Genomic DNA, 58,072 nt, shown 5'->3' with positions numbered 1-58,072 from the left:
CATCCAGGTGTTAGTGCCCTAACGTGGTCTATTTTTGTAATTGTTTAAGTGTAAACATAAAAGTAGTCTTCTCCAGGGGCGCCTGGGTGGCTCAGTCGTTAAGCGTCTGCCTTCGGCTCAGGTCATGATCCCAGGGTCCTGAGATCGAGCCCCGCATCAGGCTCCCTGCTTTGCGGGAAGCCTGCTTCTCCGTCTCCCACTCCCCTTGCTTGTGTTCCTGCTCTTGCTATCTCTCTCTCTGTCAAATAAATAAAATCTTTAAAAAAAAAAGTAGTCTTCTCCGTATGTTAAGTGTGGGTTATACAGGAATGTGTTCTTATATATATGTTAATATATAAATCATATATATTATGTATAATATATATATTATACATATATATATAAAATATCAAGCTTAAAAATGTATTGTTCGGGGCGCCTGGGTGGCTCAGTTGGTTAAGCGACTGCCTTCGGCTCAGGTCATGATCCTGGAGTCCCGGGATCGAGTCCCGCATCGGGCTCCCTGCTCGGCGGGGAGTCTGCTTCTCCCTCTGACCCTCCTCCCTCTCATGCTCTCTGTCTCTCATTCTCTCTGTCTCAAATAAATAAATAAAATCTTTAAAAAAAAAAAAAAAGATGGGATTTTCCCCAGGCTCAACTGGGCATTAAAAAAAAAAAATGTATTGTTCATGGGCGCTTGGGTGGCTCAGTCGGTTAAGTGTCTGCCTTTGGCTCAGGTCATGATCCCAGGGTCCTGGGATCGAACCTGTGTCAGGTTCAGTGCTCAGCAGGAAGTCTGCTTCCTGCTTCTCCCTCTGCCTCTGCCCGCCCCCACTTGTGCACTAATAAAAAAAATCTTAAAAAAATTTATTGTTCAGTGCTCCTTAGGTGTATATGTGTTTGTGGTAGATGTATCTTCCTGTCAATGAGTGTATGTTCTTCTTTGTCTTTTGTGATCTTAAATTTTATTGTTAACTATTGGGATGGCTATCCCAGCTTTCTTTGGGCTTTTATTAACGTGCTCTATCCTCTCTTCATCCTTTCATTTTCTTTTATTTTTTTTATTTTTTTAAATGTTTTATTTATTTATTCATGAGAGTCAGAGAGAGAGAGAGAGAGAGAGAGGCAGAGGCAGAGGGAGAAGCAGGCTCCCTGCCTAGCAGGGAGCCCGATGGGGGACTCGATCCTAGGACCCTAGGATCATGACCTGAGCCGAAGGCAGACGCTCAACCATCTGAGCCACCCAGGCGCCCCCATCCTTTGATTTTCAGCATTTACCAATCTTTGTGTGGGTGTTGTTGGACCTTTTTTTTTAATCCAATGAGGGTCTCGGTGTTCCAAATTTTTTTTTTTGATGTCGTGTTCCATGATTCACTGTTTGCATATAACACCCAGTGCTCCATTCAATATGTGCCCTCCTTAATACCCATCACCAGGCTAACCCATCCCCCCACCCCGTTCTAAATATTTTTGTGATTGCTATTTATAGTAAAACTTCTGACATCCCATTTCATATTCTCCATTTATAGTACTTTTCTGTTCCCTTTTTTCCTTTCATAGTCACACCTAATATTTTCTTTAGGTCCCTTTTATATCACTTGTTCCGGTTTTATATTCTACTTTTATCTCTTACTTATTGTATTTACTTAAAATTCTTTACGTGTGTCCCAATACTTCTGCTTTGGATATTATACGTCACCGGTATGGTAGCCAGCCTCCAATATAGCACCCAATGATCCGTGCCTGCTGGTATTCACGTCCTGTGTAGTTCCTTCCCATGTCCTAGGGTTGGTCGGTGTGACCAAGGAAATATAGCAGTAGTGATGGTATGTCATTTCTGAGGTTAAGTTATAACAGACACTACAGTTCCGTCTTGCTCATGGTCTCCTGCCTGCTTGTTGGGACCATGTGTTGTGAGGAGCTCCGTGGAGAGGCTCAGGTGGTGAAAAACTGAAGCCTTCTCCCGACAGCCTCCTGAGTGGGCCATGTTGGAGGTGGGTCCTTTAGTCAAGTGGTCATGTCTTCAGTCCTGACAACTTGCCTGAAACCTCAGATGAGACTGAGTCAAAACCACCCAGCTGAGTAGCACCCAGATTCCTGACACTCCAGAAACTGAGAAAATAAATGTTTGTTGTTTTAAGCTGCCAAATTTGGGGGTCATTTGTTATACAGCAGTAGATAACTAATACCTCCAGTTTAATTTTCTCTGGAGGCGGTTTTGCTGCCCCGGTGTCTAGTCGTTTCAGTGGTGAGCTCAAGTTCCCCGGATGGGAGCAGCTATTGTGGCACGTACAATGTATTGAGGGAAGGCTGAAGGCCAGACTGGACTCTGCTCAACCCCCAGGAGTTCAAAGTGTAAAGAGACGGGTGGGGAGATGAACCAGAGGGTGGGCAGCCCCGCGCACCACAGGACAGCTACCACTCATCTGCTGGCGCACCGCTTGGCAGGTCCTCTGATAGGAGTTTCATCTTTAAACTCCAAGAGGAGGCCATCTCCCTAAGTGTCACCACCAGCCCTGGTGTCTGGAGGGGGACAGGTGGGAGAATGATGGCCTATGGCTGCTCATTTCCTCCCCTCAACAGGGTTCTTGCTGCCCTGATAGTAGTCCCCCCCTCCGACAACTGTAAGTGGTTTGGATGATGTCTGCAGTGAGGGGCAGACAAGGACCTTCCCAACACAACATGGGGGAGAGGTTAAGAGCCGGAATGTAAACCTATCCTGTATTTGCTGCCTTCAGCCATTGCCACTCAAAACGTAGGCCACTTAGAGACAGCCTTCCATTTTCCCATAGGTCTACATAGCTGTGCTGCAGTTTCTGGAACTCACATTTCCCTCTGTAGTTTCTCCCGGGTTACTTTTGGGCAAGGGAATCGGTGCCTTGTGCTGTTTGCCACTATGGCAGGAACTAGAAGCCCCAAGTATTCTCGGGGACTAATAAGAGGTTTCTGCCCTTCAGTGTCTCTGAGCTTCCTATTCACAGAAAGGACTCCTCTGACCCTCAGAGGTCCCAAGCTGCCATACACAGAATTGACGTGTCTGGCCCCTCAAATATCTGAGCTCATCAATCACAGAATGCACCCAGAGGGTATCAGCTGGTGCCTGATAAAGGGGCCAGTTCAGGTCCTCAGAGGGCCAGATACCCTCGTATCTTGGATGGCCCTTGGATGGGATGTGTGTGTCTGAGCACCTTTCCATACTCATTAGACCTGTAGTCTTGGAGTACCCTGGACACAGGATGGTCTTGTCCTGCTCTTCCAGCGAAGCGAGCCCTCATCGGAAGAGTGGTCAGCTTCCCCTCTAAAAACTGGGGCATGATGGGAACCTTTTAAGGGTTTCTCTCCAGCTTCATATGGCATTCTTGGGGGAGACAGATGAGAGGATGGCTGCCCCAATGCCTCTCATCTCTGTGCCTAGTGCAGCAGCGACTTCTGGCCAGAACCTGCCATAGCCAGGCCATAGCCTGAAGGAACCCAGTTACCTAACCCATCATCTGCCACGTCCTTTGTGGAGAACAGCACCTGGCCCATGGAAGAATCTACCTTCTGAGAAGGTAAGTGGGGAAAAGGGTCTTCTTTTGATCATTATCTTCCCAGTAAGTAGGTGACATCTTTTAGGGCCTGAGTTTTATCAGTGCTTGATTTGTGTGCCAACATAAGTGGGATGGAGAAGGCTAAGGAATGGTTTCTGTTGCTAACATGGTTAAGACAGGCCCTCATGAGCTGCAGACCCAAGTTAGGGCTTAGAGCCCTAGACATGGCAAGGCCACTGACCCTCGAACTGGTCCCAAAGCAGTGATAAGAATAGGCGCCTCAGACCCCTGCCCAGGACCGCCAGCATTAGTGCATGAGACTCACAGGGGAGGGTCTGGATCCTAGAAATGGTGACACGTGGAATGGCAGAAGTGGCTGGCCCAACATTTCTAAGTAGCCTGTCTGTGTAATGAGACTTGTCCTTTTGGAGTCAGGAACTCCCTCTCTCATGCCTCATTTGGGGACCTGTCCTGAAAACGTACATTCACAGCCATAATCCAGACCCTTACCGGCAGACAGATGTACCACAAAACGGCCTCAGGCCTCCCCAAGCAGTCCTCGACCTGGGCTCACCTTCTAGAACCAATTCTCAGCACCCACTCTCCTGCCACTGGGGAAGCGGGGGCCACCCTCCACCATGTGAGGTGTTTCCGCTCCCTCAGGGCAGGAGCCCTGGGGACTCCGTCTATAACAAAAACCAGAGAGAGGGCAGAGAAATACACAGACCACAGTGACCTTCATGTGTGCAAAGTCCAGTTGTTAAAAACGATACAACATAAACTGAGAAAGGCGGCCATGGCCTCCATGGGGCAGTGCCAAGGCAGAGCCCCATACTCTCAGACCTGGGGAGAAAGGGGCCTGCACTCCAGCAGGTTGAAGGCTGGCAGGCAGGGAGCTGGGGTCTCATGTATAGGCCCCCATGGTAAAGAACAGAGAGCACGTGGGGCTCATGGTGGGCTGCAAGGAGCCTGATCAAGATGGGGCTGTGGCCTCGGCCCCCTCCTCTGAGTCCCACACCTCTGACTGCAGGTAATCAGCAAAGAGAGCCTTGGCCCGGCGAAGGACGCGCCCCAGGTGGTGTTTTCGCACAAGGCGGTCAAAGTGCATGGCCAGCTCGTTGTAATCTAGCCCGTTGCGCATGATGTGGTCGCGGTGCTCCAGCAGGATGGCGAGGCAGAGGAAGAGCATAAATGGGTTCCCTCGGCCAAATTCCTGGGGTGGGGGCAAGCCCAGTGGGGGTGGGGGTGGCAGGGACTTTCCAGGTTCTTGTGGGGAGCCCAACTCTGGCATCAAGGGGGATCCCGCAGCCACATCACCAGCGGGAGAGGCCTCTTGGGTGGATGGCGGAGATGAGGAGGATGGGGAATCAGGGCGGGAAGAGGAGGAGAGTGGGTCTGAGGAGTTCAACAAGGGCTCGGAGAGGGACTTGGAGCTGATGAGGGCAGCTGGGTGGGGCAGCTGGACCAGAGGGTCCCTCCTGGAGCCTGTGTTATCCCTGAGTTGCTGGAGGTCATCCAGACTGGCTTGTCTCAGGAGACGGCCCCCGCCACCAGGCCCCTGGCTGGTCGTGACCAAGTGGTCAACAGCATCTTCGAAAGCACTGCCCCCTCCCTCGGCAGGCCTCAGCATGTGCCTCTGTCTCACGGGCCGCCCCCTGTGGCCACTGAAGCCAGGGTCTGCCACTTGGCTGGGGGGTCCAACGAGCTCTACCTCATGTTCAGGAGGATCGGGGGGCAGCGAACTCCAGGTGACCTCGAGCATGCGGAGGGCATCGTCAAAGGCGAACTCGCGCTTGAGTTCAAGCAGCAGCCAGCGGTAGCAGAAGAACAGGTCGTCGGCACCGGCTTCTTGTAGGTACTGGTAGAAGTCAGGGTCGGCATGTCGTAGCAGCAGCTTGAGGTGGGCAAACTTGGTGGCCATGGCGCGGCCATCAGGATGGAAGTTCGCGGCCAGGCGCTTCATGATGCCACAAAAGCAGACGAAGGCATGGCCTTCGTGGTCCATGACGGCAAGGATGGGCGAGGCGAGGTCGCTCATGCCCTGGCAGTAGGACACCTGCGGGTGGGTGACGGCGTAGGTGGTGAGCAAGTCGTGCAGCGCCCGCAGGTGTGGGCCGTCCTCGGGCCCTGCATAGTAGGGGTGGGCCCGGTCCGTCCGCAGCACATCCTTGAGGACTGTGCTGCGGATGAATTCCAAGTCTTCAGGGCTCGCTCGTTGTGCCCACTCACTCTTGAGCTGTTCATACTCGCGACTCTTGCGTTTCATGTAGTCCATCCGCTCGCGGCCCGTCAGCCCATCTGGGTAGACGTTCAACAGGTACCGCCACACCACCTGGCCACGGACAAAAGGGAAAAGGCTGAGCTTCTACAAATGAGCCACCACATCCCAGTGGCTATCCGTTGCCACCCACCCTGCTGCCTTGGGGCCTTTGTCTTCCTTCGGAAAAGTCGGCCTTCCCACCTCTGCCTCCCAGCCCCTCCCAAAGGAGAGCTGGCTGTCCTGGAATGGCGCCACGCCATCCCGTGACAGCGTGGTCCACTGCCTGTGTCTCGTGAGCTAGTCATGGATTGCAGGAGTGACGGATCCGATGAGTGACCGAGGCGGCTCACCTTTCGCAGGGAGGGCTCCACACCACCGTGATAGATCCGCAGGCGCAACTCCTCAGGGCGGGAGAGCTGGCCCTCGTGGTTCAGGTATGTGTGAAACTCGGCATCGCTCAGGGGAGGCTTGAAGGGCTTGACATCTTCCCCATATGACCAGCTTAGCACCTGTTGGACCTTAGACAAGGTGCGGCCCACCTGTGAAAGAAGGAGGGAGAAAGGCCACCAGTCAGCTGGGCAGGCTACGGGCAGGTGCCGACAAGCATGCTCAGAATCGGGGGTGCCAGGTAGGCCTGCCCTCCCCCTGCAGTGGGCCACAGGGGTCCCTGAAGCCACCTGAGAGAGGATAGACTGCGTGAAGGGCAGGGCAGCTGTCGTCAGCGATGACCTTTTCTCAGCCAGTAGCACGTCAGAACCAATGACATCCTTGGGGCTGATTATGTCCCAGTCTTCCAGCAGAGGGCCTAGGCACACAGAATGACACGATTCAAGAACAGGGTGAGAGTCCCACACCTCAGAGCTGGGTTCCTCTCCTACCAAAGCCAGGCCACTCCCCACCCCCCCGCCGGGGCAATGAATGACTCCCGCCCTCTCTTCCCATGTCATCTAAATCAGGCAAAACATAAAACTGTGACTAATTCTTTTGTGGTAACTGTCCCACAAAATGGCTCGGCAGACTCTAAGCAGTACTTTAATGGTATAAAGTAATAGTTATTGAGCACTTACTATGTGCCAAGCACTGTGACAGGGGCTTCACTTTATACCAGGAAGTGTTCTGAGCCCTTTGCAAATACGGACTCATTTCGTATTCACATCCTTTCTATAAGTTGGGCACTATTTTTTATTTTATTTTATTTATTTATTTGACAGAGAGAGACAGCGGGAGAGGGAACACAAGCAGAGGGAGTGGGAGAGGGAGAAGCAGGTTTCCCGCGGAGCAGGGAGCCCGATGCGGGGCTCAATCCCAGGACCCTGGGATCATGATCTGAGCCGAGGGCAGACGCTTAACAACTGAGCCACCCAGGCATCCGGCACCATTACTACTACTACTACTACTATTATTATGATTATTATTTTTAGAGATTTTATTATTTATTTGACAGAGAGAGACACAGCGAGAGAGGGAACACAAGCAGGGGGAGAGGGAGAGGGAGAAGCAGGCTTCCCGCAGAGCAGGGAGCCCGATGCGGGGCTCAATCCCAGGACCCTGGGATCATGATCTGAGCCGAAGGCAGACGCTTAATGACTGAGCCACCCAGGCGCCCTATTATTATTACTACAAATATTTTTTATAAAGATTTTATTTATTTATTTGAGAGAGAATGAGATAAAGAGAGACCATGAGAGGGGGTAGGGTCAGAGGGAGAAGCAGACTTCCCACCGAGCAGGGAGCCCGATGCGGGACTCGATCCCGGGACTCCAGGATCATGACCTGAGTCAAAGGCAGTCGCTTAACCAACTGAGCCACCCAGGCGCCCTATTATAAATATTTTTATGTCTAAGTAATTGCCACACCCAACATGGGGCTTGAACTCACAACCCCAATATCAAGAGTCACATGCTCCGCTGACTGAGCCAGCCAGGCGCCCCCAGTTAGGCACTATTATTAACACCATTCTTTCTATGAGGAAATAGGCACAGTCAATATAAGATACTTGCCTGGGGCACCTGGATGGTTCGGTGGTTGAACGTCTGCCTTCGGCTCAGGTCATGGTCCCAGGGTCCTGGGATCGAGCCCCACGTCGGGTTCCCTGCTCAGTGGGAAGCCTGCTTCTCCCTCCCCCACTCCCCCTGCTTGTGTTCCCTCTCTCGCTGTGTCTCTCTCTGTCAAATAAATAAATAAAATCTTTAAAAAAAAAATGAGATAGTTGCCTGAGGCCTCACAGCTAAGTAAGTGAAAGAACTAAATTTGAAGCCCAGGCCCAAAGCTCGAGAGCCCAAACTCTTAATCTTATATTCACGCTAGTCTCCATCCCACAGTTGGTACAGATTACTGTATCATTCTCATTTTGTAGATGATGATAAAAAAGGTTGGGACAATTAACAATGAGCCAAGATTCTACAGCTGGGAAATGGGAGGGCTGGCTAGATCTGTACCTTGTTTACCTTACTCCAGAGCCCAGACATATTTTAAGGAGAGGTATTTGTGGAACAGCAATTTCGTGTATCTTTACACAGAGGAAATAGCGCTTTCCTGACTCTACGCAGTTTTGGCCCTAGGAGCATCAGCAGAAGTCTCTCCCTTCCTTCTCTCCCTCACTTGCCCTCACAGCCCTTCTTCTTGCCTCAACTGTGATGTGATGGCCGCAGTGGCAGTGGCCACATGCAGGGAAGTTCGAGAGACTTAAGAGATGTCAGCCCCGGCGCCACAGAGCTGCTAAGCTGACAACAGCAATGTCCAGTGGATTTCAAACTCTACTATATGAAACAAATCAGCTTTGATTTGTTTCAGCCATCATCATTTGCAGGCCAGTGCTGTCCCTAAGCAGCCTGTCCATAGAGTCCACTGTACGTTCTCCCACAGAGCTGAGTGGGGAGCAAACCCTAGGCCATATGTGGATGTCACTGCCTCTCCCTGGATGTCTCATAGAGCACTGAGAACCTACAGAGTCCAAAAGGAGAGCCAAAGATCCACTCTGGACATGACCTCCTCCTCTGCTCCTCTATCTGTTCATTTGCTTGAGCCAGAAACCTCAGAGACATCCTTGCCGCCTCCCACTCTCTCAACTCCCAGGGCCAAACTGTCGCTAAGCCCCATGGCTTCTGCATGCAAAACATACTTCAATTCCACCTCTTCTCTCATCTCTGCCTTGTCACCTGTCTGAGCCACCACATCTCTCACCTGAAACTGCCTCTTTGCTCCTCTCCACTCTCCCAACAGCTGCCAGAGTGGTACTTTGGAAAGAAAGTACATACTTTGGAAACAAAGTATGAAAACACTTAACAGGCAAAAGAAAGAAGGTCAAACTAATGGTCTGAAAGACCAAATAGAAGAACCCCTTCAAAAGGTGCAGAGCTAGAGCTTGATGATTTGAGTGAAAATGTAGAGAGTCCCGGAAGACAAGTCCAGGAGACTTAAGATGCAAGTAGTGCTGTTCCTCAACTCTGGAAGCAAGAAGACAGTGGCTTCCCACGCCCATGGAGCACTGTTAAGAAAGCCTTGAGACGCAAGCCCCCCCGCCCAGCCAAGACAGTACATATCTATCATGGCCAAAGAAAGACATTTTTGGTCATTGGAGTACATCCAATCCATGCACCTTGTTGGAGAACAAGAAGTTCTCTAAGCAAATGACTCCTGAATGACTACCAGGGCTCCAAGTGGGGAAAGGCAAAAGGGAGGGTAAATGGCAACAGGCCACAAGTTTTTAATATGTGTAGTTACACATGAAAGACAAAGGTACTGTGATTGGGAGTTTGTAGGATTCCTGAAACATAAGTGAACTACTATAAAGAAAATATGACAGCCTGGAATTTAAAAAGAAATTACTATCTAACCAAAACCCAGAAGTTAAAGGTTAGGGATCAGAGTAAAAATAAGAATTAAAAGTGTTCTAAAGCTTCCATTTCAAGGGCCTGGGAGGGTGGGAGAGACTGGAGGGAAAAAGATTTCACTGTCAATTGCTTAAGAAAACATAAATCCTGGTATGGGGTTTTTGTGAGAGACATATCTAAAACTAAGTGACAAAGAAAGGCTGAAAGCTGAAGAAACCTAAAGGTATTCCCCGCAAACATCAACAAACAGAAAGCAAGCACAGCCATGTGAATGTCAGAAAGACCACCGCTTGAGGCCAAAAGTATTACAGGAAAAGAAAGACATTCTATATTGATTAAAAAAAGACAGAACCCATTAATAGGACGGGCAAAGGATTTCTATAAGCACAAACTCATCCAGTGGCAAAGCCTGATCTGAACTGCCATAAGACTATATAAAGTCTTTATATAACCTACTAAGCGTGAATGCGTACACATTTCCCTGGAGAAGCATCCAAATGTCTCATTATGGGGTGCCGCCCAGGCCCTACTTGTGGTATTACATAATAGATGCTATGCGTACTACATTTTCCTAAAATTGTCAAACTTCCCAAACCCTAAATTAATACATAAATTCTGTGCAATGCCAATCAGAAATCTAATGGGGTTTTTCCTGGAACTGGATAAAAACTATCTTAACGATCATATGGAAGAATTTACATTTAAGAACAGTTAAGAAAAAAAAGAGCCAAGAAAAGAACAGTGGGAGGATGGCAATGCTTGCCTTATTAAAATTAACCACAAAACCACGGTGATAAAAATATGGTGTTAGCACAGCAATAGACAAATGGAGTCAACCGGTGGAATGTGGTAAACAGCCCAGAAATAAATCCCAAGTACACACGGGAACTCAGTCTATGATAAAAGTGTCATTTCAAATCAGTGTAAACATGGTGGTTCTTTAATAAATGATGCTGGCATAACTGTTTATCTGGCATTTTTTTAAAGAACCAGGTGTACTTAGCACAATGTTCACAGCGTAGAGATTTATATGTAAAAAAAGAAAATAATAAGCACATTAGAAGAAAACGTAGGAGAATATTTGTATAAGCTCGGGGATGGGGAAGATGTTCCAAAGTAAGGGAAGATACTCAGAAATCATAAAGGGAGAGATAGGTATTATGTATAAGACTGCATACAAATTATAGTTTTCAGTAGGACAAAAAAAAGACACTGTAAGCAAAGTCATAAAACAAATGATAAGCTGGGAAAAAATGTTTGCAGTACATATGACAGAGAGAGGATTCATATCCCAGCTGCACACAGTGGTTGAAGATCTAGGCTGGGTGATCTTCCATCTGTAGAGATGGCAGAAACGGGCTTCTTCCCAGAAAGAGGGACTGGCCGTCCACGTTGTCACAACATGCCTGTTGCTTTCACAGTCATGAACATGATCACAAGAACATCATTAATAATATTTATAATGACAGCCACATCTATTGGATACTTACAAACATAGAGTCTGAGACCATTTATGTTAAACACATACCATTTGTGTATATATACAAATACAAATATACTTAGGTTTATGTGTGGATAAATATGTGTGCGTGTACGAATAAGTAAAGGAACTGCAAAATTACACATCAAGCTAATCAAAGTGGTTCCTGTAGGGCAAAAGAGTAGGGGATCAAGATTAGGCACAGTGCAGGGTGCCTGGGTGGCTCAGTCAGTGAAGCAGCTGCCTTGGGCTCAGGTCATGATCCCAGGGTCCTGGGATTGAGCCCCGCATCAGGCTCTCTGCTCAGCAGGGAGGCTGCTTCTCCCTCTCCCTCTGCCCCTCTCCCCGGGCTCCTGCTTGCTCGCTCTCTCTCTCTCTCTCCCTCTCAAATAAACAAATAAATTTAAAAAAAAAAAAGGTTAGGCACAGTGGTTCCAGGAGACTTCAGCATTATTTGAAATGTTTTCATTTTTCATAAGGAAAATTTATTTACTAGGTAACTAAAAAATTAATTTCTTTTAAAAAATGCAACTTAAATCAAATTCCCATTAGGATTTTAATGAACTGATAAGCTAATTCTATTAGATGAAAAGAACAGTAAGTGCACAAGAATATTTAAGAAAAAAAAAATTTTTTTTAAAAGATTTTATTTATTTATTTGAGAGAGAGAATGAGAGAGAGCACATGAGAAGGGGAAGGGTCAGAGGGAGAAGCAGACCCCCTGCTGAGCAGGGAGCCCGATGCGGGACTCGATCCCGGGACTCCAGGATCATGACCTGAGCCGAAGGCAGTTGCCCAACCAACTGAGCCACCCAGGCGCCCAAGAAAAATTTTTAAAAAGGAAAACAGGGGCGCCTGGGTGGCTCAGTCGGTTAAGCGGCTACCTTCTGCTCAGGTCATGATCCTGGGGTCCTGGGATCGAGCCCCATATCGGGTTCCCTGCTCAGCGGGAAGCCTGCTTCTCCCTCTCCCACTCCCCCTGCTTGTGTTCCCTCTCTCACTGTCTCTCTGTCAAATAAATAAAATCTTTAAAAAAATAAAAATAAAAATAAAAAGGAAAACATTAGGGGCGCCTGGGTGGCTCAGTTGGTTAAGCGACTGCCTTTGGCTCAGGTCATGATCCCAGGGTCGTGGGATCGAGCCCCGCATCGGGCTCCCTGCTCAGCAGGGAGCTTGCTTCTCCCTCTCCCACTCCCCCTGCTTATGTTCCCTCTCTCGCTGTCTCTCTCTCTCTCTCTGTCAGTTAAATAAATAAAATAAAATCTTTAAAAAAAAAAAAGGAAAACATTAAAACCTATCATAAAGCTATGTGATTGAAACAACATGAACTGGTCTGGCTTTAACAAAGAGATCAACTGTAAGAAGACCAGCAATTCAGACAAATGGCAAAGACAGGTAGCCAGAGACAGGAACTTCTGCCAGAGTAGCCCTGTGTGCTTAGCTCAGTCACTTAACTAATTCCCCAAGCCTTGGTTTCCTCACCTGCAAAATAGACACAGTAGCACTGTTTCAGTAAAGAAATCAGATCTGCACAGCTAATAAACATGAAGAAAACCCCAACTGCATAGGAACTGAGGGGAACGCAGGGACGCATGGGTGGCTCAGTCGGTTAAGCGTCTGCCTTTGGCTCAGGTCACAATCCTGGGGTCCTGGGATCGAGTCCTGCATCGGGCTCTCTGCTCAGCGGGCAGCCTGCTTCTCCCTCTCCCTCTCCCGCTCCCCCTGCTTGTGCTCTCTCTTTCTCTCCATCAAATAAATAAATAAAATCTTTTTAAAAAATTAAATAAATAAAAAGAACTGAGAGGAATGCAAATAAAGCAGAGAGACGGACCCTTCTCAATTTGGCAAAAAGACATTTAAATGCTATTTTTTTTAGAGAATCAACTTTCCAGTTATTGATAAGTCCATTCTTTTCCTACTGTTGTCTCATTTACCACATTCCTGCATTTGGTAAACAAACCTGTTTCTGTCTTTTGCCCATCTCTGTCACTATCTTTTTCCCTGACTCCAGTTTTTCTCTCCCTCTCTCCCCCTCTTGCTCTTTTTCTCAAGGCTGCCAATCTTAACAAGCCCACAATTTCATAGAATCAAATGGTTAAAAGCAAGGAATCTGGAGCCACCATCTGGGTTCAAATCCTGCTCTTGCACTTACTGTCTGTGTGACATGCACAAGTCCTGTTCCCCTCTCTGAGCCTCGGTTTCCTCAACTATAACATAGGGATGACCATCATGCCTACCCTGTAAGGTTGTTTTGACAATCCAATGAATAAATATTACGTGTGTAGAATGGTCCTAAGTGTTCAACACATGTCAGCTATTTATATGTTACTAAGACGTCCATAAAAGACCTCAGTCATCCCAAATGAGCATATGAATTCCCTGAGGCTGGGAACCATGTCTTCCACTCTACAACGTTTTATTTTATTATTTATTTTTTAATATTTTATTATTTAAAAAATTTTTATTGTTATGTTAATCACCATACATTACATCATTAGTTTTTGATGTAGTGTTCCATGATTCATTATTTGTGCTTAACACCCAGTGCTCCATGCAGAATGTGCCCTCTATTTTATTATTTTTTAAAAAGATTTATTTATTTATTTTAGAGAGAGAGAGACAGAGACAGAGTGGAGGGAGGGGCAGAGGGAGAGAATCTTCCAGCAGACTCCCCACTGAGCATGGAGTCTGACGTGGGGCTTGATCCCATGACCCATGAGACTATCACCTGAGCCAAAACCAAGAGTTGGACGCTCAACTGACTGAGCCACCCAGGCGCCCCCAAATTTTATTTGTTTGTCTGAGAGAGAATGAGAGGGAGAGAGAGCATGAGCAGGGGAAGGGGCAGAGGGAGAGGGAGAGGGAGAAGCAGACTCCTTGCTAAGCACAGAGCCCAAGGCAGGGCTCGATCCCAGGATCCTGGGATCATGACCTGAGCTGAAGGCAGATGCTTAACCAACTGAGCCACCCAGGCACCCCAATAAAAATTTGGAGGAGCCTGGGTGGCTCAGTTGGTTGAGCATCTGCCTTCAGCTCAGGTTGTGATCTTGGGGTCCTGGGATTGAGCCCCACTTCGGGCTCTCTGCTTAGCGTGGAGCCTGTTTCTCCCTTTCCCTCTCCCTCTGCCCCTTCCCCTGCTCATGCTCTCTCTCTCTCTGTCAAATAAAGAAATAAATTTCAAATCTACAATAAAGTTAAAAAGATGAATTCATTGAATACCCATACATCCTTCATCTAGCTCCCCTAACTATTCACATTTTTTGCCACACTTGCTTCATCTTGCTCTGTGTGGATACATATTGTTTTTTTTTTTTTAAAGATCTATTTACTTATTTCAGAGAGAGAGCAAATGGGTGGAGGGACAGAGGGAGAGAGAATGCTTGAGCAGACTCCCCACAGATCGTGGAGCCCGACGTGAGGCTGGATCCCAGGACCCTGAGATCATGACCTGAGCTGAAATCAAGAGCTGGCTGCTTAACTGAGTTAGCCACCCAAGTGCCCCAATACATATTATTTTTTTGCTGAATTATTTGCAGACATCATGACACTTTACCCCTTAATACTTAACTGTATTTTTCCCAAGAACAAGGACATCTTCCTTCAATAACCATGATACCATTACCATACCCAGGACATTTAACACTGATACAATATCATCATCTAATGTATGGTTTGTAATCAAATTTTTGGGCCCATGTCTTAATTTATCTGTGTGCTCCCAGGGACCAACACAAATAAGTGTCAGGGAACAAATATGAGAAGAGAGGAAGTGGCTGAGAGATCAAGGGAACAGTGAGTGAGTGAGCAAGAGTCCAAACAAATATGAGTGCAGGATGCATGAATGAATGAATGAATACAACCATCGTTATTATAATCAGCATTATATAGTTAGGTGTTATTATAATGGAAACATACAATACTACATTTCCATTGTTATGCTGCATTATATAATTATAACTTATATTACTAGATTATATAATAATAAATATAATATAAGTTATTGTTAGAACTAATATTTTTTAAATATTTTTATTTTGGGGGGGTGAGGCGGGGGGGGGGAGAGAGAGAGAGAATCTCAAGCAGACTCTGCACTCAGCGCAGAGCCCAACACAGGGCTCAATCTCATGATCCTGAGATCATAACCTGAGCCGAAACCAAGAGTTGGATGCTCAACTGACTGAGCCACCCAGGCGCCCCTAGAGCTAATATTTTTTGAGCATTCACTATGCAGCCATGCATTGTTCCAGGCATTTTACATGAATTTCCCTGTTTAATCCTCATGATGGCCCTAAGATACCATTATTTCTACTTTACAGGTAAAGAAATCGAGGCCCAGTGGCCAAGGCAGGATGTGGACCTAGGATACCTTCTTCCTTTCAAGCCCACTGTGAAGGAGTGTATTGTAATGGGGGGAGTCATCCCATGGGGAAAGGGTGGGGCCCGGAGCCAGGTACTCACTGTCCTCAGTGGGCCGAATGTCTACCCGCAGCTGCAGGTAAGGTTTGGAGGCTGTGGTGAAGGCTGTGCTGAGGTCCCAGTCAGACAGGAGTGAGAGGTAAGTTTCCTGCCCCAGCCGATCCCGGCCCAGGTAGCTGATGCCAAAGTTCTTCTTCCTGGACAGAGGAGGTGTGGCAGCTCTCACGTGCCCCCAGAGCCCTGGAGGCCTCAGGGACAGTTTCCACAAAAAGCCAGGGAAGGCAGAGATGATGTTGAACAACTCTCTGCTATGTGTTGGGTACTGTGCCAAGGATTTCGGGCTGCCTGAGGTCAGATGGTTTACCTCTACTTTGTTACACAAACACAGAAACGGATACACACCTGCTTGTATCTAGAGGGCACACTGAAAACTTAAAATGTTGATCCCTTCTAGGGAGGGTGACAGGTAGTTGAGGGATAGAAGTGGGAAGAAAGCAGCCTTCCTACTGCATAAAAATAAAGCAAGCTGTGTGTTTGTTATTTTTCACAACAAAAAATATTTATGCAAAAAAGTCAAATAACAACTAAGAATTTGTTCTTCAGATACACTTGAGCAATTGTGTGATGAAGTATGTTGTGTAACTACTGTAACCAGGGAAACGTCCTAAGTAGACATCACTTGTGTACTCTTTGATTTTGTTACTATGTGCATGTATTCCTCCAAAATAACAACCACAACAAAATAACCATCACACCTGTCCCCAAGAGACACCACTTTTCATCCATCAGGTCAGCAAATTTTCCAATGTTTTCTAGTAACCAGTGTTTCTGAGGGAAACAGGCATTTTATATGCTGCTGGGAGATTGTAAATTGGCAAAAACCTGTCTGGAGAGCATTTTGGAAACATCCATTGAAATTTTAAAAAGCATACACCCTTTAACCCAGCAATACCACTGCTAGGAATTTATCCTATGACTAGATTTCCCCAAATATCCCAGGATATGCAAATGTGGCAGTTCACTGTGGGATTATTTGTAATAATGAAACAAACAAAAACAAAAAAGCCAAACAACCACTGTTGAGGTAGGTGGCCCCATGGTTGGTCCCCCAGCATCCCATAACTCACCCATTCAAATCAAACGCTCGGATGAGGATGTGCTGTAATACATCGAGTGAGGTGATCTGGGGGTCGACGGCAAAAGAGCGGAACTCAGGTGACAAAAAGCTCTCACACTTCTGGGGAGAGAAGACACAGGGTGGGCCATCAGGTGCCACATCACCACACTGAAGCGGAGTGAGGGATAGGAGGCAAGGTCAGGTAAGTTGTGGGCAGGGGCACATGGAGGTGGGTGTTCTGGGTCATGGTTTTTGCTCTGAGTGAGGGGTAAGACTTGGAGGGTTCTGTGCAGAGGAGGGATGTGATCTGACTTAGCATTTAACAGGATCTTTCTGGCTGCTCTTAGAAGAACAGACTATGGGGGCAAGGGAGAAAACAGCAGTCCAGTGAGGAGGAGGCTATTGTAATGGTCCAAGCACCCAATCCTTCTTTGTTCCCCCAACGATGGTTGTCAGGATCACCATGTCCAGTCTGGCCCCCGTTAAATCAATACTCCATGCTGCATCAATTTAGCACATCTATCTACAATACTACCCTGCTTAAATCTCTTCAAAGGCAACCCCAGCATCCCCAGAAGGTGGGCCTATAGGACGCTGGCCAGCCTCTCTTCAGTCAGCTTTTTTGAACTTTACACTCTGGTACCACCAAACTGCTGGAAGTTACTTTGAACACATCCTGGCTCCAGGACTTTGCTTGTGCTGATCCCCCTGTTTGGAAAGTCCTTCCCACTTTCTTCCAACTGGCTCACCCACAGCTCGGCCATCATCTCTTTTCTGAATTCCCAAACCTCGACCTTAGAGCTTCCTGTATTACCCTGAGGTAATCTGTTTACCTCTTTCCAGAATCTACCTTCTCACCAACACCAGTGCCACCACTCTAGTCTCAGCGACCATGACCACTTGCTGGAGCTATGGCAACAGCTTTCTTAGAATACATAACAAAGGCCCTTCACAATCTGCCCCTCTTTCGCCTCATTGTTTTACCCCCTACCCACTCCTGCCCTTGCTCTCTCGCTTCAGCAATGTGGGAACCTAAGGTAACATGCCAAACTCATCCCCACCTCCTAGCCTTTGCCCTTGGTGTTCTCTCTGCTTCCACTCTTCCTCCAAAACGCACAGGGCTGACTCCTTTTGTATTTGGGTCTCTGCTCCTTCAATACCTCTCTAGGGACTTCCCGCTACAACCTTGGCTAAAGTAACTCCCTAGTTCAGAAGCTTTTTCCTTATCTCCTTACAACATTCACCAGTGTCCAAAGCATCTCATTTATTTAGCTGTCTCCCCGACAAGCAGGTCAGCTCATCCTGGGTGAGACTGTAAATCTGCACACAAGTGCAGTCTCAATATACATGTTAATTGACTTCAGCACCTCCTTTTCAGACACCAACAGCCCCCCTCACTCCTTAACTATTTAAGGCCCCTCCTCCAGCCCTATGGCCCCTCCTCTCTACCAATAATCTCCACCTATCCATTCCTTAGGCCCCCTACCCTTCCATCTTCAGTCCCTACGTCCTCAGGCCCTGCCCAGCATTTCCAGGTCCAGCCTCCTCCCCCCCCCGCTCGTCCCCACCACTATCACTCTGCCCTCAAGCCTCGCCCCTCAGGTTAACACCCCAAATCTCGGGTCCCGCCCTCCAACCTGGGAGAGTCACCGCCTTCCCCTCCCCTGGGCACCCCAGGAGGGCAGGCCAACCAACTGTCAGCCTCACCTTGACTCGGACCCGTACCACCTCTCGCTCCTCCTCCTCAGCCGCCGCCGCCTGAGCTCCCCCACCAGGTGGGGGCGCTCCAGAGCCGGCCAAATCCGAGGATCCAGAGGCCGCCGCCATCCCGCCGCCACCCGCCTCAGGGCGACGGTTGACCGTTGCCCCCCACCTCTGTGAGCACTCCACAGTGCGGGCGCCCGCGGCCCCACCTTGCGCCCCGGCGCAGGCGCAGAGGGCGCTGTGCGACCCTGCCCCCCCACTGCCCCTCCCACCCAGCACAGGGTGGAGATGGCCTCTGCGCACGCGCTTAAGATGCTCTACCCAGGTGTCCCGCCCCCAAAAGCGGTGCATTGTGCCTCACTTCCACCAGTACGCAGGCGCCCACTGAGGTCCCACCTCCCCGAGCCTGCGGTTCGGTTGTCTGGGCAGCATAATTCCCGATTCACCTACGTATTACAATGACGACCTACTCAGGCGAGAGAAGTGGGCGGGGAAAAGAAGCTGCTGTGCGATGACGTCAGGCCCCACATCCCGCCCCGAGTTGCCTCGTGCCTCTGCTTAACAGATGATGTCATCTATTTCAAAAGCCTGTGGCCCTTGCTTCAAATGAGTCTGCTGAATGGAAAATAATCCTTTTCCAGAATCTCTTAAAAATAGTTTCCACTTTGTGAAAATTCATAGAGCTGCACATTTATGACTTTTGCAGTTTCTGTCTGCATATTTCTTTTTTTTTTAAAGATTGTATTTATTTGCGAGAGAGAGAGTGCATAAGCCAGGGGAAGGGGCAGAGGAAGAGGGAGAAGCGGACTCCCCACTGAGCAGAGAGCCCTACCGTGGGGCTTGATCCCAGGACCCCGGCATCATGACCTGAACTGAAGGCAGATGCTTAACTGACTGAACCACCCAGGCGCCCCTGCATGATATATTTCAATAAATAACTTACTAAAAAAAAGCTATTTTTAGGCTCTCTGGAGGTCCTAGCTTTTTTTTTTTAAAGATTTTATTTATTTGAGAGAGACACAGCGAGAGAGGGAACACAAGCAGGGGGAGTGGGAGAGGGAGAAGCAGGCCTCCTGCTGAGCAGGGAGCCCAATGTGGGGCTCGAACCCAGGACCCTGGAGCCGAAGGCAGACGACCAGCGACTGAGCCACCCAGGTGCCCCAGGTCCTAGCTTTTTAAGTTTGCCTTCATTTTACTTAATCCTCGCAACACGTTGAGGTCAGTTCTGTTATTAAACAGTGTATGTTGGGCGCCTGGGTGGCTCAGTCGTTAGGCGTCTGCCTTCGGCTCGGGTCGTGGTCCCGGGGTCCTAGGATCGAGTCCCACATCGGGCTCCCTGCTCCACGGGAGGCCTGCTTCTCCCTCTCCCATTAGCCCTGCTTGTGTTCCCTCTCTCGCTGTGTCTTTCTCTGTCAAATAAATAAATCTTAAAAAAAAAAAAATTTAAACAGTGTATGTCTACTGAATATCAGCTGAATGATTGAACATCTTATAGATTCCTCAAATCACAAAATACATGAAGGCATTCTCACTTCATTGCATACCCATCTGGTCTGGACAAAATACAGACTGCCCTTACAAGTGTAATTTCTAACAAAGGAGTCCTGTAAGATGACTGGACTTGAGTTATTGTTGCAGTGTTGTATGAATGCTACTCTTAACTTTTTAGAGAAGTCTGCAATTCTATTCTGGTATCTTTTTAAAAAAGATTTTATTTATTTGAAAGAGAGAGATTGATAGAGCACGAGCTGGGGTGGAGGGGCAGGAGAGGGAGAAGCAGACTCCCTGCTGAACAGGAAGCCCAACACGGGGTTTGATCCCAGGACCCCAGGATCACGATCCCAGCAGACACTTAATCAACTGAGCCACCCAGGTGCCCCTATTCTGGTATCTTTTTAAATAATTTGTTTCCTTGGTATTAATATTAGATAGATGTCAATTTTTTAGAAGGTATAAATAATGGGGAATTTTTTTTTTGAAAGCCAGAGAAGGGTTTTTGGCACATTTCTTCGGACCCATGTGCTTGAGTAAACACTTCTTATGGCTCTGCTGGATTTTCTGAAGGAAATTAGAAATTTGGGGCGCCTGGGTGGCTCAGTTGGTTAAGCGACTGCCTTCGGCTCAGGTCATGATCCTGGAGTCCCGGGATCGAGTCCCGCATCCGGCTCCCTGCTCAGCAGGGGGTCTGCTTCTCCCTCTGACCCTCTTCCCTCTCGTGCTGTCTGTCTCTCATTCTCTCTCTCTCAAATAAATAAATAAAATCTTAAAAAAAAAAAAAGAAAGAAATTTGAGAGTCTGCTTCTCATTACAATTAACATAGGGTGGGATGAACAAAAGACTAGCCTGGAGTTCAATAGTGATGGCCCTGGAGCCCAGGTTTTAAATGGGGGTATAATGTGGTCAGATGCCTGTCTTGGTTGTGGAGAGGGCCTTGGATGGAAAGACTGCTTATTGGAAGCAAGGAAACAAAAAAGGAGGTCCTTATCATAGTCCTGGGGAGAACTTTCTCTTTCATTTATTTATTCTTCCATTCAACAAATACAAAGTGTATACCAGGTGGTCTACATATATTAATTCATTTAATCTGCATAAAAATCCAATGAGGTAGGTACTCTAATTAGAATTTTACATATGAGAGCACTGAAGGTCAGGGAGAAACATGCTCAAGGTCAAGGGGATAGTAAGTGGCACAGAGAGTAGGTGCAATGGACAGAAGGTGGCTGTGCCTGGCGTTGGCTTTAACAGTGAGGCATTTCTCAAAAGCTATACTGGAGGCTTGAGCAGAACCAGGATTTGAATTGAAGTCCTGCTCTGTACAGGTCACCAGGAGCCAGTCTACAGGTATCTGCAGTTTTTTTTCATTCTTTGTCATCTCCTCAAAATTCCTCAAGTACCCATTTGTTTTATGACTCAAGGTCTGTGAGGTTAATGACAGAGAGACTAAGGGAGGAGCGACGGGGGTGGGTCTATAGGGTGAGAGGTATCTGTGGGGTGAATGATGAGAATCTGTGGATACATGATAGGTAGGTGGTCTGCAGGATAGGATGCGGGGTGAGTGATGGAAGATCTGTGGGGTAATTGGGGACCTGAGGGGTATGAGGTGACAAATTCTGCAAGGTGAGTTTAGAGGGGTTTGTAGGGTAAGTAATGACAGCCTATAGGGTAAATAATAGGGGATTTGTGGGGAGACTGAGAGGGTCTGTGTTATACACGATGAGGGGGGTCTATGGGGTGAGTCATGGGGTTGTAGGGTGTATGACTAGAGGCCTGTTGGGGTAAGTTATGGGGTATGTGAAGTGAGTGATGGGTCTTGTGTGAGTTTTCTGGGGTCTCTGGGGTGAGTGATGGGGATCTTTAGGGTACTGATGGGTGTCTGTGGGGTAAGTGATGGTGGGGTCTTTGGAGTAATGGGGGAGTCTGAGGTGAGTGAGGAAAGATCTATGGAGTTATTGATGGGGTGTCTGTGGGGCACCTGATCAGGAGACACGAGTTCTCAGCCTGTCCATATTACAAAAAATGAGAAAGTGTGTTCTGGAGAGAACACTGAGGGTGTGAGATAATGGGCATCTCGTGGATCTAATTAGTCATCACGGGACTCTGTGGGGTCCCGTGAGGTTATAGATTGGAGGTCTAAGTGATGATAATGGGGGGGGGGGTCTATGGCTGAGAGAACAGTGGTCTGTGAAATGAGTGAGTGAGGGAGGGGTTTGTGGGGTCAGTCATAGGGCATCTCTGGGGTTAGTAATTAAAGATCTCTCAGTGTTAGGGTCAAGATCTTTTATTTCCTGATTTTAAAAACTGCCGCCATTATGGCCCTTCTAGTTTCTTCTGTACCTTTGTCCCAGTGGCTCCTGGCCGTAGCTCCACACAGCTCCTTTTTTGTCCCTGCCTCTGGCCCTTCTGGTGCTTACCCATTAACCCGAGTTTGACAGATCAATTTGCTTTGTCCCCCCAACCTATGGGACTGAACTCTTCTTCCTGGTGGAGGGTTCCTCATCGTCCAGTGTTCAAGCCCAGCCTACTACTTATTAGTTCAGCTTGCTCTTGGATATTGTGGTTTTGGTGTCCAGCATGCTCTGGGCATGAGTGAGCTGCTTTACAGAATCGAGCACGAGGATTCCAGGCAGCACCAGCCACAGGCCATTCATGAAGACAAAGTAAAACCAGAAGTAGAGTGGGTGGCCCAGCTCCCCATGCTGGAATCCGTCCCGGTGCTCTGTTAGAAAATAGAGCACATCCCCATAGATTTGACCTGTGGGAGGCAGAAGGGGAAGGGGAAACCCAGTCAGGAGGAAAAGGTATTCCAAGGCATTTTCTAAGTCATCATTCAAGGTCTCAGAGCTCAGGATTCCCAAATTTAGAGAGCTAAGAATTCTGAAATCATATAGCTGAAAATCTGAGGAATTAGAAAAGTGAGAATTCCAGAAATCAGAAGCTGAGAATTTCTCAACTCAGGAGAGTTCCCATCTCCAGAATTTAAGGAAGCTCAAAATCCTTTAATTCAAGACAGCGCATGATTCCAGAACTAAAGAAAGCTAGCAATGTAAGAACACAAGAGGACTGAATGCCAGATGAAGGGAGCTCAGAATCCTAACCCTGGAGGATCCAGGGGCTTCCCGCCACCTCATATAACCTTCACAGGAGACGCTGTGATGAAGGAGGAGGAGGGGGAAATGAACCTTTCCCACTTGAGAACACAGACCGAGAGGGTCATGGCTGTTCCAGAACCTCAGGAGGATGTCATTCAGCCTGACTCAGCCCTGGATGGGCACAACTGAGCGATGCTCCCTGCAGAGATACCCTGTGTCTGTGGATCCCCCATCAACCCCTCCAGCACCCAGTGTGGGCCCTCTCCTCACCCACAGAGACCACGAGCTGTAAGACAAAGCGGAGGGGCTGCTGGCGGAGAAAGGCGATTACCACCCATAGGCTGAGTGGTCCCCAAAGGCAAGCTGTGATGGTCTCCATGCATATTGTGAAGTTGTCACTCCTGTGGGGGGAGAAAGGGTTGGGGAACACTGGCATCACTGTGCTCTACCCACAGGGCACCCCATGAGTACTCCCCGACTCACCCCCCACCCCAATCAATGGAGGTCTCCCTTGATGGAGGCAAATACTTACAGGATGTATCGGCTGTCTCCTTTGGCATACTCTTTCCCTGAAGAAGGTAAGAGACATACATGAAGAATAAAGGCAAGAAAAGGAACTTGGATGTGCAAGAGTTGAGGGCCCATGTAAGGTGGGCTTCATAACCTCTCCATGCCTCAGTTTCCTCATCTGAGAAGTGGGGTAGCTGTCTGGATTCTAGAGTGAACATATGTATACAAGATAATGTGTGCGGACCTGACATAGAACAATAAGTAATGCTGTGAATGTCTGGTATTCAGTAAATGTGGAATAAAAGAAGGCAAGTGTAGGTGATGGGGTGAGTGAAGTAGCCAATGAGTGAGTGAGTGTGCGAGTGTGCGAGCGTGAGAGAGAGAGAGAGAGAGAGAGAGAGCGCACAAGCGAGCAAGCAAGCACAAAGGTGAACAGATGAGTGAGTGAAAAATGAGCAGAGAATTAATAAGAAAAAGACCACTCAATATAAAAACAGACAGGAGACAAGAATAGGTTCTTCATAAAAGAGGATTAAAAAAATTTTTTTAAATAAAATAAAGAGGATTCCAAAATGGTCAATCAACATATGAAACATGCTCAAACTTTAATGAGTTATTAAGAAAAAGCAAATTAAAACCGTAATGAGATATCACTTGCATCCACTACGACTAAAACTGAAGAAACACCTGACCATACCAAGTGTTGGTGAGGATGTGGAAGAACTAGAACTCCCATATACTGCTGGTGGGAAAATAAAATGGTGCAGCCATTTTTAAAAACCGTTTGGCAGTTTTTCATAAAGTTAAACACACACCTACCATTCTTCTCTTCCATATTTACCCAAGAGAAATGAAAGCAGATCTCCACACAGACTTGTGTTAGATCAAAGTTTTATATAAGAATAGTAAGCATCTGCCTTCGGCTCAGGTCATGATCTCAGGGTCCTGGGATGGAGTCCCACGTCGGGCTCCCTGCTCAGTGAAGAGTCTGCTTCTCCCTCTCCCTCTGCCCTTCCCCCCTGCTCGTGTGCACGTGCTCTCTCTCAAATAAATAAAATCTTTGAAAAAAAAAAAAAGAATAGCAGAAAAATAATTTATTCATGAGGCCAAAAAGGAATATTATTTATAATAGCAAAAGATTGGGGGTGCCTGGGTGGCTCAGTCGGTTGAGCATCTGCCTTTGGCTCAGGTCATGATCCCAGGGGCCTGGGATCGAGCCCCGCGTTGGGCTCCCTGCTCAGCGGGGAGTCTGCTTCTCCCTCTCGCTCTGCTTGTTCTCTCTCAAATAAATAAATAAAATCTTGAAGAAAAAAAAAAGATTGGAGGGAAATACCCCAAAATACTGGACAAGTCAAATAATTCTGTAACATCCATGCTTTGAAAGCTTTTTTTTTTTTTTATGATTTTTTTTTTAAAGATTTTATTTATTTATTTATTTGAGAGAGAGAGAGAGAGAGAGAAACAGCATGAGAGGGGATAGGGTCAGAGGGAGAAGCAGGCTCCCTGCTGAGCCGGGAGCCCGATGTGGGACTCGATCCCAGGACTCCGGGATCATGACCTGAGCCGAAGGCAGTCGCTTAACCAACTGAGCCACCCAGGCGCCCGCTTTGAAAGCTTTTTATGAACTGATGAGGAGTGACCGCGTTGAAAAAAAGCAAAGTTCAGAGGTGTATATACCATATTACTATTTGTTTGCATAGAAGGGGAAAAAAAAAACAATGATGATGATGACGATAAACAATTAAGGCATCTACTATCTGCCAACACTGTTCTTAAAGTCTTTTTTTTTTTTTTTAAGATTTATTTGAGAGAGAGAGAGTGTGTGTGCATGAGCAGGAGGGGCAGAGGGAGAGGGAGAGGGAATCTCAAGTGGACTCCAGGCTGAGCTCAGAGCCTGACACAGGGCTCGATCTCATGACCTGAGCTGAAACCAAGAGCCAGATGCTTAATGGACTGTGCCATGCAGGCTCCCCTGCCAACACTGTTGTAAGTGACTTACAGATATTTGGGTATTACCGTTATCCCTCTTTTACAAATAGTAAATTGAGGCTTATCCGTGTAATTTTGTGTAAATAAATCCTGGAAAAAAACCATACACAATTATTAACATTGGTTAATAACTACAGAAACTTGGTAAACAGAAGGTAGATTTTCACTGCACACCTCTTTAAATGGTTTGGTTTTTTTGGACCCATATGAATATATATCCAACAAAAAAAGTTGAATACGTTTTTAAAATAAATTAACGTTAGAGTTGGTGGGTGAAATAAACATCTAAGCCAATCCCTACCCAGAAAATTCCCTCCCACAGCACATCAAAGAACCCAGGACTCACAGAGTTGGGACAAGAAAGCTTGGTCTCCAAGAAGGTCTTCGTGGTAGAGGCTGAACCAGCCCTCAATCACCATGTGAATGAACCCACATATGGCAAACCAGCACAGGGACAGTCGCCGCCAAGTCCCCAGGGGGACGACCGCAGCACGACCTGACAACAGCCACGTGGTCACAACCAAGACCCCAGAGACAGAGAAGAGGCCAGCCAGGAGATGCCAAGTGGGGCAGTCATTAGGCACAAAGTTGTCCAGCCTCAGGTGTCGAGGCCAGTATGGGTGCAAGGGGTTGGCGTTGGTGGTCATGTCTTTGTAGGCTGATGGCTGTGTGTGGATAAGTAGAAAGGAGAGAAAAAAAAAAAGAGAGAGAGAGAAACCTGAGCAAATAGAACGCACAGAACGAGATCATAAAATCAAATCCAAATAATTTATTATCACAAGACATGTAAATGGACTCAAATAATCAGTTAATAGACTGGATTAAAAGTAATCTAATTATATGCTGTTTTGAAATCATGACTATAAGGTTGTTTAAGTCCTCCAAGAGTCCTATGATGTGGAAGACACAGGAACCAGGCCAGGTTCTAGCCTTCATTGGTCACAGTCTGGTGGGCAGACACAAGAACCAGACTAGGTCCCAGCTCTCACTGATCATGCCCGGATAGGGGACACACATGGGCCTGGCGTGGTCCCCACCCTCAGGGGTCACAGTCGGCTGGGGGAGACACAGCGACCAGGCTGGGTTCCACTGCAGGGGTCAGGGTCTAGCATCTTTCAACAGAAAGCTATTCCCTCCCCCATAGTCCTGGAAACTGCAGGACAGGAGAGAGAAAACTAATCAGAACTACAACCCTCAGGTTCAGTGTGTGGAAAGCCAGACCCTTCCTGAAATCGTGCATAAGGCCACCGACCTGCGAGAGAAAGAGGAAAGCGGAAGGCAGGGGTCTTGGGCGCAGTTCTAAACAGGAAAACGAGGGTCAAATTCAGAGACCACCAATTAGAACCAGAAGCCTCTGGGCCAGCTGCCCAATGAGAAGGCAGATCCTCTGTCGTCCGGACAACCGCGCGGTAGCAGGGGGTCTCGCGCAGGCGCGTGGGGGGGGGGGGCGGTGGGAGTGTGTGTGTCTGCGTGGGACGGGGCGGCGCGGGGGCGAGGAGAGGAAAGGTCGAGCGCCGGCGTCGAGGGCCGGCTGTTTAGCAGCTGAGAGCTAGGGGACGGAGTGGCAGGCTGGGCGGAGGACACTCACCCAGCAGCGTGGTCCTGGCGGCCTCGCTCGCAGGCTCCGGGCTCTCTCTAGGCTAGCGCGCTGGCTGCGTAAACTCCTTCGTTCCGATTTATCCCCTCACAGGTTCCTCACCTTACGGAGCTGGCCAATGGAGGGGCTGGGAAGGCGGCCAGTGCAGCTCCTAACCAATAGGAGCTCTCCCTGTGCCGCCGGCCCCGCCCCCATGCGTGGTGCCATTTTCGCTGTTGGTTGAGACCCAGTCAGGAGTTGCGCGAAGGCTGGGACCCGCCAAGGTTGGTGGGCGTTTTGGGGCTGAACCCCGTCAGCAGTGAGTCCGGGCTTCAGTTTCCCTATCCCATTGTCAATCAGTCGTATCGGAAAATTGGGTGTTTATCTTCCATCTGCTGTTGAGTCAGCATTGTTCTGTGTTCGCTCACCTTTGCCCTCGTTTTTTAGGCAGAGCAGTCAATGAGTCTCTCGCACTCTCAATACTAATGCCCGAGCCGGCAAGGAAACTTAATATGACAGGCAGATCACATCTTGTACACTGTGCCTCTGCCCTCTCCCTGGGCGCTCAACTCCTCAGCGGGCATCTCCACCTCTCCCGACTTAAAGTCAGAAGAACTAGTCAAAACCCAGGCTCCTCAGCCTTGCTGGCCAATTGGCATGGAGACCCTTAGTCTCCCTGTGCCAACTCTAAAGGGCCAACCCGAACTCCGTAACTCTAAGGCAGCGGGCACCCCAGACTGCGCAGTCAAAACCCAGACCTATCCCAGACCTTCCTATCCAGTTAGAACCCACAATCTGTCTTGTTTTCCCCCTCCCTGTCCTAGTCAGAATAACCAATCAGAAAACCAATCAGTTTTCCAGCCAGCTAGTATCAGGTCCCCCCCCCCCCCCCCCCCCGCACATGCAACTATCCAGTGTGTCCTGGCTCCGCTCAAATCAGGCTGTGCAGTCCTCGGGCTCATCATCCAACCCTGAACAATAATAAACCATGAACCGATCACGACCTGCTCCCTCTTCAGGATTTCCAGCTTCCAAACCTTTATCCGTGCTGTGCCCATTCCTCACTCAATTCTATTCCCCACTGAGCAGTGAAGAAAGAGCCTTTTATATCTTTCCTACTTTTATTTGACAATAACAAACTGTATATAAAAAGGGAGAAGGAAGGCGGGGAGGCCCTGGATCTCCCCCTCTCTGCTTCCCCGAGCATCCTCCACCTCAGGCCCCAGCAGGGACCACCCCCTTCCCGCCTTGTGGTGGAGTGGGGATCGACAGGCATGGAAATATTGTGTGTGTGTGTGTGTGTGTGTGTAGGGGTGTCGGGGGTCAAGGATGGAGAGGGGTCAAGAATTAGAGATAGGGCCTTCCCTCATCCCCCATCAGAGCTGGCACCCTGAGGGGTCTTGAGGGAGCTATGAGGGTCCACAGATGTGCCTCAGCCTATGAGACGATAGAAGATCCAACATCCAAAAGTGACCCAGTGACTGGCCCAGCTGAGCTCTGACCACTTGTGGACAGTGTATGCCATGCCGTAGCCCTGTGGGAGAGAAAGAGGTGACAGTCCCACTTGGCAAGAAAAAAGGTCTCAGGAAAACCCATCCTTTGTTCCAGGACATTTCTGTGACTGCATGGTAACCCTAGGTGAGGCCCCAGAGAAGAGACTGCGTACATAGAAAAGGTAAGCAGAGGGCGCCTGGGTGGCTCAGTCGTTAAGCGTCTGCCTTCGGCTCAGGTCATGATCCCGGAGTCCTGGGATTGGGCCCCGCATGGGGCTCCTTGCTCTGCGGGAAGCCTGCTTCTCCCTTCCCACTCCCCCTGCTTGTGTCCCCTCTCTCGCTGTGTCTCTCTCTCTGTCAAATGAATAAATAAAATCTTAAAAAAAAAAAAAAAAAGAAAGAAAGAAAAGGTAAGCAGATTCCGGTGTGTGTGTGTTTTTTTTCTTTCATGTTTTCTTCTTTAAATATTATTTTAAAAACAAAACAAGGCAATTCCATCCTCTGCCCCATACTCTCCCTAATACAGGAGGAGCTCCTAGAAAGCGATTTTTCAAAAAGAAAAAAAAAACTGGCAAAGGAGGAGAGTACGCCATTCTCACTAAGGAAAAACTCCACTGGCTCTTAAATATATGAAACGATACTCAGCTTCACTCATAATCTTCCTCCTCTCAAACCAGCAAACCTATCCAGGAAGTCTGAGAGGCACTCTGTTGGTAGGGCGACAGATATGGTCACACATGGTTGGTGGGGGAGGCAAAAAAGAAACTTTTTCATTGTAACTATGGAGGCTAGGTCCTATAGTTCCTGTCTGCACCTGTGTGAATCCACATGGGTACGGGGGTATTATTACTTGCTGCAACACCATTTGCAATAGGAAAGGGCTGGAAATCGCCTGGGTGTTCACTGATAAGGGACAAACTACACTGTGTCATATTGTCATATCCTCGCAATGGAAAACGAATGAGGACATTCCATGTACTTATGTGGAAGATTTTCAAGAACAGTTTCATTCATGAGTTATTTTAGGGTAAAACCTGGGGTGAGGGAGGGAATTAAAATATATTATATACTGTTGCACTTATATTTTAGAAGGATATTTTAATAAAATGATTAAAAGTAGTTACCTGTAAGAGGGGAAGTAGACAGTAGGAGCAAGACTTTTCCCTGAACATCTTGAATACTGTTTTGTTTTTGAACCTTGTGATATATGCATTAGCTATTTTTAAATGTTTTAATAAAAATAAAACCCAGATTTTGCACACTCAACCTGAATGAAGATTAAAAATTGTTTTTAATGACAAAATAGAAAATAAAAGTTTTATTTTCAATTAAAAATTAAAAATTCAACTAAGAGAGAAGCAAAACCTGGATCCTGCAAGAGCCATATGAAGAAACAGTATTTTTAAAATCGTCTTTCATTTAAAAAGGAGTAAAATCTGGAATGTGCATACTCCACATGAATAAAAATAGTACATATATTTTAATGTGCATTTTTAAAGCAGAATCCAGAGTTTGCACATTCAACCTGAGTAAAAATACTTCCTTAATCAAATAAGAAAGAAACCTTGCGAATTCTACCTAAACAAAAATATGATGAAATAATTAATTTTTTGAAAAGTAAAACCTGGGGACACCTGGGTGGCTCAGTTGGTTAAGAGGCTGCCTTCGGCTCAGGTCATGATCCTGGGGTCCTAGGATCAAGCCCCTGCGTTGGGGTCCTTGCTCAGCAGGGACCCTGCTTCTCCCTCTCCCTCTGCCCCTCCCTCTGCTCCCGTTTTCTCTCTCTCTCTCTCTCTCTCTCAAATAGAATCTTTAAAAAAAAGTAAAACCTGGATTTTGCACACCATCTCCATAAAATAAATTTTATAAGTAAAATAAACATAGTTTGCACGCTTCACCCTAATAAAAGCCCTTACAGGACAAATCAACCAGAATGACCCTGGGAAAGAAGGAGCGAGGAGCACTAGCTTTGCAAGCTAGATGGACACATGACACCAGGTCCTCAATGCCTCAGCCTCTTCACCTTTGTTCTCATGGTTCCCATGAGCAGGTAGCACATCCCTAAGTAACCTCCAGCCCAGGGCCCCACCTCACCTGCTCCTCTGTGGTGTCATCCACATCGACATCAAACAGGGAGCCCAGGTAGGCCAGGTGGAAGATGGCCAGGGCCCCAAAGAGCAGGTTTAAGGCTCGCACCCCCAGGCCCTGTGGGGGACAGATGGATATGCTTGGCAGCTGGATCTACTCACTGTCCCCCAGCCCCACCTGGGCAGGGGAGCCCAGGGAGATGCACAAGGCCCAGTGGGTCCCAGGAATGAGGATGTCCAGGGCACAGGGCACCCCCTGGGGTAGGAAAAAGATGGTTTGGAACTGCCTATGGGAGCTCCAGAGGTATCCAAGGATGAGGGTACTGTTAGCCTGAGGGCATCCAGGGGGAGATGCGACTGCTCAGGCAGAAGAGGAAGAATGGAGGGGCTTGAGCTGGGGGCTTATGGTGATAAACGTCGGTTGCCGGGTGGGAGACAAACCTGAGGTTGTCCATATTATTGCAAACAATGAAAAAACAAACTGAAACAAATTCCCACCATGACCTACGAGACCCATCACTCTACCCCTTCGCTTGCTCTGCTCAAGCCACACTGGCCTCCTTGTTGTCCCTCAAATATTCCAGGCTCTCTCCCATGTCAGAGCTTTTACACCCATTTTTCTCGCTTTGCCTGGAATGCTTCTCTGCCTCATCTCCTTCAGTTAAAGAACTCAAAAGTCACTTCCCTATTTAAAATTGAAGACACTCACCCCCTCCATACTTCCCTTCCCCTTTCCCTCATGTCTTTTCTCCTTGGCATTCATCACAATCTAAGAAACTATTATACTTTACTGACTTTAAACATTTACTGTCTCATCTGTTAAAATGGTTGTCCCATAGGGCTGGGACTTTAGTCTTTTTTGTCCACCACTGTGTCTCCAGTGCCTAGAACAGTGCCTGATGTCAGCAAGTGCTCAATAAATGTTCAGGGGCGGGGAAGGGCAGACGGATGCCAGGTGTGTATACAGCAGGGGCTTGATAAATGTTTGTGAGAGAAATGGATGCCAGTGAGTAGAAGTGAGGTTCTGGGGATTGCTCAGGCACCAGAAGAGGAAGCTGGGCACCCTGAGACAGATACAAGATGGAGACGGAAGTAACGTTTTTGAGGGGGAGTGTTGGGCATGAGGTTGCCCGGGCTGAACCCTCACCAAGCGATGCTGGTGCGAACAGTTTGGTGGGCACCGTTTCGACAAGACGCAGGCACTGAGGATCCGAGCCAGGCGCTTCCGGAGGACTGGGGCGGATGCCGGGAGGTAATGGGGGGGGGGGTGTCAGGTTAGCCTCAGGGGACAGTGGTTCTAGCCCTGCCCCCACCTTCCGTCCCATCTGCTGGGCTGGGCTCGGCACTCACCGTGTTCCACGTAAGTGATAAACGCCAGGGACAGCAGCACCGCGGCCAGATGGAAGCTGAAGCCCTGGAGGGCCCAGGGGGCAGTGAGGTGAGTAAGGAGGAGGCCCTGCCCCCCCACCCCCGCCCAGCTCTCCTCACCCCACAGCCCGCGCTGCCCTGCTCACGTGCAGGAGGGCACTGGCCGCATAGGTGACCAGCACCGCTGAGAAGGTCCCCAGGCGGAGAGCATTCTTGAAAACATCTGGAAGGGGGAGATGCGGGTCAAGAGTCTCCTGGGATCCCCTCTGCCCTTCCCCGGGGGGCCAGAGGGCAAGGCGAGGAACCCGCAACCTGTTGGAGCCCCCAGGATAAAATCTTTATAATGGCCCCAAACGTCCCATGTCCAAAACTTAGCTCCTGATCTTCCCTCCCCACCTGCTCCTCCCATAGCGCCCCCAAGTTCAGCCAATGTCCAAGAGACTCGTCCAGGTCCTCAGGGCAAAATCCTAGAATCACCCTCGCTCTGCCCCCCCACCCCCATATTCCACAAGCAAACTCTCAGCAAATCCTGTCAGTTCCACCTTCAGAACGTCTCCAGAATCTGCCCTCTCTTCTCCACATCCCCTGCCACCACCACCGTAGCTTGTTTGGACTACTGCCATGGCCTCCTTACAGCTTCCACCCTGTCTGCTCTCACAGCAGCCAGAAGGCCCTGTTACAACCTGAGTCAGCCCTCAGCGGCCCCCTGCCCCACTCACACCCCTGCTGTGCCTCCATTTCTCAGAGAAAAAGCCCCAATCCTCACCGTGGCCAATGAAGCCTTCCAGGCCCCTGTCACCTCTCTGCCCTCCCCTCCTGCCATTGGTCCCCTCGCTCACTCTGCTCCCACTGCACCGGTCTCCTCCCTGTTCCTCAGACACATGCCCAGTGTGCTGCCTCAGGGCCTTTGCACTGGCTGTTCCCTCCATCTGCTCCCCTCCTGCCCCACACGTCGGCATTGCTTGTTCTTTCACCTTGCTCAGGTCTTTGCTCAAATGTCACCTCCTCAGTAGGACTTGCTCTGGCTAATTTATTTAAAATTGCAACACTCCCTCCCCCCACTCCTGCCAACACTCCCAGATCATCTTTACCTGCTTCATTTTTTTTTTTTTTACCATAGCACCTGTCACTACTTGAACTATTACATTTTTTTTTTTTTTTCTCTGTCTGCTCGCCCCACGAAAATGCCAACTCCACAGGGGCCAGGGACTTTGGTTTTGTTTTGTTTTTTTTTCTCGTCCCTGCAGTATCTTCAGTGCCTAGTACACAATAGGTTCTCAGTAAATGTTTGTTATATATGAATGGAAAAGGGCCTGGGTTGAGGACTCCCAGCTCTCTTGGAGTGGTGACTTGGTGACTCACAGTTATTTAGCCAATAAGACATGGGCAGGTTCCAGCTTGTGACAACTTCTACCATGGACCGGGGCAGCTCCACGTTCAGTGGCTTAGACACCGTCAGGTCCCTGTAGGCAAAAGAGGCCTGCAAATTCATTTGGGGTCTCAACCCATCCATCTAACCTCCATACTTTCGTCTTGGAGGTTCCCTCCCCCGGGACTCCCTCCCCCCTCCCTGCAGCTCCTCTAGGCAGCACCCTGTGGGAGGGGGGCCCCCCCAGCCCTCCCCACCATTCCAGGTGATCCTTCTCCTCGGTGAAGCCAGCCCCTGCCAACGTGGCCGTGGCCTCGGACAGAAAGCCCACAAAATAGTTGCTGAAGTGGAAGGAGACAGCACTCTCGTAGGCTCGCAGCCACCTGGGGAGAAAGTAGGGGGGGAGAGAGGGATCACTCCTAGGCCCCCGGCATGACACCCCGCCACGTGTCAGCATCCCCAGCCCCACTCTGCAGACTCACCTTACCATGGTGCCCCTAGGGCCCCCAGGGTTCAGGAAGGCAGCAGAGAAGAAAGGAAAGAGAGTCAGAGAGGACCTGGAGGCTGGCCGGAGTTGTTGTAGACAAGACAGAAACATGGCGGCAAAAGATAGTCACACGCATACGTATGCCCCAAACAGAAGTGTGAGCCGCCCTACCGTATGACCCGGTCCTGTAGCCTCACGTGGCCAGACATCCAGACCCAGCCACCATCAGAGGCCCGACCTCACCATGCCACACACCGACACAGCCACGGGGCCGGGCACAAACGCTCTCAGACTCCCAGCCTCGCAGCTCTGCAGTCTGACCCAGTGACCGGAAGATACCCTGGAGTCCTTTACTCCGGCACAGACACCACCAAGCACCCTGCTTTGTACACGTACACAGTGCTACGCTCAATCCAGTCATCCTGTCAGCTGAACAGTCAGACATGGTGAAAAAGAGACCGCGTCCCGGAAAAAGTGTAGGTTCTGGAATCGGGCCTGGGAATAATGTCCGGCTGCTTAGCTGGGTGACCCCAGGCAAGTCCTTCCACCCTTTGGGAGCTTCATTCAGCATCAGCCACCATCAGCGGCCAGTGAGTGGGGCACTGGGTCATACAATCAAACAGCCGGATGAAATCCTACAGTCGCACCAGAGGTGGATGGTCGGTCCCACAGACAGGCACAGACACACGGTCGGTCATGAGCCCTCAGCCAGACAGCACCAGGTGGCCAGAGAAGGCAGACTCACAGGCGGAATCCATCACAGACAGACACACAACAGACCCATTCCCAGTCAGAGTTATGGACGACCCCGCTTTATCTTATCCAGGGATAGGCACACATCCCATCATCGACAATGGCACAGCGAGACAGCCGGAACACCAGTCCCACATGGAGGGTGAGTGGCTGACAGGCAAACAACCCATATACACCTCCAGCCAGCGTCACAGGCAGGTTGGCGTCACCCACCAATACATACTTGTCACTCCCCATTGTCGTCACATAATTTATTCCTAGCCGTGGACTAGATGGACAGCCAGGCACAGTTATGTGTTGGGAGTGTCAGTCATATAGAGTCACAGAACCAACCGTGGTCAAACAACAGCCATAGACACTCAGTCTCTGTCTAGCTGTGGGACAGATGGTCGGCCAGTCTCGGACTTACAGAACAAACCGGCCACAGACTGTGACCCCCCCAACCCCCAGTCAGCCCCACTCGCCCTTAGCACCTGCCTTCATTTACCTGGCTTTGCGTTTCTTGCTGTAGTAACAGAAGACAGATAGAAGGATTAAGAGACAGGCTCAGAGCCGGGGAGACCCCAAGTCCCTACCCAACCCCCTCACTGTTGGGCAGAGGCCTCAAAGGCTGTGCTCACTTGCGAAGGAGGCGGTCACCATCAAGGGGGATGAAGTATGGGAAGAGGTAGGGGCCCACACAGGTGGACAGCACAAGGCACAGCAGGGCCAGCGCCAGGCTCCGGGCCACCTTCTGCAGCCATCGGCGGCTCTGTGGGGATCAAGGCTCCGTGAACACTGCCCCACGGTGGCTCCCACAGTCCCTGCCCACCTGTCCACCCAGGACCTCACCAGCGGGCGGCCTTGGACAGCCTGTAGGTAGCTGTGGAAGGATATCCAGGGCCCAAAGACGATGGTGCCCACGAAGTAGAGGTAGCCCATGAACTCCATGGGCGAGGGCACGGCACCCACCTCGCCCCGGTCCAGGTCGAAGCCCAGAGACACCGCCTTCATGGCCACGATCATCTGGGCCCCTATGTGTGGCGCCCATGGTCAAGTGGACAGGCAAAGAGCAGGTCCGCGTTGGGGAATGGGGAGCACCGGGTGAGAGGTGGTAGGAAAAGAGGAGGTCAAGTGTGAACAGGTGGGCACGGTGTCAGACAGGCAGGTGAGCAGGTGGGCCCAGGACCGGCAGATGCCCTGACTCAAGTGTCAGGCGCGTGCGTACATGAGATAGGACAGACGAACGGCCGGGGGGGGGGGGAGGCATGGGAGAGACACAGATTTAAGGGGAATCTGAGGCCCGCATGTCCACTGGGGCGGGTGGATGAGGGAGAAAAGCGGGGAAGGACAGACAGGGTTGGGGGAATTAGGAGCTGTGGAGTGGGGCAGGACGACCAGGGCAGGTGAGAGGGCCAGGGCTGCCTACCTCGCATCTTGTGCCATGTCACAGTGTCCACCATGTGCATCTCACTACGGAAAAAAGGTGGTCTTGGCTCCATGACTCCCACGGTCTCAGAGACCACAAAGTGGGGGAAACCACGGTGCAGAGAAGGCTATATATCCCCCCCCACTCCCGTCCCGCACAATCTCCTGGAGGAATAATTCTCCAGGACTGCCTCCTCCAGGGGGAGCCCAAGCCCAGCCTGTCCAGTACCGGAGCCTTCAGAAAGCACCAGTCTCCCAGATTGCCCCCCCATCCCCTATGCCCTCCTTGTCCTGGACAGCCTCATGGAGGAGTGGCCTGGGGGCCCTGCTGGCCCCTTGGCCGAAGGCGTGGGGAGGAGGACTCGTGCCCATACCCCATGAGTAGGTAGATGAGGATGGTGACCGAGAGGAAGACGCCGCGATGGGAGGAATGTCGGCAGAGGAACAGCACGAGGTAGCACAGGAGGCTGAGCAGCACGACCCAAACCATGTGCAGCTGGAAGAAGTGGTAGAGGCTGAAGAACCCACCTGCCACGGTGCTTGCATGCTTCAGGTAGGATGGCAACCCTTTGGGGGCGAGAGAGAGAGAGAGAGAGAGAAAGAGAACAGGAAAGGGAAGTTGGGTGGGCTGGGAGGAAGGGAGGGCAAGTGGGCAGAGGGCAGAAGAGAGGCTGGAATGTTCGGTGAGATTGCAGGGGGGCCCCCGAAGCGAGTGAGTTTGAGAGGGGAGCCAGAGAGGTGGCAGGGCTTGGGTTTAAAGGAAAGAAACATCTATAAAGGACATTTTGGGAACCCTGGGGGAAATGTGAATATCAACTTCTGTTGGATAATTATTATTGCACCCAGATTACATTTCTTGAGACGTGAGGGTGGAGGGTGTGCTTGTTGGGGGAAGATGTCCTTGTTCTTGGGGGGCGCACACACTGAAGGGTTTGGGGTGAAGTGTCAGCACGTTCTTCACAAGATTTAGGAAGATGATAGGTAGATTGATATATAGATAGAGCGAACGTGTCAAGATGTTGACAATTGGAGAATCTGCTAATGCATATATCGGTGCTCATAACATTATTCTCTCAGCTTAACTTTTCAGTAACTTCGAAATATTTCAAAATGATGAACCTGGGGAAAAAAACATCCATTTAAAATAAAAGAAAAAAGGGGGGGGGCGCCTGGCTGGCTCAGTCAGGGGAGCGTGCAACTCTTGATCTTGGGTCATGAGTTTGAGCCCCACGTTGGGTGAAGAGATTACTAAAAAAAGTAATAATAATAAACTTGAAAAAAAAAGAAAAGAAAAGAAAAAGAAAGTAATAGAAGCTTTGAATCTCAGATTTCCAAAATTCTCAGCATCCTATGGGAAATTTGGGAACTTGGAATCTTATCGTTTGGATATAGGCTTGCCACGATTGTGGAAACATTCCAGAATCCTACAATCCAGAAATCTCATCATGCCCGGAGTCTCGAAATCCAGAATGCCAGCATTTTGGAAGGCTAGGATGTGAGAATTTCAATTTGTCAAAATGCCCAAACCCTGTAACATGGTACTTTGGGATTCTATAACTGACAGCATCCCAGAATCTTGTAACCTTGGGATGGAGACATTTCAGGATCCCAAGATCCAAGAAGCTCAGCTTTCTAGAATCCCAGAACCCAGGCGTACTGAAAGACATGACTCGCCATGGCAGGACGTAGCTTGGTGTGGTGTGGCATGGGGCGGCTGGGCATAGCGGGACGTGGTGTAATGGAATGGCACTTGGGCTGGTGGGATGTGGTGGGCTAGACACGTTGGCGTCCGGCTTGGCATGGCAAGATGTAGCAGGATAAAATGTGGCTTGGGATGGATGAAATGTGGTAGGTGTGATATGGCCTCGTGTGGCGGCACCTGGTGCGGCAAGCACTTACCAAGCCTCCAGAGGAGGCGGCAGGCGAGGCAGATGGCAAGGAGCAGCCAGATCTGGTCAAGGCCCTGCTGGGCAGTAGGCAGGAGACAGCCCTGCAGCAGTTGCTGGAAAAATTCCTGGCGGCTGAAAGTGGCCATTGCGGACCCCCACGGATGGATGGACAGATGGACAGACCTGTCAAAGTGGGGACAGAGGGAGCCAGGATGTCCATGGGGCAGACCATGCTCAAGGGATGGACTTGAACACTCAGATTTCAGTTTGGGGCTGTCCATGTGGAGTTGTGGTCCTGGGGGGCTGGGGGAGGGTGTGAACGTCAGGTACATCAGACTGAGCCACCAACTGTGTGTGTGAATGGGCGTCCTGGGTGCACACACACACAGCCCATGACCTGTGGTGAATGAAGGACCCGTGTCTCTCGTATGCTGTGAACAGTCCGGGTCCGATGTAATTGAACGGTGTACATTCTAGGCCCACATATCAAATGCGGGGGCCCCCCTGGTTTCCAAGGTAGAATCACTGTGTGTGGAGGGCAAAGAGGGAGATCCTGTGACACTTGGGGGCCGTGTGCATCTCTTCTTCTACGGATGTGGGGGGTGTCCTGTATCCTCCGCGCGCCCCATCTCACCCCCACCTGGCCTCTTGCAGCCGCCAACAAAGCTCTGCCCAAGCCCGGGAGCTGCAGGGAGGTGAAGTTGGCACTAGGGGATGTAGCAATTGGAGCAGTGGGAAAGGTGATGGAGAGGGGGCCCCAGGACACGCGCTGCAGACCCGCGCGGGGAGGCCGGCTCAGGATGGGAGCCGGGCAGCCGCACGCGGACTGCTGGCGACTTACCTGGCAGGAAGGAAGCCGCGGTCCTGGGGGCCGGGGACGCACCGCCGCCGCCACCGTCGCCGCCTCCTCCGGGCAGCCTCCCCCGCAGGCCGCAAGGCCGGGACCAGCTGCGGCTCCCTGGGCGGCGCGGAGAGCGGGCCCTTTAAATCCCGGGGAGGCCCGGCCGGCCAGCTCGGCCAATGAGAGGGCAGGAGAGGGGCGGGGACGGAGGAGGAGGGGAGCCGGAGGAGCGAGGGAAGGAGGAGCGGGAGGTTGAGAGGAGCGGGGCGCGGGAGGACGTCGGCGCGCGGAACGTTCGCGCCCGCACCTATCCGGCCTCTTGGGGCCGTTCCAGCCCCTTGAGGGTTCGCGCCGGGAGGTCTTCTGGCGGCCCGGGAACAAACTTTCCAGGCGTCGGATTCCTAATCCTTGAAGAAGCTGAGATGGGGGAGGGAGAAGGAAAGCCCGCTCCCGCGAGCCGGCCAGACTGCCCACCCGCGCAAGTCCTCTGGCCACTTTTGTCCCCCCCCGGCCCCCATTTCCCAGATGGGAAAATAAATCGAGATCTCTCCTTCCCCATCCGGTGAGGGAACTAAAGGAATCTCCAACCCTACCCACCCGCGGAGACGGGCCAGAAGCGTAATTACTGTGTCACCTAGGAGCACGAATTAGGCGCCTGTGCTTCCCCTAGGGATTCCTCGTGAGCACTTGGCTTGTCGTTGAGAACTGATATGCCTGCATAGCTCCCTACTGGACTCACTCCTGCCCTGAGGGTGACCCCAGCAACTAGTCGTGAGTGTTCCCTGTGAACTAGGAGGCTAGTACAGAGCATCAATCCGGGAGCATGTTTAAAAAGCGCTTAACAGTTCCCCTCAACAATGATTTCTTTTGAGTTCCAGCTGCACCGACACTGAGGATTTATGCTGCACCTGGTGTCTACCTCCCTTACCCTGCAGTGTCTGACACTCCACTCTGTCCCTAGGCTGATGAAGCGTTTATTATTACAAAGGGGGGCATTTATTGGGCACATACTGCATGTTTAGCAGGAGTTGGAAGAGAGAAGGAAGCCCAGGTCAAGCTGGACCCCACCGTGACCTGAGGGACTAAGGAAAACAGGGTCTAATCAGATTGATAAAACACCGGGCTTCAGTGTCCCTTTCTGTTAAACAAGAGTGGGATTACCTCTTCTTTGCTTGGAAATACCAATGGCAGTTGAAGAGAATGGATACTTCAATTCCTTAAAAGATGTTAACATAGGGACGCCTGGGTGGCTCAGTTGGTTAAGCGTCTGCCTTCTGCTCAAGTCATGATCCCAGGGTCCTGGGATCGAGTCCTGGGATCAAGCCCCACGTGGGGCTCCCTGCTCAGTGGAGAGCCTGCTTCTCCCTCTGCTGCTCCCTCTGCTTGTTTTCTCTCTCTCTCTGTCAAATACATGAATAAAATCTTTAAAAAATAAAAATAAAAAATGTTAACATAAAGTTAAATAGGCATTTAACTCATACAATTAATATTCATGTATTATAAGTGAAAAATATTTAACACAGTAAGAATATATATATACACATATATATAATGAATGATTACATGATCCAGATACAAACACTAATTCCTTTCCTTAACAGAATACAGACCATACATTTTTTGAATTATCATTTTAATTTTTTCCTCAGTTTTCAAACATACTCAAGTAGAGTCAAGAGTGACTGGCACCATATGCCAGAAATATTTCCCTTAGTTGTAAGACCTAGCATTTAAACTGGAAGATCCTCACTATGGATGACCCTGAGCTTCACAGACTTAATTGTTTCCATCTAGTCTTTTGATGTGTGTGACAAAGAACTAGTATCTAGACCCTAGGACATCTAAAGGACATCTACAAATCAATAAGAGAAAGACAAACAACACACTAGAAAATGGAATGTGGACACGAGTAGGTAATTCAGAGCAGAAGACACCTGAAATGACCAACATGTATAGTATATGAAAAAATAACCCGATCTCTTTAGTTGTCAGTGAAATGCAAAATTAAAATGACAATTAGGGGTGCCTGGGTGGCTCAGTCGGTTAAGTGTCTGCCTTCGGCTCAAGTCATGATCCCAGGGTCCTGGGATCCAGCCCCACATGGCGCTCTCTGCTCAGCGGGAAGCCTGCTTCTCCCTCTCCCACTCCCCCTGCTTGTGCTCTCTCTCTCTCTCTGTCAAATAAATAAATAAAATCTTAAAAAAAATTAAAACAACAATTAGATTCCATTTCACATCTACTAGATTGGTGTTTCATATTTTTATCACTGGAGCTTAGTAAAGGATGGGGTTATCTGCCAAATCTTTTAGCCTTTGTGGTCATTCCAGATTATGGTTCCTGGGGCATTTTAAATGGTCTCCCCATAATTAAAGAGATGCAAATTAAGACAAATGAGATCCCATTTTTCACTTAATAGATTGGCAAAAAAATGCAAGTCTCATAATAATAACAACATCTCTCTCTGTTTCTTTCTGTCTCTGCCTCTATATCTCTATCATCTCTATCTATATTTTTTCTAAACTATTTATATATATATATATTTTAAAGATTTATTTATTTATTTATTTGACAGAGAGAGACACAGTGAGAGAAGGAACACAAGCAGGGGGAGTGGGAGAGGGAAAAGCAGGCTTCCCGCGGACCAGGGAGCCCGATGTGGGACTCGATCCCGGGACCCTGGGATCATGACCTGAGCCGAAGGCAGACGCTTAACGACTGAGCCACCCAGGCGCCCTTTTATATATATTTTTAAGATTTCATTTATTTATTTGTCAGTGAGAGAGAGAGAGCACGCACAAGCAGGGGGAGCGGCAGGCAGAGAGAGAAGCAGGCTTCCCGCTGAGCAACAAGCCCAATGCAGGGCTCGATCCCAGGAGCCCGGGATCATGACCTGAGCCAAAGGCAGACATTTAACTGAGCCACCCAGGCTTCCCTTTTCTAAGTATTTGATAGTAGTTGCAAGCATGATACCCTTTCAACTGAATACTTTAATATGAATTTACTAAGAACAAGGACATTTTCTTCCGTTCCTACCAGTGAAGTATGAATGTTCCAATTTATCCACATCCTTACCAACACTTTGTTATTTGACTTTTTGATTATAGCCATCCTAGTGAGTGTGTCAATAATGTCCTTTTTTTTTTTAAATGAAGTATAGTCGACATACAATGTTACGGTTAATCTCAGGTGTACACACAGTGATTTGACTATTCTGTAAGTGTAGTTATCATCCGTCACCATGCAATGTTATTACAATACTATTTACTATATCCCCTATGCTGTACCTTTCATCCCTGTGACTTATTTATTTTATAACTGGAAGTTTGTACCTCTTAATTTCCCTCACCTATTTCACTCGTGTCCTTTTATAGTTAAAGGAAATCCTAGGTCACAAGATACATTCTGTTATCTGGTCTTTTTAATCTCTTTCAATCTGGAACAATGTCTCGGTCTTCTCTTAACTTGCATGATCTTAATGTTTTTGAAGAGCACAGGGCAGTTCTTTGGAAGAATGTCCTTCAATTTGGGTTTATCTGATGTTTCCTCAGGATTTGATTTGCATTATGCATTTTTGGCAGGAATTCCACAGAAGTGACTGTGTTCTTTTCCGCATATCCGGAAGCTCAAAGTACTGGTTAATTGCAAAATTGTTGGTGTTAGCTTTGATCATTTGATTAAGGTGGTGCCTTCCAGGTTTCTCCATTGTAAAAGCACTATTTCCCCTTTGTAATTAAATGAGTATCTTGTGGGGCGCCTGGGTGGCTCAGTTGGTTAAGCGTCTGCCTTTGGCTCAGGTCCTGATCTCAGGGTCCTGGGATCGAGTCCCGCGTGGGGCTCCCTGCTCAGCAGGAAGCCTGCTTCTCCCTCTCCCTCTGCTGCTCGCCCTGCTTATACTCTCTCGCTCACACTCTCTGTCTCTCAAATAAATAAATAAAATCTTAAAAAAATATAAATGAGTATCTTGTATGAAAGACCTAAACGTGAGACAGGAATCCATCAAAATCTTAGAGGAGAACACAGGCAGCAACCTCTGTGACGGCTGCAGCAACTTCTTGCTAGACGCGTCTCCAAAGGCCAGGGAAACAAAGGCAAAAATGAACTACTGGGACTTCACCAAGATAAAAGCTTTTGCAAAGGAAACAGTCAACAAAACCAAAAGACAACCGACAGAATGGGAGAAGATATTTGCAACTGTCTTATCAGATAAAGGGCCAGTATCCAAAATCTATAAGGAACTTATCAGACTCAACACCCAAAAAACAAATAATCCAATCAAGACATGGGCAGAAGACACGAACAGACATTTCTGCAAAGAAGACATACAAATGGCCAACAGACACGTGAAAAAATGCTCGGCATCAGGGAAATCCAAATCAAAACCACAATGAGATACCACCTCACACCGGTCAGAATGGCTAAAATTACCAAGTCGGGAAACAACAGATATTGGTGAGGATGCGGAGAAAGGGGAACCCTCTTACACTTTTGGTGGGAACGCAAGCTGGTGCGGCCACTCTGGAAAACAGTATGGAGGTTCCTCAAAAACTTAAGAACAGAGCTACCCTACGACCCAGCAATTGCAATACTAGGTATTTACCCCAAAGATACAAACATAGTGATCTGAAGGGGCACCTGCACCCCAGTGTTTATAGCAGCAATGTCCACAATAGCCAAACTATGGAAAGAGCCCAGATGTCCACTGACAGATGAATGGATAAAAAAGATGTGGGAGTGCCTGGGTGGTTCAGTTGGTTAAGTGGCTGCCTTCAGCTCAGGTCATGATCTCAGGGTCCTGGGATAAGGCCCTGCATCAGGTTCCCTGCTCAGGGGGAGTCTGCTTCTCCCTCTCCCTCTCCCCCCAGCTTTGCGCTCTCTCTCTCGCTCTCTCAAATAAATAAATAAAATCTTTAAAAAAAAGGATGTGATACACACACACACACACACACACACACTGGACTATTAGCCATCAAAAAATAAAATCTTGCCATTTGCAACAACATGGATGGAACTAGAGGGTATTATGCTAAGTGAAATAAGTCAGTCAGACAAAGACAAATATCATATGATTTCACTCATATGTAGAATTTAAGAAACAAAACAGAGAGGGGAGCCTGGGTGGCTTAGTCGGTTAAGCATCTGCCTTCGGTTCAGGTCCTGATCCCAGGGTCCTGGGATCGAGCTGCACATTGGGCTCCCTGCTGAGCAGGGAGTCTGCTTCTCCCCCTCTCTCTGCCTCTCTCCCAGCTTGTACTCTCTCTCTCAAATAAATAAATAAAATCTTAAAAAAAAAAAAAAGAAACAAAACAGGATCATAGCGGAAGGGAGGGGAAAATAAAGCAAGACGAAATCAGAGAGGGAGACAAACTACAAGAGACTCTTAACTCTAGAAAACAAACTGAGGGTTGCTGGAGGGGAGGGGGTTGGGGGGATGAGGTAACTGGGTGATGGACGTTAAGGAGGGCATGGGATGTAATGAGCACTGGGTGTTATATAAGACTGATGGATCACTGAACTCTATCTCTGAAACTAATAATACACTACATGTTAATTTATTTTTTAAATGTATTTATTTTTTAAAAATATTTTATTTATTTACTTGACAGAGAGAGACACAGTGAGAGAGGGAACACAAGCAGGGGGAATGGGAGAGGGAGAAGCAGGCTTCCTGCAGAGCAGGGAGCACGATGCGTGGCTCGATCCCAGGACCCTGGGATCATGACCTGAGCAGAAGGCAGATGCTTAATGACTGAGCCACCCAGGCCCCCCTAAATTTGTTTATTTTTTAAAGATTTATTTATTTATTTATGAGAGAGAGAGAGAGAGAGAGAGAGCATAAGAGGGGGGAGGGTCAGAGGGAGAAGCAGACTCCCCACTGAGCTGGGAGCCCACTGAGCTTGATCCTGGGACTCTGGGATCGTGACCTGAGCCGAACAAAGGCAGTCGCTTAACCAACTAAGCCACCCAGGCGCCCAGTACATGTTAATTTTAAAAAATTAGAAAAAATAAAGAACATAAAAAAAATGTGTATCTTGTAGGGACATACTTTGAGATTACATAACTCTGCTACTGTTCCTTGAATTTCCACTTACTAATTCAGCATCCGTTGGTGATTCTTTTTTTTTTTTTTAAAGATTTTATTTATTTATTTGTGAGAGAGAATGAGAGACAGAGAGCACGAGAGGGAGGAGGGTCAGAGGGAGAAGCAGACTCCCTGCCGAGCAGGGAGCCCGATGTGGGGACTCGACCCCAGGACTCCAGGATCATGACCTGAGCCGAAGGCAGTCGCTTAACCGACTGAGCCACCCAGGCGCCCTCCGTTGGTGATTCTTACCTGAAACAATTACCACTATGATGGTGGCCAAATGATGATTTTCTTTTACATGTATAGCTTGGATTTTACAGTAAGGAAGAGTTTTCCCTTCCTCCCCATGTCTTTATTTATTCATTTGTTCATTTGTATTAGTATAGGGCTCATGGGTTCTTCTTTTAATTTAAAGGTTAAAGTCAGGGTCGCCTGGGTGGCTCAGTCGTTAAGCGTCTGCCTTCGGCTCAGGTCATGATCCCAGGGTCCTGGGATCAAGCCCCACATCGGGTTCCCTGCTTGGCGGGGGGGCCCGCTTCTCCCTCTCCCACTCCCCCTGCCAGTGTTCCCTCTTTCGCTGTGTCTCTCTCTGTCAAATAAATAAATAAAATCTTTGAAAAAAAATAAAGGTTAAAGTCAGTTCCTATCTTTATTTATAAAAGTAGCTTAATTGAGATATAATTTACATACTGTAAAACTCACCCATGTTAGTTGTACAATGCAATGGTAGTATATTTATAGACTTGTGTAAAGTTCACCACAATTTATTTATTTTTTATTTTTTATTTTTTTATCTTTTTTAAAGATTTTATTTATTTATTCATGAGAGACAGAGAGAGAGAGAGAGAAGCAGAGGGAGAAGCAGGCTTCCCGCCGAGCAGGGAGCCTGATGTGGGACTCGATCCCAGGACCCTGGGATCATGACCTGAGCCGAAGGCAGACGCTTAACCGTCTGAGCCACCCAGGCGCCCCACCACAATTTATTTTTAGGACATTTCAATCACCCCAAAAAGAAACCTTGTGCCCACACAGAGCCTGATGTGGGGCTCGATCCCACAACCCAAAGATCATGACCTGAGCCAAAACCAAGAGTTGGATGCTCAACTGACTGTGCCACCCAGGTGCCCCAGAAGTTTTTAATTTTGACATAGCCAACTTATTTGTTCTTTCATTGCCTGTGCTTTTGGTATCATATCCAAGAAATCATTACCAAACCCAATGTCATGAAGCTTTCCCCTATGTTTTCATCTAAGAAGTCCTTTATATTTAGATGTTTGATCTATTTTGAGTTAATTTTTGTACATGGTGTGAGGTACGATTCCAACTTCATTCTTTTGCATGTAGATATCCAATTTACCCAGCACCATCTGTTGAAAGGAACGCTTATTTATTTTAATGCTCAAACTGTTTTAGATTTGGCCAGTGGGAGTCTCCTCTGGTTGGTTCCTGTGTCCTTTTGACCTATCTCCATCATTTTTTTGAGTACATCTTTCCTTTAGATCACATCAGGATGTTTCAGGCTCAGCCATTTCCCCCAAGAAGCCTTGTTTCCTTTTAATGGAGAATGGCATTTAGGAAACCAAGATCTGGGCACTAGAAGTGCTCATTGCTTCTAATAGCGTTGCTGATTCTAGGCCCTCTCTAAGGACAGAGGTAGGATATAAATATAGATGCATATATGTAGTGAATCCATATTCACATGCATATATAAGTCCATATACACATCTATCTTTCTGCTTATATATTAAAATCTATGAGTTCCTACTGATATGTACAATACCAATCCAACACCAGAGTATTTATCCTAGCCTTTTCCTTTTCTGTATTTTTAACTCCCTTCTCCAGCAGTGAGAATCCTGATTCTCTTTATCCACAAGAATTTACTTATCTCAATCCCAAGATACACATTCAGTAGTTTCAGATTCACTAACTGATACTACTGTGGAAGACAAGTCTACCAACCAGGGGTCAATATTTGTCACAGTCCTTTTTGTCTTTAGCCTTATGGATACTATATTCAAAGGTTACTTGGGTTAGTTCTTCCTGCTCTCCTTCAGTGAGGCTGTGTTTGAAATACAGTGAAGGTTAATTTGTTTCTGTTTGTATTCCTTTTTAGGATCCTCCCCATCCTAAGTAAGTTAATTTTACTTGTTTATTTATTTTAATTTTTAAAAAGAGTTATTTATTTATTTTGGGGAGGGAGGGGCAGAGGGAGAGAGAGTCTCAAGCAGACTCTGCACTGAGTGCGGACTCCACCATGGGGTTCAATCTCATGACCCTGATATCACAACCTGAGCCGAAACCAAGAGTCAGACGCTTAACCAACTGTGCCACCCAGGTGCCCCTAATTTTATTTATTTTTTAAGTATGTAAAACATTAAGGTGCTTTCAAAAGTCATAACTATACCAACAAGTATACTCAGAGAAGTATCCTATCCCTTCTCCATTCTGTTCTTTCCAGCTGGCTCCTTCCCATCCCCTCTAGGCAACCAACTTTATTTTTTTAATTTTTTTTAAAGATTTTATTTATTTATTTGACAGAGAAAGACACAGCGAGAGAGGGAACACAAACGGGGAGTGGGAGAGGGAGAAGCAGACTCCCTGCCGAGCAGGGAGCCCGATGCGGGACTCGATCCAGGGACTCCAGGATCATGACCTGAGCAGAAGGCAGTCGCTCAACCAACTGAGCCACCCAGGCGCCCTAGGCAACCAACTTTAATAGTTGCTGGTTTATCCTTCCTATGTTTCTTTTTGTAAAGATATGCAAATATACGTGTTTTCTTAAATCCTCTTGTTTCTTACATGAAGGGTTGCATACTGTAGATAGTTTTCTCTTTCAAAAAAATGTTTATTTATGGGGCACCTGGGTGGCTCAGTTGTCATGATCCCAGGGTCCTGGGATCGAGCCCCACATGGGGCTCCCTGCTAGGCGGGAAGCCTGTTTCCCCCTCTGCCCCTGCTTGTGTTCCCTCTCTCTCTGTCAAATAAATAAAAATAAAATCTTTTAAATAAAAAAATGTTATTTATTTTTTTTTTAAAATAAGCTCTATGCCCAGTGTGGGGCTTTGAACTCATGACCCTGAGATCAAGAATCCCATGTTCTACCGACTGAGCCAGCCACATGCCCCACTTTTCTCTTTTTTTAATTGAAGTATAGTTGACATGCAATGTTATATTCCTTTCAGGTATACAACATACCTAACAATTCTATACATTGTACAATGCTCACCATGATGAGTGTAGATTCCATGTATCACCACACAAAGTTATTATAGTATTACTGACTATGTTCCCTATGCTGCACTTTTCATCCCTGTAACTTCTTTATTTTATAACTGGAAGTCTGTACCTCTTAATCCCCTTCACCTATTTCACCCCCCCACCCCCGTCCCCTCTGGCAACTGCCAGTTTGTTCTTCATATTTATGAGTTTATTTCTGTGTTTGTTTATTTTGTTTTTCAGATTCCACATATAAGTGAAATCATATGGTATTTGTCTTTTTCTGTGGGACTTATTTCACTTAGCATAATACCCTCTAGGTCCAGATATTTCTGTGCACTTTCCTCTTTTCACTTAACATATGTCCTGGAGGGGCACCTGGGTGGCTCAGATGGTTAAGCGTCTGCCTTCAGCTCGGGTCATGATCCCAGGGTCCTGGGATCGAGTCCCATATCGGGCTCCTGGCTCAGCAGGGAGCCTGCTTCTCCCTCCCCCTCTGCCTCTCCCCCTGCTCATGCTCTCTCTCTCTCTCTCTCTGTGTCTCAAATGAATAAATAAAATCTTAAAAAAAAAACAACAACATATGTCCTGGAATCACTCCTCATCAATTCATAGCATTGCTCTTTCTAGAGCTGTGTAGGATTCTATAGAATGAATGAATGAATGTACCACAGTTTATTCAACCACTGCCTATGTATAGGAACTGATATTGTTGCCAATATTTTGCAGTTACTAACCATGCTTCAGTGCCTATATATTTTCACATTGTTGGAGGTGTATCTTCAGGGGCAAATTGCTGGAAGTGGGATTGCTGGGGCAAAAGGGAAACACGTATGCATTTTTATTAGATGCCAAATTCCCCTCCATTTGGGTTGTAAAAAGGACATTTATAAAAGCACAGAGAAGAGGGGCACCTGGGTGGCTCAGTCGGTTAAGTGTCCAACTCTTGGTTTCGGCTCAGGTCATGATCTTGCGGTCATGCGATTGGGCCCAAGTCGGGCTCCATGGGCTCTGTGCTCAGTGCGGAGTCTGCTTCAGATTCTCATTCCCTCCCCCTTTGCCCCTCCCCCTGCTAGCTCACCCTCTCTCTCTCTCTCTCTCAAATAAATAAATAAAATCTTAAACACACACACACACACACACACACACACAGAAGAAAAGCTACTATTCACAAGAGAAACCAGACTTTCTTGCTGCCATTCAATAGTCCATGTTGGTTTTAAGATTGAGGAATTTAATTTCACAAAAAGTGGCTTTTCCAGAGTGATTTAATTTCACCAGCATTGTTGAAGCCTCTGTGGGTGGCTGCACCCTGCCCCACACAACGTGATGCTGTCACAGGAACCACCCATTTCAGAGGCAGCCACTGAGGTCACGTGTGATAAGCCATGGGAGGCGCCATCAATGAACAGATATCTGTGATGCAAAGCCTGTCTGGGCTATAGGTGATTCTAGAGATTAAGCATTTGTTTTTTTGTGAGATCCCAGAAAATCTGATCAAAGCTCTCTCCTTAGGAACACGCCGAGAAAGAGGAAAAAAACTCACATCCAGGAGCTGGCCTTGCACACACAGCCAGCCCCTGGTGTCCTCCTGCTGAACATGAACAATTTCATAGAACATCAGCCTCAGAGAAGGCCACTCTACAACTGCAATAGATCAAGACAAAAACAAGACCACTCCATAACTGCGTCTGAAAACAGACGGAACATGAGCATTGTCCAAGTCACAAAAGTGACCAAACAGTCCCCTAACCTGGCTAATAGGCTGCTTCTTTGCCAATTTCTTTTTTTTCTTTTTTTCTTTTTTAAAGATTTTATTTATTTATTTGACAGAGAGAGACACAGCAAGAGAGGGAACACAAGCAGGGGGAGTGGGAGAGGGAGAAGCAGGCTTCCCGCGGAGCAGGGAGCCCGATGCGGGGCTCGATCCCAGGACCCTGGGATCATGACCTAAGCCGAAGGCAGACGCTTAACGACTGAGCCACCCAGGCGCCCCTCTTTTTTTTTAGATTGATTTCTTTATTTGAGAGAGAGAGAGAGCGCACATGTGAGTGCAGGTGTGGGGGTGTGGTGGTGATGGGCAGAGGGAGAGAGAGAAACTCAAGCAGACTCTGTGCTGAGCGTGGAGCCTGCCACAGGGCTCAATCTCACAACCCTGAGATCATGACCTGAGCTGAAACCAGGAGTCAGACGCTTAACCAACTGCGCCACCCAGGTGCCCCTTTACCAATTTCAACTTTAGCCTCACTTCATCTTCCCTCTTTCTAGATAAGATTTATTAAGATATCCAATCATAGAATGCCCTTCTTCCAATCCAGAGCAAAGCACTGTTCCCTTAAACCTGCCACCAAATCACCTAACACCAGCCCAAATCCTAGAAGAAGTCCTCTCCAACACCTGAGACTGAGACACCCCATGGTTGCCCACAGTGTGCTCTCTCTCTCGTTGCAACAAGCAAGCAACCCAACTTGTTGAGCCACAGATGTATTCCTGGGGGTCTTTGGTTGGAGGGCTTTGGTGGCACTTATGGAGTTTGCTGCAAGTTCAAGGCCTCTTTGGAGCCAGTAGTCCACAGACTCCTAATCAAGTGGCCTTGAGCCTAGAGCATCAGTAATGCTCTTAAACAGATTGAGAAACCGAGGTCTAGACAGACAGTGACTTCCTCAAAGCCCCACCACGAGCTGGTAGCTGGGTGGAAACTGGCAACCATGGTGGCTGACCCCGAGGGGAGGTCTGTCCAGCAGACACAGGGCCTACCCCCGAGCCCATTCTGGCCCAGGCAAGTTCGAACACGTGGTCCCTCGTGCATGGGCCACAGAAGTCTCTGCAGGACACACACATGCTCATCTCTGAAGCATGGCTTCTTTTCCTCTTTGCCTTGTTTCCTTTCTGGAGAGCAATGAGATTCCAGGTTGAGTTGAGGAATAGGGAACCGCCACACCTGGGTTGCCCTCAAGGAGGTTCAGGCAGTGAGGTCTCAGCCCAAAGAGGCTCCATCTTCCATGTCCTCCGGTCGGGTCCCTCACAGAACCTGTCATCAGGAGCACACCCAATTCCTGTCTCTGTTTCCCTTTGCACACCTTCCCGCCTTTGCCCATGCCATGCCCTCTGCTTGGAATGCCCTCCGCTTCTCATCCTTGAGCTCTGATAATTTCCCTTCAAGATCCACCTCGGTGGGGTAGCTGGGTGGCTCAGTCGGTGAAGCATCTGTGTTGGGCTCAGGTCATGATCCCAGGGTCCTGGGATGGAGCCCCGCATCGGGCTCCCTGCTCAGTGGAGAGTCTGCTTCTCCCTCTCCCCCTCCCCACTCCTTGTGAGCACTCTCGATCTCTCAAATAAATAAATACCATCTTAAGAAAGGATCCAGCTCGGTGTTACCTCTGAGGTGGGGGAAGCCCTTCCCACCTCCTGCCTCCGTGACGCCCACACCCTGACAGACCCTCTCTTCAAAAGCCTCAACACGGGGCGCCTGGGTGGCTCAGTTGGTTAAGCGACTGCCTTCGGCTCAGGTCATGATCCTGGAGTCCTGGGATCGAGTCCCACGTCGGGATCCCTGCTCAGCGGGGAGTCTGCTTCTCCCTCTGACCCTCCTTCCTCTCATGCTCTCTGTCTCTCATTCTCTCTCTCTCAAATAAATAAATAAAATCTTAAAAAAAAAAAAAAGCCTCATCACACAGAAGTGCCCCTGTCCCCACGAGGCAGGGCCTGTGCCTCTGTCTACCTGGGACCCTAGTGCTTGCACTGGGCCGGGCTGGGCTTCTGGGGCCTGTCCAGCAAGTGTTGACTACAGGACTCCATCAAGTAGCCGGAGAGCGGAAGTACGGGAGGGTGGCTGCTGCTGGCCTCTGTACTTGGGATGGGGCCCCCAAATCCATCTCTGGATTGGGGGGGACACTGAGGCTCCTCCTCATGCTGCAGCTTTACTGCCCTCAGCTTCCTGCGCCACCCAACCCTCAAGCTGCTGCTTCCTTCCTTCCAGAGCCAGCGTGGGCCTCTCCACGGCTCCTGTCCCCTGCCCCAGGTCCCTCTGGTGCCCCAAGATCTGACTGCACTGACCTCACATCAAGCTGTTAATGCCGTGGCACTTTCCCGACTGGGCCTGACCCTGGAAGTCTGCCGCACGGGGTTTTGTTAGCCCCTGAGCCCGGTTCCCTGCCAGGGATGTCATCCCCGGGGCACATCCTCGACTGTCCTCCTGGCTCGCGCTCCCTGTGGAACACAATGCCATCTGACAGAATCGGGGATGCTGCCGACAAGAGGCCTAGGATGGGTCTTTTAGATAAAACTTCAGCTATGCTCAGGAAAAGCCAGGAGCTGCTTTGCTCAAGGAAATTCTTAGAGCCCCAGCTGGGCGAGGCCTCCACGTTCTGGGGAGGGACGCTCAGCAGCACGGCTGCCCTGGCCACGGCCTTCAGACCCCCTTCCCTTCTCTTCCTTCAGCAATATGGCCATGTCTCTTGTGAGCCCCCCAGCCTTGCAGAGCGAGCTCCATTGGGAGGCTCATGCCTAATGCCCCAGACCGTATTGGGTCTCTGGCACATGAACCCAGAGCGCGTGGCATGGACCAGAGTTCTCTCTCTCTCTTTTTTTTTAAGATTTTATTTATTTAGGGGTGCCTGGGTGGCTCAGTCATTAAGCATCTGCCTTTGGCTCAGGTTATGATCCCAGGATCCTGGGATGGAGCCCCGCATCGGGCTCCCTGCTCCGTGGGAAGCCTGCTTCTCCCTCTCCCACTGCTTGTGTTCCCTCTCTCGCTGTGTCTCTCTCTGTTAAATAAATAAAGAAAATCTTTTTTTTTTTTTATAAAAAAGAAAACAGGGGGAGCAGCAAGCAGAGGGGGAAAGTAGGTTCCCCCGCTGAACAAGGAGCCCGATGTGGGGCTCGATCCCAGGACCTTGGGACCATGACCTGAGCCGAAGGCAGACGCTTAACCAACTGGGCCACCCAGGCGTCCCTGGACCAGAGTTCTTAATTGCATCTGCATACCAACCAGCGCTCTATGCATCTATCCATCCCTCTGTCCGTCCATTTCAGGGACCGTTCCCTTAACGGCATCCTTCCTGAGGTTTGGAGTCTTTTGTTTCTTTGAACTGTGGGTTGGCAGGCGTGTTTCATCGAGGCCTGGAGCAAGAGTGGGCTGGCCACTCCCAGGTCTCTGGCCACACTCTCTGTGGGCTGGCTCTTTGGCTCAGATGTCGTCCCTGGCTTCCCGGGGCCAGGAATTAAAGGTCCCTGCTCAGCTTTCTAATGTCAACTTCTGCCTCAGCCCTCCATCTACCCTATGTTTCAAACACTCTTACACCTCCCAGAATTCACCCATGCTCTTCCCGCTTCCCAGAATGCCCTTCCTCCTCCTCTCTCTTGGCAAACACCAACGGATCTATCAACATCCAGCTAAAGTGTCATTGTCACGACACTCCTTGGGGTTTCCACAGCATTGATCAGAGAATCATGAAGTGAGATATGCCCGAGGATTTCTCTCCAGCTACACTGGGAGGCTTAAAAGGCAGGGGGTGGACGTGACTCATCTCCGTGTTCCCAATGAATGGCACAAGATGGAACCACAGCAGTCACCAGTTATTACGTGGGTAGGCGGACGTGTGGACGGTTGGGTAGGTGTATGGGTGGGTGGGTAGATGAATGAAAAGAAGAATGGGTAGGTGGGTCACTGATGGGTGGATGAATGGGTGCAAGGCTAGGTGAGTGGCTGGGCAATGGGTGAGTGGGTGGACGGACAGAAGGCTAGACCATGACTATTTTAATGTTCTAACCTGTCCTATCTGCTTCCAGGAGCCTCCCCTCTGGCCTTCCCGTACAGAACTGATCCGTAATCATCCAGAACAGACCTTCTCCCTCTTTAGAAAGATCCTTCCTCCGTGTTAGAAATTGATGCTTGATGAATACACACCAATCTAATAGCTTTGGAGCAGAGCTGAAAGGACAGGCTGACAGCTGGACAGACAGATCCCTCAGAGGAAGGGAGCAGAAGAGCCTAGAACTCAGACATGCCCGGGAGGACCATCCGTCTTGCGCGGAGACCTAAGATGGGAAGGTTTCTCTTTCCTCCTGGGCCACCTTTATGCTGCTTCGTCCACCGCATCCTTGGATGTCTCCCCGGAGATCTCCCCTGCCCTTTGGCCACCCCACTGCCCTAAATCCCACCATGAGATCGAATCCTTTCCTGTGCTTTGGACAGCCTCTGTCACAAAACACTGTAGAAGATTGTTGACATTTGAATCTAAACGACCTTTTCATCTGTCATGGGAGGCAGAATTTCTGGTGGCTGAGAGAAATGAGGTGGCTTTACTGCATAAACCCCAGGATCTCCAAAAGGTGGGCAGAGAGGGACCAAGGCCACCAGGGATCCCATTTAAGGTTTCAGTGGTGGCCTGCAGCAGTAAGCAGGCATTCTTTTGGTCAAACTCAGCACCCCTTCACTCTTCCTTTAACACCCCCCACCCCACCCCAGGGCATGTGGTTTTTAATGGGGCTAATTCCCCCTGGCCCCACCCTGCCCAAAGCTCCAGGAGTAGATCCACGACTAGCCTGGTCCATCAGAGCAATCTGTCCTCCTGACCACAGGGTCAGGAAGGGGCGTGTGACCCCAACCGCACCACATGACCTAAAGCTGGGACTTCAGGGAACGAAGTCTCTCGGTCCTGTTCAGGTGGAGGCGAGGCGACCACCACATGAGGGGAGCCCACTGAGGATGAAGCTATCAAACACAGAGCCCACTCCCGGTGAGAGGCGGGGTGCATGCCCCGCGTCCCCACCCCCTGCCCAGGTCTCTTCATTTGAGTAAGTCCCTTTGCCTTCAGCTGATTTGGCTTGTGTTCGGACACAGCCCAGAGATCCCCAAAGAATACATCCACCTTGGACCCCCTCAGGCCATGGAGTCTGTCCCCTGGCCTCTGTTTAAGTTCCCCTGGCAGGCCTCAGGAGTGAGCTGAACCAAATTTTCCTCCTCACTAAGCCAAGAAACTTGGCCACCTGGGCTCTCAGCCAACTCTCCCAATCAACCTGCTGGGCCACTTCCTGTGGCGTGCGTGGGAGTGCCTCTCCCTTTCTTGTCTGCTCGGCTTTGTCAACTGAAAGCAAGTCCTGGCCTGGGAGAACCTCGACTTCTAGCTGTTATGCTCTCAGAGACCATCTGCTTCTCCCTGCACGGTGGCTGCCAAGGTCCTCAGCAAAGTCCCAGCTCCAACGGGCCCATTGTACAGAGGGAGAAACAGAGGCCCTGACAGGTGACTTGCCCCAGGGCACCCCACAGTTACCTGGCAGGTATTCACCTTTCCCTGTGCTCTTCCCGCTGTGTCCTCTGGGTCCCGGGATCTCCTGGCTGGCGGCATGGGGGCGCCTGCGAGAGCAAGCCGGGCGTGTCGTTGCCGGCCAGGGCTCTGACTCACCGAACCACCACCCAGGGAGCCCTTACTGGGGATCTGAGCCAAGGATGGGGAGCGAGGTCCTGCTAGGGCAGAATCTGGAAGGCGTCTTGAAGCATCTTTTAAAAAATGTCTACCCCTGGAAGTTGTGCAAAGCTAACAGACTGAATGCCTGACAGCTGAGATTTATCGAGCACGGACTCTGCACCAGACTATTCTGAAGACCTTCGCATCCACTATCTCACTTAATCTTCACGCTGCCGCCGGAAGGCAGGAACCATAATTACCTGCATTTTATTGATAAGGAAGCTGAAGCCCAGCAGTCGAAAAAACCCACCCAAGAATAAAGTCTTTCCCCCAGGGTTATCAGCAGCGCAACAGCCCAGAAGGGCAAGGGGGGGGGGTGCATTTCAGCACCTGTGTGTCCTCAATAAACCCACCCAAAAGGCAGTTAGCCAGGATGGCCCGGGGTCGGGGAGCTGCTGTGTCTTAGATTCGCATCAGGGCCCAACACAGAGTGTGGGAACCAATGGGGCGGGGGGGGGGGGGGGAGGGGAGTGGCCCTCACCCCAGAGGGTCATTCCACATCCCCAGAATAGGGGATGTGTCACAGCCCCCATTCCACAGCCTGTGCGAAGTGCGACCCCCCCACCCCCCCACCCCCACTCAGGGAGCAGGACAGAGCTCAGAATGGCTGGATCCAGCTCTGTCTCCCAGCCCCAGCCCCTGAGGGTCACTTCAGGCAAGGGCCTCCCCTCCCCCCTCGGGTGATCTCATCTGTGCTAGGAGCTGGTAGATGCAGTTAAAGGATAATTTCCCAAATGGTAATATCATGACTCACACAAATATAAAGTCAACACGTGTCACAGATTTTAGTTAGGTCTTCTGGGAAGGAGAGAACTGGTGAGACGTTGCAATCTACTCAAAGGAGAGTCTGGGGAACCGACATATACAGGCTACCTGGGACACTGAAACGAATTTGCCGTTCCTATGCCTCCCCGGATAGGTTCAGGCGGGGTGGGGGTGGGGACCAGGGCTAGTGGTGTGGGTAGAAGTTGCCAAGAGATGCGCTGGAATCTATAATTATATTTGGACTCATCTTTTCTTCAGGGCAGCCGTCAGTGGTAATTCAACAGGACAAAACCCATTTGCATGTTTATGAGCAGATATCGGCCCCACACATGTTAACTCCTGTCTTTATAGAGTTTCGAAATGGCCCAGTCCCAGACGAGGTTGCTGCCCCCTGTAGATCAGATAAGCCATAAAGGTCTGCTCCATGACACCAGCGTCCCTGGAAAGGACACCTGGGAATAGTTGTGTCCATTGAAGAGTCTTTCGAGGTTTTTCTGACAATGTAAGGGGCTGGACCAGACAACGACTGAGACGCTTTCCAGCTCAGAGGCATCCCCGGGCTAAGGCGTTTGCAGCCCGGGGAGCGGCGTCCGCATTTGGGACTCGTCTCCCGACTTTGCCTTTATTTATTTTTTAAAAAATATTTTATTTATCTATTTAACAGAAAGAGGGAGAGCACAAGCAGGGGGAGCGGCAGGGAGAGGGAGAGGGAGAAGCATGCTCCCCGTAGCGCAGGGGGAGCCCGATGCGGGGCTCTATCCCAGGACCCCGGGATCAGACCTGAGCCGAAGGCAGTGGCTTAACCGACTGAGCCACCCAGGCGCTCCCAACTTTGCCTTTAAAGCCCCAGACACTGAGGGGCACCACTAGCTCGCCTAGTGCCTCTGTGAACCTCAGACAAGGACGCTCAGCCCCAAGCCCAGGACCCGGGGATGCAAGAGAAGCCCAGGCTGCATTTCTGTCCCCGCTTCCCTCCATGGCCTGCGGCTGCCTGACATTCCCCAGTCAGTCGAGGTGACCCCCTGGAGGGTCTAGATGAAAGCCATCGGCTTGGGGTTGACGTGGGAGCACAGGAAGGTCCGGCCGCCGTGCCTGAGGGGCTTTTCTGCAGGGGAAGCTAGCGGGGCTGGGGGGGCTGAGACTGGAAAGGCGCAAACGGAGACCCTGCTCTCCATCTGGGCCACACGTGGAATTCAGGAGCAGCAGTCACTCCTCGTCCAACTGGAGCCAGGAGTATCGGGGTCCGTATGCCTCCCCTGATATATTCGGGTCGGGTCGGGGGGAACCAGGACTGTTGGTATAGGGCACGCACGCCTTCCTAGCCCAGGGGTTAGGCACCAACCCGGCCCGGCCTCCCTGCTCCTTCCCCGGCCCATTTCTGAGCCTTGACCCTGGGGGCAGAGTGGAAGGACGCAGAGATGGCAGAGGGGCAAGAGGGTGGCCCAATCCTGGGGAGCACCTGCCTGCTCACCGCCCCTGGGCTACTCTTTCAGGCGAAATTCTTCCCTGGGCCTGGGCTGCAGACAGGCAAGCTATTTGACCATGAAGAATACTGAGGCTCAGAAAGGGCAGGTGGTTTACCCTAGGTTCCAGGGGCCCATGGAACCCTAACCTGCTTCCTAAGTGTAAGCTGCTTGTTCCGGGGACAGATAGACGGCTCCCCCCCCAATCCTCCATCACCCCTGGACCCCTCCTAGGCCTGGGCACTTGGTTTCCAAGTGACCAGAGAGCCAGGAGCATCTTCCTGACCAAACGAATACTACCATTTCACTGCCAGGCCTTTGCCTTCTGAGTTTCCCTTACCTTGGCTTCTCTCTCCCTACTCCCATCCCTGCGTGTCCACGTCCTCCCCATTGCCAT

General features: G+C 49.2%; 3 protein-coding genes across 5 annotated transcripts; all 3 read right to left on the bottom strand.

The window, feature by feature from the left end:
- Positions 1 to 4,246: 4,246 nt before the first annotated feature.
- TBC1D25 (TBC1 domain family member 25) lies at positions 4,247 to 19,233 on the bottom strand. The gene is made up of 6 exons (XM_045877278.2): positions 18,323 to 19,233; positions 16,626 to 16,735; positions 15,541 to 15,695; positions 6,447 to 6,574; positions 6,120 to 6,308; positions 4,247 to 5,841 (listed from the first exon to the last, which is right to left on the bottom strand). The coding sequence occupies exons 1-6, from the start codon at positions 18,668 to 18,670 to the stop codon at positions 4,483 to 4,485; spliced, it is 2,289 nt and encodes a 762-aa protein (XP_045733234.2). The 5' UTR covers positions 18,671 to 19,233; the 3' UTR covers positions 4,247 to 4,482.
- A 2,848-nt stretch (positions 19,234 to 22,081) lies between these two features.
- EBP (EBP cholestenol delta-isomerase) lies at positions 22,082 to 27,153 on the bottom strand. Its single transcript, XM_045877263.3, has 5 exons — positions 26,996 to 27,153; positions 25,754 to 26,072; positions 23,441 to 23,477; positions 23,179 to 23,309; positions 22,082 to 22,571 (listed from the first exon to the last, which is right to left on the bottom strand). Exons 2-5 carry the CDS (start codon positions 26,052 to 26,054, stop codon positions 22,348 to 22,350), a joined length of 693 nt encoding a protein of 230 aa, XP_045733219.1. The 5' UTR covers positions 26,055 to 26,072; positions 26,996 to 27,153; the 3' UTR covers positions 22,082 to 22,347.
- Positions 27,154 to 27,909: 756 nt separating this feature from the next.
- On the bottom strand, positions 27,910 to 39,985 carry PORCN (porcupine O-acyltransferase). Of its 3 annotated transcripts, XM_054507838.2 has the most exons (16): positions 39,839 to 39,985; positions 38,678 to 39,094; positions 37,847 to 38,019; positions 36,322 to 36,514; positions 35,949 to 35,992; positions 35,372 to 35,553; positions 35,161 to 35,291; positions 35,028 to 35,045; positions 33,783 to 33,797; positions 33,558 to 33,683; positions 33,294 to 33,394; positions 32,078 to 32,154; positions 31,914 to 31,977; positions 31,711 to 31,796; positions 30,571 to 30,681; positions 27,912 to 28,517 (listed from the first exon to the last, which is right to left on the bottom strand). In XM_054507838.2, exons 3-16 carry the CDS (start codon positions 37,980 to 37,982, stop codon positions 28,416 to 28,418), a joined length of 1,386 nt encoding a protein of 461 aa, XP_054363813.1. In that variant the 5' UTR covers positions 37,983 to 38,019; positions 38,678 to 39,094; positions 39,839 to 39,985; the 3' UTR covers positions 27,912 to 28,415. The 3 variants fall into 3 exon arrangements, with proteins under 3 accessions (XP_064430086.1, XP_054363813.1, XP_045733198.1); XM_064574016.1 differs by lacking the exons at positions 38,678 to 39,094; positions 39,839 to 39,985 and having other exon boundaries at positions 27,910 to 28,517; positions 36,322 to 36,443; positions 37,847 to 37,979; XM_045877242.3 differs by lacking the exons at positions 33,783 to 33,797; positions 35,028 to 35,045 and having other exon boundaries at positions 27,914 to 28,517; positions 39,839 to 39,982.
- Positions 39,986 to 58,072: the final 18,087 nt, after the last annotated feature.

Source organism: Mirounga angustirostris, unplaced genomic scaffold (assembly GCF_029215605.1).
Source record: "Mirounga angustirostris isolate CCGP_5_RB_7025 unplaced genomic scaffold, mMirAng1.0.hap1 SCAF_11, whole genome shotgun sequence".
In the NCBI taxonomy this organism is placed as follows: domain Eukaryota; kingdom Metazoa; phylum Chordata; class Mammalia; order Carnivora; family Phocidae; genus Mirounga; species Mirounga angustirostris.
Note: the sequence above shows the minus strand (reverse complement) of the source record. Positions and strands in the feature narration are given on the sequence as shown.

What these genes read in the sequence shown, in the direction of transcription:
- TBC1D25 (XM_045877278.2), bottom strand. Translation starts at nt 18,670, where the DNA reads ATGCACCGCTTTTGGGGGCGGGACACCTGGGTAGAGCATCTTAAGCGC. An exon ending in TGGTACGGGTCCGAGTCAAG is followed by an intron (nt 16,736 to 18,322) that starts GTGAGGCTGACA and finishes TTCTCTCCCCAG; the next exon opens with AAGTGTGAGAGCTTTTTGTC. An exon ending in CATTCGGCCCACTGAGGACA is followed by an intron (nt 6,575 to 15,540) that starts GTGAGTACCTGG and finishes CTGTGTGCCTAG; the next exon opens with GCCCTCTGCTGGAAGACTGG.
- EBP (XM_045877263.3), bottom strand. Translation starts at nt 26,054, where the DNA reads ATGACCACCAACGCCAACCCCTTGCACCCATACTGGCCTCGACACCTG. An exon ending in GGAGACAGCCGATACATCCT is followed by an intron (nt 23,310 to 23,440) that starts GTAAGTATTTGC and finishes CTCCCCCCACAG; the next exon opens with GAGTGACAACTTCACAATAT. An exon ending in ACAGCTCGTGGTCTCTGTGG is followed by an intron (nt 22,572 to 23,178) that starts GTGAGGAGAGGG and finishes TGCCTCCCACAG; the next exon opens with GTCAAATCTATGGGGATGTG.
- PORCN (XM_054507838.2), bottom strand. Translation starts at nt 37,982, where the DNA reads ATGGCCACTTTCAGCCGCCAGGAATTTTTCCAGCAACTGCTGCAGGGC. An exon ending in CTGTCCAAGGCCGCCCGCTG is followed by an intron (nt 35,292 to 35,371) that starts GTGAGGTCCTGG and finishes TGATCCCCACAG; the next exon opens with AGCCGCCGATGGCTGCAGAA. An exon ending in GTTCGCACCAGCATCGCTTG is followed by an intron (nt 30,682 to 31,710) that starts GTGAGGGTTCAG and finishes TGTCCCCCACAG; the next exon opens with GGCCTGGGGGTGCGAGCCTT.